At 47.2% G+C, this 54,629-nt stretch overlaps 3 protein-coding genes and 1 non-coding gene across 6 annotated transcripts; all 4 read left to right on the top strand.

Moving 5' to 3' along the window:
- Positions 1-360: 360 nt before the first annotated feature.
- CUNH17orf98 (chromosome unknown C17orf98 homolog) lies at positions 361-4,351 on the top strand. The gene is made up of 3 exons (XM_051175523.1): positions 361-570; positions 3,319-3,418; positions 4,106-4,351. The coding sequence occupies exons 1-3, from the start codon at positions 364-366 to the stop codon at positions 4,264-4,266; spliced, it is 468 nt and encodes a 155-aa protein (XP_051031480.1). The 5' UTR covers positions 361-363; the 3' UTR covers positions 4,267-4,351.
- A 1,413-nt stretch (positions 4,352-5,764) lies between these two features.
- Trnac-gca (transfer RNA cysteine (anticodon GCA)) lies at positions 5,765-5,836 on the top strand. Its single transcript has one exon. It is a non-coding gene; the product is annotated as a tRNA-Cys (tRNA).
- A 1,734-nt stretch (positions 5,837-7,570) lies between these two features.
- Cwc25 (CWC25 spliceosome associated protein homolog) lies at positions 7,571-25,410 on the top strand. The gene is made up of 10 exons (XM_051175413.1): positions 7,571-7,679; positions 11,821-11,993; positions 15,035-15,271; positions 17,734-17,803; positions 18,964-19,091; positions 19,739-19,802; positions 21,202-21,404; positions 22,383-22,472; positions 24,149-24,310; positions 24,737-25,410. Exons 1-10 carry the CDS (start codon positions 7,662-7,664, stop codon positions 24,849-24,851), a joined length of 1,260 nt encoding a protein of 419 aa, XP_051031370.1. The 5' UTR covers positions 7,571-7,661; the 3' UTR covers positions 24,852-25,410.
- A 1,977-nt stretch (positions 25,411-27,387) lies between these two features.
- Positions 27,388-52,772, top strand: Pip4k2b (phosphatidylinositol-5-phosphate 4-kinase type 2 beta). 3 transcript variants are annotated; one of them, XM_051175400.1, is made up of 10 exons: positions 27,388-27,407; positions 39,209-39,306; positions 41,549-41,645; positions 44,338-44,490; positions 46,408-46,554; positions 48,025-48,063; positions 48,541-48,654; positions 50,496-50,754; positions 51,069-51,172; positions 52,649-52,772. In XM_051175400.1, the coding sequence occupies exons 1-10, from the start codon at positions 27,405-27,407 to the stop codon at positions 52,727-52,729; spliced, it is 1,095 nt and encodes a 364-aa protein (XP_051031357.1). In that variant the 5' UTR covers positions 27,388-27,404; the 3' UTR covers positions 52,730-52,772. The 3 variants fall into 3 exon arrangements, with proteins under 3 accessions (XP_051031357.1, XP_051031340.1, XP_051031349.1); XM_051175383.1 differs by lacking the exon at positions 27,388-27,407 and adding an exon at positions 27,882-28,135; XM_051175392.1 differs by lacking the exon at positions 27,388-27,407 and adding an exon at positions 27,884-28,120.
- The last annotated feature ends 1,857 nt before the right edge of the window (positions 52,773-54,629 follow it).

Here is a 54,629-nt window from a genome sequence, read left to right as displayed (position 1 = left end):
CTGAATCTGCCTCCCTAGTGTGCCACCATTGGCTGGTCAGTTAGTTGCCACTCTTAACTCTAGGTCAGGCAGACTAGGTCAGGCAGACCTACACTCATATACATATGAAATGTTAAAAACATGTAAAGTGTGAGCGCAGAGGACTGGGTATGTAGTACAGTTTGATAACAGTGCTTGTCTAGTATATGTGCAGGAAGCCTAGGGTTAAATCCCAGCACCACATAAGATGGGCGTGGTGGGGAACTTGAAATGTAGAACAATAGGGTTTATGTCTCAGGGCAGTCCTTGATATACGTAACAATACTCAGTGAAGTCTCCATCTAGTACTCGCTTCGCCAGAAGGCATCAGAAGACATGGTTGGGATGTCTCAGTTTTATGAGTGTCCTCTGCGACTCGAAAAGGGATTTGTTTTGGATGGGGTGGCTGTGAGCACAATGGCCCGGGCCTACAGCCTCTCGAGGCCCAAGCTGTGGTCCGCGATTCCGCCTTACAACCCACAACAGGACTACCACACTCATAGGTACTTCCAGAGCCGCGTGGTTCCGCCCATTTTGCGGAAAACTGATCAGGTGGGTTTGTGAGTATCCAGGAGGACCCCGAAGCTTCTGGCAGCTAGGATTTGGGGTTTGATCTTGGTGACCTGGGACTTCGAGGTTTTACCCCTCCCTAATTCTGGGCTTTTCCCTGCAGTGTGCTGGGCACCTTGTGGCCAGCACCCTGTGTCTGTGTTGGTAAATTAGGAAGTAGAAGCGTGCTGTGACTGAGGAGTGGCGGTGCTGAGCTCACCAGGTCCCGTCCACCCAGAGCTCCGGTCTGTGACCTGCAGTCACATATCTTGTTTGTGCAAGAGGGAGACTAGGGCGCTAAGCCTGCCCCTCCCGACAAACGTTTTGTGACGTTACAGGGGGCGCTTGCGAGTGACCTCACAGCAAGTCCTCAAAACCTGATGGAACTGCCAGAGAGCTCTGTGAATCAAAGGGGATGGTCCTATGCTATCACAGTTGCAGGGTTAAAGCTGTCTGGTGAGCCCGAGGGAAGGGAGCCCCACTTCTGCAGACATTCCTCCCCAGCTATTACTTGCCAGGATTGTAGATCCTTAGGCTGTAGACTGACAGTTACATTTTCTCCCAACGCTTAATTTTCTTTCTCTGTTTTTGTTTATGTAGTCCCATGTCTTCCAGTGTTCACAAGTGATCTTCCAGTAACTGGGAGTGGGGCTGAGGCTGTAGTTTAGGGGTTCAATACTTGCCTCACATGTATGAGGTGCTGGTTGAATGCATCCCATTCACTACCCCATACAAAATAGAACTAATGACAGGGACTGCCATCTGTCACACTTTTGCCTTCAGTATTTGTGTTTATCTCAGTGGTGTGAAGGCAAAAAGGACATACCAGGTTGCACTAGGAACAGAACTTGGAGCTTTTTCTTGTGGTCCTTAGCCTTGTGTGTGACCATATGTGTACAGTGCCAGTGGAAAGGCACACAATCTGTCTCCTTGTCACTTTTATAACAGGAGCCAGAGGTGTGTATGTTTAAGAATGTCAGTATTTTTATTTTTTTGTTCTTTGTTTTGGAGCCACAGTCTGGCTATGTAGCCCAGACTGATCTCCAACTTGAAATCCTTTTTTCTCTGTTTCCTGAGTGACTACAAGCCCATATCACCCGATTTGAATTTTATTAATTTTGTGTTTTTAAGATAGGGTTTCTCTGTCTGCTATGTGACCCTGGCTGTCCTGAAACTGGCTATGTAGGCTAGCTTGGAACTCATGATACTATGTTCAGCTTCTTTTTTGTTGTTGTTGTTTTGTGTGTGTGTGTGTGTGTGTTTTCAGACAGGGTTTCTCTGTGTAACAGCCCTGGAACTCACTTTGTAGATCAGGCCTCCCGAGTGCTGGGATTAAAGGTTGAGCCAGGCTCAACTTCAAACACACACACACACACACACAGAGAGAGAGAGAGAGAGAGAGAGAGAGAGAGAGAGAGAGAGAGCTTTGTGTACCTGATGCCCTTAGAGAAAAGAAGAAAGTGTCAGACAGTTGTGAGCCTTCATGTAGGTGCTGGGAATTGACCTGGGTCTTCTAGAGGAGCTTCTAGTGCTCTTAATCAACCATTGAGTCATCTCTCCAGTTCTGCCTCCAACTCCCCCCTCCTTTCTTAAGGGAGGCAGAGTTTCATGTAATTCAGACTGGTCTCTAATTCTACAGCTTCTAAGTGTCAGGGTATAAGCATGTGCCACACTCGATGTTTTTGTTTAATTTTAAAGTATTCTGTTTTTTGTTTGTTTTAAATAATTTAGCCTTTATTTTTTTTTATGTGCATGGGGGGGGGATATCAGATCCTCTGGAATTAGAATTACATTTCTAAGCTGGGAATTGAACCCAGTTCCATCTGGGAGAACAATCAGTGCTCTTAACCACTGAGCCATCTCTTTCTTAAGATGGTCTCCTACTTAATAGCCCAGGCTGGCCTGGAACTCACTATGTAGCCAAGCTTCAAACTCAATGGAACTACCAAGTTACTGCATGCCCAGCTCTATTTTTGTTTTGTTGCTGTTAATCATCAAAATTACATCTGTGCTGGGTATTTTTATTTTAATAAAGATGTGAGAAAGTCAGGTGGTGGTGGTGTCGCACATCTTTAATCTCAGCACTGGAGGGGCAGAGGCAGGCAGATCTCTCTGAGTTTGAGGCCAGCCTGGCCTACAGAGTCAGTTCCAGGACAGGTTCCAAAGCTACACAGAGAAACCCTGTCTCAAGAAAAAGCGAAAAACAAGATCTCTGAGCTGGAAGAGGTAATGAATGTACTTGGGAGATGTTAGGATTAGGCTAAGAGGTCGAGGTCATCTTCACCTAAACAGGTTTAAGACTTCCTCTGAGCTATGTGAGCCCTTTATCTTGAGAAAAAGAACCAACAACGTGTAACAAAACAGTAACAAAATATGTGTATTTAGTTTTTACTATGACAGGCCTTTTATCTAAACTAAGTCAGGAAAATCTCATGGCAGCTTTCCAGCTGGTTACTAATGGAAAAAAAAAACAAAACAAAAACAAAACAAAACAAAAAAACAAAACAAAAAAAAAACAAAACAAAACTGAGGTCAGAGAAACTGTGATTGGCCCATGATCACATAGCTTGCTAGTGGCAGGGCTGAAGTGACATCCACACTGTCTAGCAACAGAGCCCTTGCCTGATGGCCACACTCCAGATCATTAGTGTATTTAATCTGCCCCCAAGTTCCTTCTTCCCCTTAGCCCCAGGAAGTTTACACCTCACTCTGAGGCATCCCAACCCACGGTCTTCTCTTCTTCATTTTCAGGATCATGGCGGTACAGGAAGGGATGGCTGGATAGTGGATTATTTCCACATTTTTGGTCAAGGACAGAGATATCTGAACAGGAGAAACTGGGCAGGGGCAGGCAAGTGCCTTCCCACTGTCCATCCTCGTATGATCCCACCATGGAAAACCTGTGCACCCTAGGGCTTACAGAGGCAGGGCTACAGAGAGGCTGGGGGAAAAGAGAGGGTCAAGGACTGTATCTTCCTGGGTTTTCTCTCCATAGATGAGCAAATAGTGTTTGGGGCACCTAACATTCATTTCTTGAACATCTACTACATTCCAGGTTTCCCTCAGCCTCATTTTATCCCATGGTACAATTCATACGCCATGCATGATTTCAAACACATTTGCTAGGAAGGGCTGAGATGGAGTTGCAGCCAGTTTCCCCTCCATCTTCTCTAAAGCCTGGTGTGTGTGTGTGTGTGTGTGTGTGTGTGTGTGTGTGTGTGTGTGGTGTGCCCCTCCCTCAGACACTGGCTCCCCAAGCATGAGCATACTCAGTTTTGAAACCACTGGAAAAGGAAATCTCCTGGGAGCCAAGTGCAGGCACAGCACTTACCAATCACAGCCCTCTTGCAAAGTCACTTGGGACAGGGTTTGACTTTTAGGACACCTCTGTCTCCAGGACCTCATTGTTGTAGGTTTCTTTCAAGGGGCTCTGAGCAGCAAGCATCCAGCTGTGAGTGTGGGGATGCAGTGACTCATTGGGTTTAAGTGGAGGAGAGGATACTGTTTGCAGGCTCAGTCAACTCTCCTCTTTCCCAAGGGCATTCCATCCAGCAGGTGAGTGGACATGACCACTACAATGCCAATCTGAAGACGATAAATGTGGGCTTAAACGGTCGATTTGGCTACCGCCGGAACACTCCAGCCCTCCGACAGCGCACATCAGTGTTCGGGGAAGTCACCCCATTCCCCATTTTCTGAAGACACTACTTCACAGGCCTTGACTTGAATCTCTAAGACAGATGTTTAGATGACCTGTCAATACTATTCTATATTTTTAAAAGTTGCATTTGTGTCTCCCGGTGTGTTCTTTTCTTCTCTGGGGTGGGAGGAGGGAACAAGTTGGTTTCTATACACTCAGCTTCATCTTTGGAGGGAAGAAGATTAAGGAAGCATCTGTTTCCTTCTAGGCTGGGGTGGTGAGAAGGGGCCATATTAGTCCGTCCTCCCTTGGCAGGGCCAGGGGTTAAACCCATGGTCTAGTGCATGGAAATACCATCAAAACATTTCTCCAGGTACTAGTAGACTCATAGGTCAGAAGCTGGCCACTGTTTTCATCAACAACAGGGAAGCAGCTATGTATGACAACCTGAGTTAGATTCCCAGCACCCACAAGGTAAAAAGAATGCCACAAATTGTCCTCTGGCTGCCACATGCGCTCTGTGGCATGTTTATGCCCATATGCATACATATGCTCAAACAATTAAAATGTAATTTAAAGGAGACAAAAAACAAACCTAAATAAGCAAAAGCAAAAATGCAGCAGGAATAGGCAGTGGAACCCTAGTTGGGTGTGGAGACACACACTTGTAAACCTAGTACTTAGGAGCTAGAAATAGAAAGATCCCCACAAGTACAAAGCCAGCCTGGGCTACGTAGTGGTTCCAAGCCAGCCAAGACTACAGAGATCCTGAATCAAGTCTCAAAAATAATAAGATGATTTACCTGACTATTTACACCCCCCAAAAAAACCAAACAAAACAAAATTCTGACATTTTAAATGGGCCTGAGAGTTTGGTCTCTAATCCCAGTTAGCTGAGAGGCTGAGGCAGAAGGATGCAGGTTCAAGGCTAAATTGGCTACATAGAGAGACTTTGGCTAAAGAAAAAAAAAAAAAGTAAAGTCCAGAGACTGAAATATAGCTAGATGCTAAGATTGTAGAGTGTTTAGTTAGCATGTTTGAGGCCTTAAGTTCATTTTTTTTTTTTATTTTTGAGACAGGTTTTCTCTGTGTTTTTGGAGCCTGTTCTGGAACTAGCTCTTGTAGACCAGGCTAGTCTTGAGCTCACAGAGATCTGTCTGCCTCTGCCTCCCAAGTGCTGGGACTAAAGGAGTGCGCCACCACCACCTGGGTTAAGTTCAATTCTTAGTCCTAAAAAATCAAAACAAAACAAAGCAAACCTGATATCATCCATCTTCTTCCTTCACATAATTCATTAGAGGGCTAATGGGAGCAAGAGGATATCAGGTGCTCATTAGCCCAAATCACAGGACTTTCTGTTCATGATGTCCATCTCCTTTCAATCAGTTGTCATTCTTTTATGTTTCCATCCTATTTCTTGGTGGTAGAGAAAAGCCAAGCAGATGTATACAGAGAAGGAGGCTTGAGAACACAAAGCTCCCCAGGGCATTAGTGTGGTGGAACCGGTTCATAGTGAGTCACCATAAGTGGACAAGAAAGAGGACTATGACCAGGTGAGGGGGTATAGCTCAGGGGTAGAGCATTTGACTGCAGATCAAGAGGTCCCTGGTTCAAATCCGGGTGCCCCCTTCCTTTCTGTTTCTTTTATTTCCATAAGGGTAAGACCCAGTGTCACTAAAAAGAACAAGGAACTTTTTAGCTGTTCTGCTGACCGAGGAATGAGCTTAAAAACCTCGCTGTGATAAGGGCAAATATTTGTAAGCCATTCTTGTCCTGAAATACATGTTCCTCACACACAAAGTCAACCATACCACTTCACTTGAATTTCAGTTAACACAAAGTCCTTGAGCTAGGGCTACAGCCCAGTGCCAGAACACTAACAACCTGTGGAAGACCCTGGTTCAAGATTGGACCCTGGCTGGTCATTGGTGGCACTCGGGAGGCAGAGACAGGCAGATCTCTGTGAGTTCGAGGCCAGCCTGGTCTACAGAGTGAATTCCAGGACAGGCTCCAAAACAATACAGAGAAACCCTATCTTGAAAAACAAAAACCATAACAAACAAAAAATATTGGATCCTGAAAAGAAAAGACTATTTGCAGATGGAAAATGAACCACGGTCCTCTGAAAGAGCAGCCAGTGCTCTTAACTGCTAGGCCGTCCTCTAGTCCTTTAATTTTAACAACACAAAAAACACAAGATGTGGGTAGCACAGCATGTCTTTAATCCCAGCAATCTGCACACAGAAGCAGGTAGTGAGGGTCTTTGTGAGTTTGAGTCCAGCCTGGTCTACATCTTTCCCAAATGACACCCAGGGTTTTACATAGACCCTGTCTCAAGTACAAAATCAATAAATTAAAGGACTATATGACAGAAACAAGCAAGCAGATTCTAAATTTGTCAGAGGATGTTATCTTGGCCTTTCTTTTTTCCTTTTACTTTTCCTCTCTCTTTTTCGGAGACACGGTTTCTCTGTGTAACAGCTCTGGCTGTCCTGGAATTCAGTTTGTAGACCCGGCTGGCCTTGAACTCCCAGAGATCTGCCTGCCTCTGCCTCCTAAGTACTGGGATTAAAGACATGTGCTACTATGCCCAGCAGCTTTATAACCTCAAATTTTGTGCCAACTCTGGCCTTGAACTCCTGATCTTCCAGTCTCCACATCTCAAGCACAGAGATGATGGGAGTTGTACCACCCACCATGTTTAACTTTAGGAATTTTGTTTGACAGTATCTATTTCTATAAGACAAGCAGGCCAAAAGTCCGGTTTTGAAAGCTTGTTTGGAAATCTTGGTGTAGTGGCGCACTAGGAAGGCAGCCATCTTGCTGAGTCGCGTTTCTACAGCAGGAACCTGATGCGTTACCAAGGCAACAAACATTTATTTATTTGTTTGACACAGAGTTTCTGTGTGTAACAGCCCTGGCAGCAGGGCCCTGATGAGTTACCAAAGCAACAACCATTTATTTATGTATTTACCTATTTATTTATGTATGTTTGAGACAGGGTTCTGTGTGTAACAGCCCTGGCTGTCTTGGAACTCATTGTGTAGACCAGGCTGACCTCGAACTCACTGAGGCCTCTGCCTCCCGGGTGCTGGGATTAAAGGTGTGCGTCACCACCGCCCGGCAGCAGGCAGCAACCACCTTTCCGGTGGCTTTTCAAACCTTGGAAGAGGTGGTTACATGAGGCGACCAAAGTGAGACCACCTAACCCTGAGAGTGGGTAGGAACTACAGCATCAATTAGACGGAGGGCTCGTGCGGACGTCATCGCTCCGAGACGCTGACGCAGTTGTATGACGCCACTCCCGGAAGTGCGATCTAGAGCGGGCGGGGAAAAGGGCAGCTGGTTCCTTTAGGGATTAGGTTCTCTGAGGCTGAACTCAAGTTGAGACCGTTTTCTCTCGCTCCTCGCTGAATCTTTCAGGTCCACGGACTGAGGAAACGTCTCCACCGTCATGGGAGGCGGAGACCTGGTAAGTGCCTGAGGCCTGGCCAGTTAGGACTGAGGCCCGAGACCCGCTGGCGCCGCGGACGGAAACTGGCAGGGTGCGGTGGAAGTCGAGGGTAGCAGTGAGTAACCCTGGTAATGAAGGCTTGTTCTCAACACACGGGGGTGGTAAACATGGAGACAGAACAGATGAGTAAGACCACGGAGGGACTGGGATAAGACCTGGGAAGATGTGCGGCGAGTGATATCTGATGGTGTCCGTGTTTGCTGATTGGGGTAGGCTCTGGCCTGGGAAATCTGAGGTCAGGGAGGGGGGCAGTTGGACTCATGGTACGGAAGGAGACAGAGCTTGGCACACAGACTTTATTTTGTGTATGTTATCTTGGGACATAGTCCCTTTCCTTCGCTAGGGATTCACAATTGTATTCTGGACATGGACTGTCGAAGGGTGGCCCCAATCCTCTCCGATCCTGTGCTGTTGTTTCATTCCCTACATCAGCTTAGCTTTGATCTGTAGTGACAAGGCAGCTGTCTTCTGCGTTCATAACACTTTATTAAGGCTAAGTGGCAATTGCTCCTAAGTTGTGTAGTTCATTTGTGGGGAACTAATGCCTTAAAATAGGTGGAAGTATCCACGAAGCACAGAGCTAGATTAGAAAGAAAGCTACCGATCTTCTCAGAGCGAAGCTAATTGAATCAAGTTTGTCTAGTGGCCTTAATTTGACCAAGTCTAGTTTAGTATGTTCTTCCCGTAACTGTATATGGACAGTGCATTCGTTTGTTTCTCCATTGCTGTGATAAACTAGGACCAAAAGCAACTTTTGGAGCAGAGGGCTTATTACACCTTACAGGTTAGATAGAGTCCGTCATTAAGGGAAGCCATGGAGGAGCTCAAGCAGTAACCTGGAGGCAGGAACTGAAGCAGAAACACGGAGCAGTGCTGCTTACTAGCTTGCTTCCCTTGGCTTAGTTAGCCATATTTCTTACACAGTTCAGGCCCACCTCTGCAGGGATGGCACCACTCACAGCGGGGTGGGCCCTCCTACATCAATTAGCAGTCAAGAAAATGCACCCACAGACATTCCCACAGTCTGATGGAGGCAATTCCTCTGTTGAAGTTGGCAACCAACACTAGCCATCCCTGACAGGAAAGCTCTAATCTAGAAATATTTTTCTGGTTTTTTGAGATAGGGTTTCTTTGTGTAGTCCTGGCTATCCTAGCTCTGAAGACCAGGCTGGCCTCAAACTCACAGAGATCTACTTGCCTCTGCCTCCCGAGCCCTGAGATTAAAGGGTTAGGGTTATTCCTAGCCAATCTAGAAAATCTTTTTATTTTTTTAAAGATTTATTTATTTATTACGTATAAAGTGTTCTGCCTGCATGTATGCCCACAGTCCAGAAGGCACCAGATCTCATTACAGATGATTGTGAGCAACCATGTGGTTGCTGGGGATTGAACTCAGGACCTCTGGAAGAACAGCCAGTGCCCTTTTTTTTTTTTTTTTTTTTTTTTTTTTTTTTTGAGACAAGATTTCTCTGTGGCTTTGGAGGCTGTCCTGGAACTAGGTCTTGTAGACCAGGCTGGTCTCCAACTCACAGAGATCCGCCTGCCTCTGCCTCCCGAGTGCTGGGATCAAAAGTGTGTCCCACCAACGCCTGACTGCAACCATTGCTCTTAACCACTGAGCAGTCTTGCCAGCCTCCCCTCGCCCCTCCCCATCTAGAAATTCTTAACCTCAGAGGTACTGGCAGTTTGAGCTAGATAATTCTTTGTTGTAATGGCAGGGCCAACCTGCAGATTGTATATTCAGCATCCTCTAGCCACAAGATGCCATCAGCACTCCACTTTCTCTCAGGCGTGACATCTACAAATTTCTCCAGACATTGATTACATTATAGAGAGGAGGACCTATGTAGGACAAAGTATGTGTGTGTTACATGTGTGTGTGTGGTGGTGTGTATGTATGTGTGGTGTGCATGTATGTGTGTGGTGTGTGTGTGTTGTGTGTGTGTGGTGTGTGTATGTAAGTGTGGTGTGTATGGTGTGTGTGTATGTGTGTGTGGTGTATGTATGGTGTGTGTGTGTGTGGTGTGTATGTATGGTGTGTGTGTGGTGTGTGTGTATGTATGGTGTGTATGTATGGTGTGTGTGTGGTGTGTATGCATGTATGGTGTGTGTGGTGTGTATTTGTGTGGTGTGTATGTATGTATGGTGTGTATGTATGGTGTGTGTGGTGTCTATGTGTGTGGTGTGTATGGTGTGTGTGGTGTGTGTGTGGTATGTGTGTGTATGTGGTGTGTGTGTGATGTGTGTGTGGTATGTGTGTATGTATGGTGTGTGTAGTGGTGTGTGTGTGGTGTGTATGTGTGTGTGGTATGTGTGTATGTATGGTGTGTGTAGTGGTGTGTGTGTGGTATGTGTGTATGTATGGTGTGTGTAGTGGTGTGTGTGTGGTGTGTATGTGTGTGTGGTATGTGTGTATGTATGGTGTGTGTAGTGGTGTGTGTGTGGTGTGTATGTGTGTGTGGTGTATGTATGGTGTGTGTGTGGTGTATGTGTGGTGTGTGTGGTGTGTATGTATGGTGTGTGTGTGGTGTGTATGTATGTATGGTGTGTGTGGTGTGTATGTGTGTGGTGTGTATGTGTGTGTGATGTATGTATGGTGTATGGTGTGTGCTGTGTGTATGTGTGTGGTGTGTATGTATGTATGGTGTGTGTGTGTGGTATGTGTATGTGTGTGGTGTGTATGTGTTTGCGGTGTATGGTGGTAGTGAAGGAAGGCCTTCTCAAAGGAAATGTAGGAAGGAAGGATTAAACAACCTGGTAACAGAGGGAAGGCAGTTACCGGTAAAGAAAGCAGATGGTACATGCCTTTAATTCCAGTGCCTGGCAGTTAGAGTCGGTAAGAGTTTGAGGGTAGTCTGAGCTAGATAGAAGGCCCAGCTTATGTGTATGTGTACATGCCCACACATGATGTTCTTGCTGACGGTGTGCTTTGCACCTGCAAGGTACTTTGTGCGTTTTATCTCATTTAGTCCTAAGTGGTCTCCAGTTTTGCACATCTCCCATCCGTTCTTCCCATGATAACTGGGCATGCTGCTTTTGCCTGCATCTTTTAGTTCTTGCTTCCTGCCATCAACAGGGTGAAGTTCAGTTCACATGACCGTCTGCTGCCTTTATCTTACACCCCTCCTCCATTGGCTTGCACTCCACCTCCAGCCAGAGTGAATTATTTATGCTGCCTTTTTTCTCATCACTGGGACTGTAGTTGTGAGTGCCATTTCCTCTTACAGTGCTTCCCACATCACCAGCTTTTTTATAACCATCCTTAGATGCTATTTCCTCGGGGAAACTTTCTATGATTGCAGCTTGCAGCAAAGTAGTGAGAGGAGAAGCATTCATTGAAGAGGAAGGGGAAGGAACAAGGGAAGTTGAAAAGGTCCGGGTACATTGTAAGCATGCAAGTTTAAGCACAGGAGAGTTAAGTGGACTCAATAAAAAGACGTTTGAACCAGCTGTCAGTAGTGGTGCACACCTTTAATCCCAGCACTTGGGAGCCAGGGGCAGGCAGAGCTCTCTGAGTTTGAGGCCAGCCTGGTCTATAGAGCTAGTTGTGGGACAGCCAGGGCTACACAAAGAAACCATGTCTCCAAAAACCAAAAGAAAAAGATGTTTGAATGAATGTTTTGACACATGTTGTTTCAAAATAGAGCTCTTCCTCTTTGCCCTATTCTTCTGTCTTTCTATTATCAACTCCCATTTTACATATGGCTAGTAGAGTCTAAAGTTACAACTGTTTGAAGGAAACCCAGAAAAGGTCTGTTCCACCCTCAAACTAATTAAGACATTTCCCACAACTTCATGCATGCTAGGCAACTACTCTAGCATCAGGCCGCATTCCCCACCTGCTAGTTTGCCTTTACATGCCTGAAGGTACCGGTTATGGGAAGGTTGAGTGAGGCAGGGTGGGATGGTTAACTTTAACTGTCTGCTTGACATAATCTAGAGTCACCTGGGTAGAGCGTATCATTGAGAGTTGTCTACATTGGGTTAGCCTGTGGGTGTGTCTATTGGGGATTGTCTTAACTAATCATTGTGGGAAGACCCTTATCACCTTCCACCTACCACTCCCTGAATTCTTTCCTCCCTCCTTTCATCCACACAGAACCTAAAGAAGAGCTGGCACCCGCAGACCCTTCGAAATGTGGAGAAAGTGTGGAAGGCAGAACAGAAACATGAGGCTGAGCGGAAAAAGATTGAGGAGCTGCAGCGCGAGCTCCGAGAGGAGAGAGCTCGGGAAGAGATGCAGCGCTATGCTGAGGATGTCGGGGCTGTCAAGTAAGTGAGGAGCCGGGGTTTGACACATGCCTGATGCAAGTGCTGTATAACCATTAAGTGATTCATCATGTGGGTGTTGGAGCCTGACCAACTCCTTTCTAAGACTGGCTCTGCGTGTTAGACGCTGTGTACCTGAGAGAAGGTTTGGGGAGCCTTGGCTACCTCAGTACCCAAGTCTGTAAGGCTTGTTGAGGACCAGATGTGATAGCATGTAACCAGCTTAGTGTAGGCCATGCTCCTACTAGATGGTTGACAAATGATCATGACTGTGACTAAGAATCAATGTCTTTATGTTGCCTGGGGCCTCTGTGAATGCATTGCAAGCCCATCTTCTTGGGGGCAGTGGGTTAATGGAAATAAATAGATAGGGTATCTATCAATAAAAGCCTTATGGCTATGGACAGTCTTGCTGAATTTTACATTTGGTCACTTCCTTGTAAAATATGGGGTAATAGTAGATATCTGCCCTACCCATCTCATGAAATAAAAGGGGAGAGTGTATTTTGAGAAAATGAATAAAATGCACTCTAAGCCAGGTGGTGGTGGTGGTGGTGCACGCCTTTAATCCCAGCCCTCAGGAGGCAGAGGCAGGCGGAGCTCTGTGAGTTTGAGGCGAGTCTGGTCTACAGAGTGAGTGCCAGGACAGGCTCCAAAGCAATACAGAGAAACCCTGTCTTGAAAAAAAAAAAAAAAAAAAAAAAAAAAAAAAAGTGCAGACAGCATCTCATTATAGCCCAGACAGGTGTTTCCCTACTTCAGCTTCCTACTTGTTGGGATTGCAGGTTATCTGTCACCATTCTCAAAAAAAAAAAAAAAAAAAAAAAAAAATTTTTTTAAGTTTGAGGACAGACAATTTATTAAGAGTTTAAAGCCAAGGTGGACAAACTATAAATCTCCCAGTTGCCTGGAGGAGGAGAATGGAGAAAAAAGTGGGGAAAGGCCATGCTGTTTGGGATGAGCCAGCATGGAGGTCAGCTTCATGGCTGTACATAGCCCCAAGGTGGGGAGGGGATCTTTGGGAAACAGGTTCGGCATCCCTAAGAGTTAGAGGAAGCATACTTAGGTCTGGCCGGCATCCAGAAGACAAAAGAGAGGGGCAAAAAGTATATTCAGGACTCAGAAAAGCAGGCTGCCGAACCTGCAGTACCTCATGGCAGCTGGCAGAGATGCCTCCCACCCCCACCCCACCGTGAATGCTGTTGCTGATCTACTTGTCCCTTTGGCTACTTTGTATAATGATATCCTTTGACTTTCTCCAAGTGAACACCGTTGATTCAATGATTCACTCTGCTCTTGTGGTTCAAGTGATGTTTTCCGTGTTTGTAGTGCATTGCTCTTAGAGCAAAGAAGACACATCTCACACATGCTGTAGGTCTCCAAATCCCTTTCTGGAACTGGGGATCAATCCCAAGGTCTCAAACATGCTAGGCAAGCAGTCTACTACAGAGCAATAAGAGTATCTCTTTAGTATTTGCTGATGGTGTTACATGGTTGCAGTTCCTAGCCCTTGGCATTGGATCCTTGTATTAAATAGATGAGATGGGATAGTTCCTTCCTCAGCCAGCTTCTATGGGGTAGAGGGACTTCAAGAGGAGAGGGGATCAGTGGGTTTTGAGTCCTTGTCTCAAAACCAAAACCAACAGCCAACCAAATGAAAACAAACTAAGCCTAGGCAAGACATCTCTGGTTTGAGGGCAGCCTAGACAACAGTGAAACCCTGAAACAACAAAAGCAAAACAAAACAAAAAAAAACACAAAGCAAACAACATAACAAAACAAGGCCTGCAGAGAAGGCTCAAGGTTAAAGGCACCTGTTGCTCTTGCAGGACACAGGTTCAGTTCCCAGCACCAACATAGTTGCTCACAATCACCTATAACAGAGTTCATAGGGTGCCCATATCCTCTACTTTGTGCACATTTATATAAATAAAATCAGAAAGTCAAAAACTAAGAGCTGGAGAGATGGTTCAATGGTTAAGAGCATGTAGAGGACCTGAATTCTGTTTCCAGCACCCATGTTAGACAGCTCACCACGGTCTGTTCAGTTCTGGCCTTCACAGGCACCAGGTGTACACGTGGATGCACTTATACACAGCAGTCACTCACACATACATTAAAAATCTGTCACAAATGAATGCACTAGGTATGAATGCATGCCTGAAACCTCTACACTTGGAGGAAGAGGCAAAATGATTAGGAGTTCAAACCCAACCTTGGCTACTTGCCACGTGACTCTGGAAAGGGAGACAGATTCCTGAAAGTTGTCCTTTCTGATAGTCACATGCACACTGTGACATGTATGACTTTCTCCATTAATATATATGTGTGTGTGTATATATGTATGTGTATGTATATGTGTGTATGTATATGTATATATATATATATATATAGTTTTTGTTTTTTGTTTTTTGAAACAGTTTTTTTTTTTTTTTTTTTTTTTCTTCTGTGTAACAGATCTGCTATCCTGAAACCCATTCTGTAAACCAGACCGGCCTGGTCCATCTGTTTTTGCTCCCTGAGTGCTGGGTTAAAGGCATGCACCAACCCCACTCCCCACTGTAGCTAGCTTTTCTTAAATTATCCCATCTACCTTTTGCCTGGGCTTTTTCCTTTTCTTCTGTAACCTTACTTTCACTCTTACTCCATGGCTGGCTGGTGGCTGGCCCCTTCTATTCTGGATCCTTCTCCTGTCTTGTTTTTTCTCCTCCTGTTTATTCTGTCTGCCTGTCAGCTCCACCCATCCTTTCTCTTGCCTGACTATTGGCCATTTAGCCCTTTATTAGGCCATCAGGTGTTTTAGACAAAGAATCACAGCTTCTCAGAGTTAAACAAAGGCAACACAAAAGAATGCAACACATCTTTGCAGCATTAACACATATGTTCCACAGCATAAACAAATAATAAAATAATAATATTCCATAATAGATCAGCTCAGGTTCTGCATGGAGTTTGGCAGGACTGCTGTGCATTCCCTTTGTGTGTGAGTCTGAATACATACATATATATGTATATGTATTTTTTTTTTTTTTTTCTTGAACCAGGAAAAAAGAAGAAAAGTTGGATTGGATGTACCAGGGCCCTGGTGGGATGGTGAACCGTGATGAGTATCTGCTGGGTCGCCCCATTGACAAGTATGTTTTTGAGAAGATGGAGGAAAAGGAAGCAGGCTGTTCTTCTGAGACGGGACTCCTCCCAGGCTCTATCTTTGCCCCATCAGGTGCCAATTCCCTCCTTGACATGGCCAGCAAAATCCGGGAAGACCCTCTCTTCATCATCAGGTACCTCTGGGGGCTGAGGTTACACAGATGCTTGGCGACTCTTCGGGGAGGGCTGGTCTTTCTTTTCTTATAGTCATTCCTCCTTTCCACATCTCTCTCTGTTTGTGCTTCTGGGTGGTGAGAGAGTTTCTGTAAGGGTGCCGGATGTAGGCCATATGGAAAGATGCTGGCAAATGTTTCAAGCCAGACCGGATTTATCCATCTATCCTTAACCCCTAAATAAAAATGAGAGGTAAAACACTGGGAATACCTCTGCTGTTAGTATCTATTGCTCCTGCAGAGGGTGAGTTTGGATCCCAGGACTCATGTCAGGTGGCTTAGAGATGTTTGTATCTGCAGCTCCAGGAAGATCCAAAGCGCCATGGGCACTAGCACTTACGTGCCTCACACTTGCATGTTTGTACACACACAAATTAAAGATAATAAAACTTATTAAAGTGAAAAAGAAGGTGGAAGCAAAATGACAAGCATTTGCTTGTTCCTTGGAAATTTGGGAAATTGGTGTGGAGTTGACTATGAGGTAAGGTAAATGTTACCTCTTAACCCCTGACTCCCTTATGCTTCCCACTGCAATCGCATAGCCAGTCAAATGACTCTTCATCCCTTTCTCCTTCAGCCTCCTTTTGCTTTTTTATTTTATTTGTTTATTTCTGGATGTGTGTGTGTGTAGTGTTTGTATGTGCATGTGTGTGCTTATCTGTCTGTGAAGGCTAGAAGTCAACATTAAATGTCCTTCCCAATCACTGTCTTATTTGTGTGTGTTGAGTGTGCATGTGTGTGTGTGTGGATGGATACTTTTGGGAGTTGGTTCTCTCCTTCCAGCTGTGAGCCTTAGGAATTGGAACTCAGCAATTGGGCTTGGCAGCAAGTTCCTTTACCAGCTCCCTACCCAGCCCTCTCTGCCTTATTCTTGAGGCATGGGCTCTCACCAAGCCTGGAGCTTGCTGATTCATTTGCACTGACCAGCAAGCCCCAGGACCCTCCTGTTGCTGCCTCCTGAGCACTAGGATCATGGTCATGTGCTGCTCTGCTCAGTTCTGAGACAGGGTCTTACTGTGTAGCCTTGGTTAGCCTGAATGCAGGAGTTAAAGGCATGTGCTACCACACCTGGCTTACTCAGCTTTTTTACATGGCTTCTGGGAGATGGAATTTTAGCCCCTTATGGTTGTATGTCAAACACTTTACTGACAGAGCCATCTTACTAGCCATTTGGAATAGGGTTTCATGTAGTCCAGGCTAGCCTCAGATCCACCCTGTTTCTGAGTATGACTGAACTCTTCACCCTCTAGTGTGTGCCTCTAATGTGTGTCACCATGTCTAACTTTGCAATTTATTGAGATAGTAGCCTTGGCCTTGAATTCACCATTTTTTCTCCCCAGCCTCCTTAGTATTGAGTTGTGTTCTATCACGTCCAACCCATCACTGATACCTGCTTGTTAATCCCTAATGAACTTGTTTCCAAATTATTTATATATATATACATACAAGTGTTGTGGTGTTTGCCTCTAGGCCAGAAGAGGGCACCAGATCTCACTACAGATGGTTGTGAGCCACCCATCTGATTGTTGGGAATTGAACTCAGAACCTCTGGAAGAGCAGCCAGTACCAGAAGCCATCTCTCCAGTCCCCCAAATTATGTATTTTCAAATTGTTAAAATTTGAAAATTGTGTGACATTCCTTGTTATGTATCTATTTTTAAACTTTATTCCCTGTGTATGACTGTTTTGTTAGCATGTGTACCATGTGCATTTCTGGTGCCAAAGAGGCCAGAAGAGGACTGGATTTACAGCCAATTGTGACTTTCCATGTGGGTGCTAGGAATTGAACCCAGGTCCTCAGAAAAACAGCCAATACTCTTTAACTGCTGAGCCATCTCTCCAGTTCCCAGCACCAGTGTGTACACACATGTTTGCACACATACACACACACATTTGCACACACACACACTTCTCAAAAGAAGAACCATTGTGTACACACACTCACTTCTCAATAGGACCATTCTGTTGTCTTTATTTCCCAGGCGATGAGCCTGTTTTTAATGCCAAGAAGTGGAGGTTGTTTTTGAAATGATGCACTTAGTGGATTCACAGGTCCACACTGGATTCTTTAACCATGAGGGAACCCTTGAACATGAAGCCAGACGAGAAGCAGATTGAACTCATTTCCATGCATTGCACTGTCCTCACATCATGTTCTCCACAGTGTACCGTCTCTTGCGTGTATTTGCTGGAGCTTTCTGGCTTCCATACTGTTCTCTGTAAATTTACCACACTATAAATTCTGCATCTATGTGGTTTTTGTTTTGTTTGAGACAAGTTCTCACTGTGTAGCCCTGCCTGGCCTGTGCATGAGTTTTAAAAAGGAGTTGTTAAATAGAATCTGGTGAGGAGGATAACATAATTCCCTTTGCAAAAGGCAGAGTCATTACTTTTTTTTTTTTTTTTTTTTTTCTTCTCTTTAGGAAGAAAGAAGAGGAGAAAAAAAGAGAGGTACTGAACAATCCTGTGAAAATGAAGAAAATCAAAGAATTGGTAAGTAATACATCAAATATGCACAAGATGCTGATGGAAGTCTGTTTGCCTGCACAGATGTCTGCACTGTGTGATTTTGTATCATTTGAGTTGGTTGGAAATGGTCATCAAATTCACTGGAACTGGAGTTACAGATGGTTGTGAGTTGTTCTGTGGATACTAGGAATTGAACCCTGGTTTTTTGGATGAGCGGTCAATGCTTTTAAGTTCTGAGCCATCTCTCTAGCCCCTCCTTTGGTTTCTTAGCACCAGGCCATCTTTTCATTTCCTCATACGAAAGGAAGTAGGCTGGTGTTTATAACTATCTCTTTCCTCAATCTGAGTGTCAAGATTATAAGGCTTACATCCCCCCCCCCCCCACCTCCCAAGACAGGGTTTCTCTGTGTAGCCCTGGCTGTCCTGGAACTCACTCTGTAGACCAGGCTGGCCTCAAACTCAGAGATCTGTCTCCCTCTGCCTCTTGAGAGCTGGGATTAAAGGCATGTACCACCACTGCCTGGCTCAAATCTTTTGGTTTTTACATGCTATCTCTTGGTGATTTTTATGTTGCCTTAACTTAATAGCTTAATTAAGATTGATTTCCTTTTGGTTGGTAAAGAACTACATGTATTCAATTTCTTTTTATTTCTTTTTTTAAATTTCTATTTATTTATCTTGGGGTTTTTGAGGCAGGGTGTCTCTGTGTAGCTTTGTAGACCAGGCTGACCTTGGACTCACAGAGATCTACCTGCCTCTGCCTCCCGAGTGCTAGAATTAAAGGCTTGCACCACCATTGTCCACTTTCTTTTTTTATATTGTATTTATGTGTGTATTTGTGTGGATATGTGTGCCATGGCATGTGAGTGGTCCTGAGAATTGAGCTCAAGTTGTCAGGCTTGGTGGCATGTGAGTCACAGGCTTGCCAGAGGTACACAGTGAAACTTTGTCTCAAAATAATAATAATAATAATAATAATAATAATAATAATAATAATAATAATAAAAAAAGTGGATTCCTTGTTCACTTACCAGAGAAGTTTTTAAGGGACCTGGGGTACATTTGTGTCCAACATTGATGCCCTGACAATGCCCTGGGCCAGTTTGTATGTGAGCCGTGCCCTGTAGCAGGTACTAACAGGGGTCTTAGAGAGCTCATGTGGTTATGTTCTGGAAATTTCCTAGTTGCAAATGAGTCTGGAAAAAAAGGAGAAGAAGAAAAAGAAGGAGAAGAAAAAGAAGCACAAGAAACACAAACACAGAAGCTCCAGTAGTGACCGCTCCAGCAGTGAGGAGGAGCATAACCAGGGCAGGTGAGCAGACGGTGCCAGCCTCCCTCAGCAAGACTGCTTCTCCATTCACTCATCCATCCCACGGGAGGAGCAGGAGCTGAGCGCCGGGCACTGCGGCTTCAGTGGGGAGCACGCAGATACTCTGTACTGCAGAGCTGGCCCCTGGCATTAGAGGTCTCTGGAGATGCTAAGTCTGTCTCTTGGTGAACTCTTGGATAGGCTGACATTCCTCTCCCAGACTGTAGGAACTCATGCAGAGACTCTTTCATCTCAGCTTGAGTCCTCGGACTGAAAAGCGTTTTCTTTCTGTAGTCTCTCTCCCTCTTTTTTTAAAAATGGCTTAATGGGACCATGTGGGCCCATTCTGCGCCTTCCCGCAGGGACAGTCAGCTCTGCTGGTGCTGACTCACGGTTAGTCCCTGGAATAGCAACATGAGGTGAGAGGAGACTGTGTGCAGGCGCTGAGGCTGAGCGCTCTGCCCACGGCTTTCACAGGAGAAGCTTGGATGCGCTGATGTCTTCCAACGAAGACAGTCCAAATAGAGAAAGATGCTGCCAAGCAGTGGCAGGATTAGCTGGGCACTGGGGGAGGCTGCACTTCTCAGCAGAAGAGGTTCAAGCTGGACTCGTGTACCTTTTCTTTCTCAGTATGTGTTTTAATCTCTTAGATCTCAAAAGAAGATGGCAAATCCCTTTCCTGTTTTGTCCAAAGTCCCTGGATATGGCTTACAGGTAGAGATGGGGGCTTTTCAAAGGGAGTGACTATGGGACCATGCAGTTTGTCTCCTTTGACACTTACAGATAGCTGGGGAGTTTGCATAGTGGAGGCTGGGGCTGCTGGAGGCCAAACCTGCTCCTTGTCCTGGAGCCCTTTGCCTCTTCCTGAGAGTCCTCTAGAGAAATCACTAGTTGGAGCACTTACCATCCTGCCAAGAACTGCAAATAATTGACATGAAATATATACATTTTAATGGATTTGACCTAAGTACATCCCTCACTTTTTTATTTTAATTTTTGTGAGGTGCTTTAATGGAACCCAGGGCTTTGCATATACTGAGCAAGTGCTTATGAATGAACTCAACCTCAGCCCTTGGTTTACTTCTTTATATTCATTCATTCATGCTTTCATTTATTTGTTTGTTGGTTTGTTTATTTTGAGACAGTCTTAACTACATAGCCCTGGGTTTCCTAGAACTCTTTACAAAGGTCAGGCTAGCCTTGAACTCACAGACATCCTCCTGCCTCTGCCTCCCCAGTGCTAGGATTAAAGCCATGTGCCACCACACCTGGCTTGTTTTTGTATTTTTTTCTTTAAGATTTATATATTTTTTTATATTATGTGTATGAATATTTTGCCTGCATGTAAATGTGCATGCCATATGACAGAAGAGGGTATTGGATCCTCTGGATCTGAAGTTAAAAATGGTTGTGAGCCACCTGGTAGGTGCCAGGAACCAAATCCAGGTCCTCGGGGAGAGCAGCAAGTTCTCCCAACTCCTGAGCTAATTCTCTAGCCCTTGTTTTTATATTTTTTGAGAGAGGAGCTAAGGCTGGATGACCTTGGAATTTTTTGTAGCTGTCCTGCTTCCCAAGTGCTGGGATTAAAGGTGCAAGCCTGGGCTCTGAGATCTTGTTTTTTGGGTTTTTTTGTTTTTGTTTTGTTTTGTTTGTTTGTTTGTTTGTTTTTTTTTTTTTTTTTAGACAGAATCGAAAAAATTCTGAATTCTTCTGTATCTTGAATGCTGGGATTACAGATACAAGAGACAACTCTTGGCTTTTATCAATAGATTTCCATATGTAGTTCAATTTGTTCTCAAACTTGATCTTCATGCCTTTGCCTCCTGAGTTGCTGGTGACATGCCCAGCTCCTTTTTCTTTTTCTTTTTTTTTTAAGACAGAGTCTCAGAATGTAACACAAGCTGGCCTTGAATTTACAGTCCTCTTACCTTAGCGTTCTGAGTACAGGATTCAGGCACACCCACCTCCACCCCGACACCTCCATGCAGCTCTATGGTCATCTTGATTACTCCTGGCACTTTAAAGAATCTCGTTCATTCTGTCCTTTTCCTCACTGCATTTCTGTTTGAACAGCTATTTTCCTATGGATGCTCTCTCTTCCTTAATGACATAGGTGAGGGACCCTGACCGTAACCAGGGACTACAGGGTTCTCTGATGGCCGAACAAAGGGGTGTGAAGAACCATTCCCGCTCAAGGAGCTCCTCCCACTCACCCCCCAGACATGTCAGCAAGAAGAGCTCCAAGGAAGAGAGGTCCCGGGATAGGAGGTCTCGATCCCCAGGCAGAAGGTCACGGTCTCCAAGGCCCAGCAAACCGTGAGTTTGGGGATTCACTGGGAAATACTCTGACCCTAGGTGCTTGGTCACAGCGGGTGATGGTTTTGGGTGATAGTCCTCATTTCCAGTCCCAGGTGTTTCAGCTTTATTTCCTTTCTCCACCTCACTGTAATTACATATAATCGCAGTGAATCAAGGGTGTAGCAATATATTGTGCTGGCAGAACTTCCCCTCCTCTTTAGGTTGTACTATCTCTGTGTGTGAGTATAGAGCCCATGTGTGTGCTCTATGTACACATGGGTGTGCATACTTAGGCTTGTGTGGAGGTGTCAGATGTCTTCTTGACACTCCACCTCGTTCCATCAAGGCAGTCTCTTTCTAAACTCGGAGCTCACTCACTTTTTTGGCTGGGGGAGGGTGAGCTAGGCTGGAATTCCCCTCCTGTCTCCTCTCCACTCAGTGCTGGGATTAGGCATGCGCGGAACTATGTCTTGTTATGTGGGTGCTGGGATCTCAACTCTGGCCCTCAGACTTACCTAGCAAGAACTCTTACTGCTGAGCCTCCTGGGGCTCTGGATTACACTTTTGAAAAGTGTGTGTGTGTGTGTGTGTGTGTGTGTGTACATTTTTGTCACTGCATCCTTGTGGAGGTCAGAGAACAATTTGAGGGATTTGGTTCTGTCCTCCATCATATGGATTCCCAGAGATTGAACTCAAGTTATCAGGCTTGGTGGCAAGTGCATTTGAACCATCTTTTTGGCTCTAGCCTGGACTATACTTTTTGTTTGCTTGATTTTTGAGACAGGATTTCTCTGTGTAGCTTTGGAGTCTGTCCTGGAACTTTCTCTGTAGACCAGGCTGGCCTCGAACTCAGAGATCTCCTGCCTCTGCCTCCCGAGTGCAGGCATGTGCCACCACCACTTGGAGTGGATTATACTTTTAAAGGAGCCCGTTGGTTGACGAATATTCTAATAATCCCACCTATGAAAATGTTTGTGTCCTCTTTGTCCATTACAGGCATGCCTCCAAGGTAAACAGGAAAGAGAGAGATAGCCCATCACCTAAAAAGGATGTCTACCAGAGGCGGCATGTGTCTGGATATACCAGGTAAATCAGGGTTCATAAGGCTGCATCAGAAGCAGCTCACAGGGCAGCCAAAGGATAATGTCTGATCTCTTTGCAAAATTGACTTGATTCTTCTGAGAAATGTTTCTCTCTTATCTGTAGACCAGGCTGACCTTGAACTCACAGTGCTACCTCTGACTCCTGAGTGCTGGGATTAAAGGTGTGAACCACCATGCCTGGCTAAACAGCTTAGTGTTTTTGATAGAAAGTTTAGTTATCATGGATAACTACATGTCAGGTTTTCATATTTAGTGTGTTTCTCCAAATGGGCACTTTTTGGGAAAAAAAAAAAAAAAAAAAGAACTCCATCATTTTTTTCCCTTGAAAAAGAAATCTGTGTATCACAAACTGTACAAACTGTAACACCCATTTTAGAAGTAATTGATTTGGATGTCTGACTTCGATAAGTGGTGACTAATCTGATTCATCACTTCATTTTTTTTTTTTTTTTTTTTTTTTTTTTTTTTGTTCTAACTTCATTTAGGGTGAATGCATAGAAAGAAGACCTATCTATTATATTCTGAGATTGGTTGTTAAGTCAGGTTGCTGGCATCTAGTTTCACCCCAAAGTGGTATATCCATGAATATGTGTCATGTATACCTCTGCTCAAACATGGGGAGACCAGAGGAGGACATCAGAGTCTACAATAGTTGGATTTTCTTTGGGCCACCAACCAGCCCCAAAATAATACATGCTGACTTTTTATTATTAGCTATTTTAACTTAATTTAACCTGTTTCTATTCATCTACATTTGCCTTGGTGCTTCTTACCTTTCATTCTGTTATGTTTTACTTTCCAGGTTCTTCCATGGCATTTCTTGGCATTTTTTTTTTTTTTTTTTTTTCTTTTTTCCCAGCCTAAATTCCTTCTCCTACTTATTTTGCCTGCCTAGAAGTTCAGCCTGTACCTCCTCCCTTGCTATTGGCTATTCAGCTTTTTATTAGGTGTCTTAGACAGGCAAGGTAAAACAGCAACATAATTAAACAAAAGTAATACACCTTTACATGGTTAAACAAATATTCTGCAACATAAATAAATGCAACACATCTTTAAATAGTTAAACAAATGTAACACATCTTTACATAGTTAAATAATCCACAGCATTCTATCTCATTCCCTGAGCCAGGTCTCTCACTGAACCTGGCTAGGCTCTTGGGATTTCCCTATCTTTTTCATTTAATGTCAGGGTTACAGGCATGTGTGGTTATGTCCAACTGTGGTGCTATAGATTTGAACTCAGGACCTCATTCTTGCACTGCAGCTGTTCCTACCCACTGAACCAGCTCCTCGTGCCCATATCTGGTTTGTTTGTCTGTTTATTTATTGCCTGCCTACCTGTATGTCTGTAATCCCCTGGAATTGGAGTTGCTGCCATGTGGATACTGGGACTTGAACCCAGCTCTCAGTCTATTTCCTCCTTGTTTTAAAATAATTGTCTTGAGATTACTGAGTGCAGTAAGAAATCTTTCCCTGAAATCCTTCATGATTGTTGGGAACCACCTGACTGAGACATCAGAAGGAAGGGAACTCATCCTGGCATGGCACTCACTGTCCCTCTTATTTTTTGGAGAGCCTGTGCTGCCTGCATGCTGTGCTCCTTGTTCTGTTTTGCTTGGCAAGGGGTAGAACCGATCGGATGGTTTCTGTCCTCCACAGGAAACTCTCAGCAGAGGAGCTAGAGCGGAAACGGCAGGAGATGATGGAAAACGCCAAGTGGAGGGAGGAGGAGAGGCTCAACACCCTCAAGAGGCATGCCCAGGAAGATGAACGGGAGCGCAGGCTGGAGAAGCTGGACTCCCGCTCTGGCAAGTTCATCCAGTAAGTGCTTGTTCATGCCCGGGGCTCACCTGCGTAGGCTCCAGGAGGCCATGTGGCAGCAGGCTCCTTCGGGGCCTTGGTGCTATTTCTCATCTCTGTCCAGGGACCTCTGTCCTCGGGACTCAGCTTGGGGCCAGCTCCAGTGCTACTCCCAGTCTCTAGCCAGACAGTGGGAGAATTTTTATTTGAAGTAGTAGTGATTGGTATTTTTTCCAAATCACTGAAATTCTTTGGCCTTCCTTTTAAGTAAAAATTTATGGCTTGGAAAATCTTTTTCCAATGAGACTTGACTTGTTTTCCAAAAACAGATGAGTTGTCTCTTATGGACATTTAAAAACCTGGTTCCAGATGGAATTTGCAAATCATCTGTGTGGGCTGAAAAGGACTTGTGTGTCTGTTACAGTTGCTTTCTTCTGTCTTCTCTAGTCGCATGAAGCTGGAGAGCGCATCTACTTCCTCCCTGGAGGACCGGGTGAAGCGCAACATCCATTCTCTACAGCGCACATCAGTAGCTCTGGAGAAGAACTTTATGAAAAGATGAGAAACAGCCTCTCACTGGTCTCCCTGAGTTCTCCAGGGGGGCTGCTGACCCCTTAGAATTCTCTTTATAAGAGTTCGAATGGCTTCTTCTACAGGTGAAAAATCACCACTGTTCAAAGTGCCCCTTGTCCATTGACTCCTGAAAGATGGTACATTCTTTAAAAACCAATGAACTTTGGCTGGATGCACTGTGGGATTTGACTGTGTTTTAATGGATGGGCACTGGGCTGTCCTGGAAGGCTTAGTTGCTTGTCACACCTACCCCACCCCACACACACCTGAATGAATGGATCAGACCTTCCAAAGACCTCTCCCCATAGCCACTCAGACAGACTCTGCTTACTGGGACAAATGAACATTGACTTTATTTAGTAGACTTTGTGACAGAATAGTCAAGTGTCAGGAAGAGCCAAGTGACAAAAAACTGGAAGATAAAACAGTACCAAAAAAAGCCCTAAATGAATTGTTAACTATTTAGTCTTTGAGATGTAATAGTAGAATGTATATATGTACAAATGTATAATTTTATACATACTTTTAAAAAGCTACTTTTGTCAGAATGTTTTGTTTGATGATTTTACTATTTGTAAAGCCTCACCAAACCTTGTCAGGAATCAGCATGGTAAGGGGCGTGGCTTGCTTCTCTCCTCACCTCTGGTTTAGGAGGAGCTTTGAGGTTACTGACAGAATCTTGCTGGGATGGTTAACCTTTTGACATTTGGTCATTCATGACTTTTTCTCTACAGATGTGTTAGGTTACATTCATAGCTATGTACAGCTTCAGAAAGGACACACCTGCCAAGTATGTGTTTCCCTCTGTCTCGTATTGGGCAGCCCAGTGGCACAGGAGATAGGTCCATGTTGTTAGTATGCTTGTGACCTAAAAGAAAATAATGTGGAAGTATTTACTTCCTGGCTATTTTTTGTTCGTTTGTTTTTTGAGGCAGGGTCTCTTGTAGTTCTGGCTAGCTTTTAACTTCCGATGTAGCTGAAGATGACTTTGAACTTCAGATCCAGCCGTTGCCTCCCAAGTGCAGGGACTGTAGCACTACACACAACTGGTTGCTGCTGCGACTGCCACTTCATTGTCTTTCGAGACAGGGCCCTTACTGGCTCAGGCTGGCCTCCTGAGTGCTGGGATTACTGCCATGAGCCAACCACAAGTCTAGCTTCCTAGCTTCTCTTTTATCCTGTAATTTAACTAAAAAAAGGGGTTTGGATTTTTCTCTCTCTCTCTTTTTTTTTTTGGATGGTTTTCAAGACAGGGTTTCTCTGTGTAGCTTTAGAGGCTGTCCTGGAATTCTATTTGTAGACCAGGTTGGTCTCAAACTCACTGAGATCCAAGTGCTGGGTTTAAAGGAGTACACACACACACACACACACACACACACACACACACACACACACACACACACACACACACATGCACGCACACACCCTCACCCTGGAAATTTAACAAAAAATTTAGGACTCCAGGGGCCACTTCTGTGTCTTTACTGCCATTCCTTTTTCGGTTTTTCACTAAGCCCTCGTTTAGCCAGGATATTTCTAGATTCCCTGTTTTAAAAAAACAACCAAATCAAAAACAGACTTAGCCCAGGCTGACCCTGAGCTGTAGATCCTCCTCTCTCAACCTCTGGAGCTGTGATTACAGACCTTGTGGCCCTCAGAGGCCCTCTTAACCCACACATTAGTTAAGCCATTTCCTTCTTCTATCAGCCCTTAATTCAGCCAAACACATATTTGGACTTTTATTTTTTAACCACTAAAATGCCAGACACGAATTCTTGTTTTTGTCTTGTTTTTTTTTTTTTTTTTTTTTTTTTTTTTTTTTTAAATTTGGGTTTTTGAGACAAGGTTTCTCTGTGGCTTTGCAAGATGTCATGGAACTAGCTCTTGTAGACCAGGCTGGCTTCGAACTCACAGAGATCCAGATCTGTCTGCCTCCCAAGTGCTGGGACAGACTGTAATTCTTAAAACCCAGTTTTACCCCAGAGAATGTAACATTATTTATTTAATCACTTCATTCTGCTTCTCTGTGTTATGGGTAATTATGGCTTTTTATTTTATTACTTGGTAATAAAGGTTACATTTATTTTTGTAACTGTAAAGAGCGACAGACCACCTGCGCAGTACTGAGTTTTCGTATCCCCTCACAAATGTTGACCTGTGATTTTTGCCGTATACAGAGATCCTTCATCCAAGGATTACGTAATAAATCTTGGGTAGTTTACTCAGATTTCTTGGAGCAAGAATGAGAAGATTATTTGAATAGGCGTCCGTAGGTGCAAGCGGTCTCTAAACTTGACCCTCAGTTTACGGAAGGCCAGGCGGCAGGTGGGTGGGCGCGCGGCCCATTCATAAAACCTGAGATTCCCGGCCGGCTCCTCTGATTGGCCTTGGGGGAAGGGGGCGTGCCCGAGGGTGGAGCGCGCCGTCGGCCCAGGGGAGTGGGAAGATCCACGCTTGGGTGGAGCGAGGGGGCGGTGCCTGGTTTTCCAGGCAGGACTTCCTTTCCCCTGGCCGCGTTATTCCTCTCTCCCCCGGGGTGGGGATGGTATGTCCCAGTGTCCTCGCATGCCGGCCCCTCCACCCCTCCCGAAGCTGTGGCGCTGCCGCCATCTTGGTCCTCAGATTGAGGCAAAGTCAAACCCCGGCTTTAGGAGGGCCCGAGCAAGGAGTCTTTCTTATGGAGTGCCTCAAGGCTGTTTATTCCTCCCTTCCTCGTCCCCGCTCGTGAATACGGCTGGGTCCCTGACGGGCCCGGGGAGGAGGGGTGGGCGGGGCGGCCGCAGGCTGCCCGGGCCGGGCGGTACCATTCCGACGGGGAGGGGAGGTCCGGGAGTAGGTGGGCGGTGCCCCCGGGGGCGGGGTGAGGAACGGGCTGGCCCGCTCCCCGGGGCGGGGTGGGGCGGGGCGGCGAGGGCGGGGCGTAGGGCGGACGGAACCACCGGGGCGGGGTGGGGAGGTAACGGGACGGGCGCGACCATGGCTCCGTGAGGCAGCGGGGGTGGGGATCGGTTCGGGGGAGGCCTGGGGCCGCTTGCAGGTTGCGCTGTCTCCGCCACCCCCCCTTTCGCCGCCACCGCCGCCGCCGCCGCCGCCCCGGGCATGTCGTCCAACTGCACCAGCACCACGGCGGTGGCGGTGGCGCCACTCAGCGCCAGCAAAACCAAGACCAAGAAGAAGCATTTCGTGTGCCAGAAAGTGAAGCTATTCCGGGCCAGCGAGCCGATCCTCAGCGTCCTGATGTGGGGGGTGAACCACACGGTAACCAGCTTCCCCGTGCGTGCCCCTACTCCCGGGCCTCGCCACGCTCGCCCCGCGGGTGACGCCTGCAACCCCTCCGCCGAGCCACTTGCATGCCCGCCCACCCGTGCACGCTGTCCGGCCGGGCGTGCACTCCCCGTTCGCCACGCGAGGCCTGGTGTCCCCATGCTATGCCGTCCCCGTCTCCCCTCTGGCTTCCTGCATCCGAATGCTTGCTCTGTGCAGCCCACGGAGCTCCCAGGGAAGGCCTGGGTGCTGCGACGGTGCCCCTTCTAACCTCAGCCTGCTTGTTGCATGGCTATCCCCCTTGTCCCTTATAGCTGGATGCCAGATTATTGCCCAGTTGACAGGCCAAGTGGCACTGGTTTGCCTGACTATTCCTGTTTGTGGTCTTTTGGTTGGTGTGGCTGCTCAAAGTTTCCCATCCTCTGGGCCTTCTTACCCCTGGCTGTGGAAATCCTCTCTGGGTTTCCTCCTTCTTCATGAAGACATACCAACTGGAGAAGCAGAGGCTTCTCCGAACCACAGACAATTGATTTGGGGCCCCGTGGATTAAGCAGAAGAGTGAACACAAGGCCTGGGAAACTGGTTATAGAAATAATGTGTCCCCTGATTTTCTGTGGTATTCATTCCAAAGACGTTGACTTCTTGTCTATCCCATGGTTTTCCAGGATGTGATAAAGGTGATTGTTGTCCGAGATGAGTGGTCCCCTGGGTCCTGGGTGCTCTGAGATTGTGAGTGTCTCTACCAAGAAGTTGGATGTAGACAGTTGGAGCTGGTTGACTTTGCCTGCTGTGTGTTTGGGGTCTGTCCTCTCCCTTTAGAGCTTGCTCCTTGCCTTCTGACCACCTCTTTGTGAGTCCCTACACTGGGAACAGGCAAGTGAAAGGGCCCCAGGTTTAGAATAAGGGAAATTAAGTGTTGAGTCTTGTGTGAATTTCATTCTTGGGGCTCTCTGGCTGTCCTAAACACTTGAAATTTTAAGTTCAAACAATGACCCAGGGGCCTAGGGTAACAAGACTTCCTTCATCTTCTATTGCTTTGATAGAAGACCCAGAGAAGCCTTTGGCCTGGCCAGTGTGTCAGATCTCTATGTCCCATATAGAAGAGAGTGTGTGTGTGAGGTCCTTGCCGGCCTCTTGGTCTTGGGCAGGTTCCTCTTTCCATGTCATCACTGGGGTTAATGAGTATCCTGGCAGGGTAGTGTGATGCTTGGACCTTGAAAGCTGCTGGAGTTGACAGCGAACAGAGGTTGTTCTTCTTGCTTCCCGCTGCTTCTGGGGTCACCTGACATTGCCAGGGAAACTGGGTCAGCAAAATGTGAACCATATACCCCTTTCTGGAGGTCAGGCCTTGATTTTGAGTGACATCCTGCTTCTGACTAGAAAGCATCTTGTCTGTGCAGAGAGCTGGTAGAAGCCTGAAGGTGGGTAACTTTGGGTCCCTTATTTCACACGTGAGACTGAAGCCTTTGGCAGAGGGTGACTTGACTGGTCACTGTAAAGATACAGTTCCTTGTCCAGCTCCAAGCGCCTCTGTTGGTTAGTGATGGTTCTTCCCCCCTCCCCCCTTGGCTTTTCAAGATGGTTTTCTTGAGTAGTTTAGTCCTGGCTGTCCTGAAACTCACTCTGTACACTAAATTGGCCTCAAACTCACAGAGATCTATCTGCCTGTCTCTTCCTTTCAAGTGCTGGAATTAAAGGTGTACCACCATAACCCTTGGCAGTTTTTGTGAGTGACAGGTCTCTTGTTCCTTTTACTCTCTTAGCCATGACCAAGGTTAGAGGTTTTTCCTAAGGACCTGAGTATGTGCTGGGGAAAGGTGTGTGTGTGTGTGTGTGTGTGTGTGTGTATTCAAGCATGCTTACATGAGTGTGTGTGTATGTGTGTGTGTGTATTCAAGCATGCTTACATGAGTGTGTGTGTCCCTGTACTTGGGTGCAAGCCTGCTGTGCATACCAGTTCCTGGGATGTGTATAGTATTTGGTTTTTTCATGGGCAGGTGATAAGTCTACAAAGATGTGGGCATGTGATGGAAGACTCTGGCAAGTGAACATGGTGGTCACCATTTCCCTTTGCTAACTTTTTAAAATATAATTTATTTTATTTTGTGAGCATTGGTGTGAGGGTGTCAGATCTCATAGAACTAGAGTTACAGACAGTTGTGAGCTGCCATGTGGGTGCTAGGTATTGAACCTGGGTCCTCTGGAAGAGCAGTCAGTGCTTTGAACTGCCGGGTCATCTCTCCAGCCCCTCCCTTTGCTAAAGTTAAGAAAGTTTCATGGGCTAGCTGGAAAAGCATTAACTTTAGGCAAGATCTGCACACGCTGGACATGATGCTCCGGGGGATATGGAACACCACCCTGGACAGGTGAGCTTTGAAGGGCCTACAGCAAGGTGTAGAGGTTGCATGTGAGATAGGTACCCAGAAGGCCATTTCTCCAGCGGATCAGGGCTGCATGGTTCCTGATGTGTTGCTGGCCTGTCTTGAAGGTTCCCTTTCTTTAAAAACTTCCTTTTACACCTCTTTACCACTTCAGATTTCAGATATCACCTTTTCTTCAGTTTTTCAGTTTACCAGTCTCTGAAGCCTTTAGTCCCGCTGGCCTGCCGCTAAAATGGTATATCACATGTGAGAATACATGTCTGTGGCAAAAGCCACTTATTTTCTCCCGAGTCAGTTGGTTTACTTCTGAGTGGGAGAGAAGCCCTTTTAAAAGAACTATTTTGTTTTGTTTGTTTGAGGCATGGTTTCTCTGTAACAGTTCTGACTGTCCTGGAACTCAGATTGTAGACCAGGCTGGCCTTGAACTCATTGAGGTCCCCCTCCCTCTGCCTCTTGAGTGCTGGGACTAAGGGTGTGGGCCATTACTGCCCGGCTTTTGTTTTGTTTTGTTTTTTATAAGAAGCATTTGAACTCAGTGTTGCCATAGAAGTCCCTATATAAGACATGCAGCCCCTGGTCTCTGTGGAGGAAGAGAGGGTAGGAGAGGTTAGACTCGGCAGGGCAGAACCAGTGAGGAAAGAAAAAAACGGTTTTAGTGGATGATGATACAGTTCACAGGGCAGGGTTAGGGAATAGGTACTCACTGTAGAAACACAGAACGGAAGGATGTCCTGCCTGGTGTTTGTTGGCCCCTTAGGAACCACATGTGTAGAGCCTCACCAGGAGGGATAGTAGTAGCAGTTGATGGTAACTCTGTGTCTACTCATTTGAGAAACCGCCAGCTCTTCCCCAGAGTGGCTATACCATTGTACATTTCCACCAGCAGCATGTGACGTAATTGCTCCAGATCTTGTCAACCCTTGTTACTGTCTTTTTTAGCACAGGCATTCTAGTGGGTGTGAAGCAGTATTTCATTGTGGTTTTGATTTGCATTTCTCTGGTAACTGATAGTGTTAAGCATCCATCCATATGCGCTGGCCATTGTATACTTTCTTTGGAGAATGTCTATTAAACCCTTTGTGCATTTAAAAACGAATTGTGCTTATTTATTTGTTTTGCAGTCCTAGGATATGGTTATGAACCCATAGCCTTTTACATTCTAGGCAAGCACTTTTTTTTTTCTTTTTCTTTTTTCTTTTTAACTTTAAGATATAGTCTTATAGCAGGCTTCTGAAGAAAGAGAAGCTTCAAGAAAGGCTAGCAACCCACCAGGAGCAAGCTGGCCTTAAGCTCTGTATGTAGCCTAGGATGGCTTTGAACTGCTGAACCTCCTGCCTCCACCTGAGTGCTAGATTTACACGCATGTACCATTACTCTCAGTTTGATGCAGTACTGGGTATCAAACCCAGGGCCACATAGATGCTAGGCAAGCACTCTGCCGACTGGGTTACATCCTAAGCCCCCTTTCCATTTTTCTTTCTTTCCTTTTTTTTTTCTTAATGGCATCTCACTTAGTTGCACAAGGTGGCCTAAACTTACTGTGTATCCTAGGCAGGCTTGGATCTGCCGGCTTCCTAAGCAGCTGGGAAGTCCCCAGCTCCACAGGGTCCGGTTTATTTTCTTTGGAGCCAGGATCTCACTGTGTGGCATGTAGCCTTCCTGCTCCTTCCTCCCCAGTGCGGAAGTGTGAGCCACCGTGCTGAGCCTTCTCACTCAGCTTGTTTAGCCTCTGCATTATTTATGCTCGTGGCTCATGGAATTAATCATGTGGATAATTCAAAAACCATTTCTGCGAGGAGATGCAACATGCTTGCCTTCCAATTCAGTTTGCTTAGCCTGTTCTTCGAAAGGGTCTGTGTTCCCTGATGCACTTGATGCTGCCTGCCAAAGGGAAAGAATTGGGCTCGGGACCCTGTGATAGTAAAGCAAGCACACCTCTTCTGGGGTCTTTCCTGCTACAGACTGTTAAGTTCCCTTTGTCTGCCAGGTAAGGTTTCTTTGTCTCTTTCTGGTACTTGACGGTTCACAGTCCGGCCATATCCTCATCCTTAACCTTCCCATCCTTCAGACAGGGAGATGCTGGCATAGTTACAACAGTCTTGCTTGTCTCGCCTTCATCCTCAGACCCTAACTCCCTCCTTTTTTTCTGCTTACCCATCCTTCCACTCAACATTTATCAAGCAGCTTTTTAGTTTCAGCCATGTGCTAAGGATTCTCAGCCAAGCAGAGAAGTCAGACATGTAAAGAAATAATTCCTTACCCTGGCCTGTGAGATAGCTAAGCAGGTAAAGGTGTCTGCTGCCAAGCCCGAGGAGGAAAGAGAAAACTGGCTCCTGGTAGAAGTTCTCTGACCTACACACATGCACCTCAGCATTCATGCTAAACAATAAATGAATAAGTAATGCAACTTTTAAAAACTTAACTCTAAATGTGATACAAGATCTACAGAGAACTGCATGGTTAATTGAGCCTGGGGAAGAAGGGAGCCTTTCAAGGCAGAACTGTCGTTTAGGAAGATCTTGGATTATTGTTATGGTCTCTGTCTTTTCCATTCTTTCTACTAGCCTCTTGTTTTGTTTTGTTTTTTCCTTTTCTTCAGACAGGGTTTCTCTGTGTAGCCCTGGCTGTCCTAGAACTAGTTCTGTAGACCAGGATGGCCTTGAACTCACAGAAATTCGCCTATCTCTGCCTACCGAGGGCTGGAATTAAAAGCGTGTGCCACCAACGCCCATATCCTTTTCATTCTTATCGCCCTAATCTATGATCTGAATTGTCGCAATGATTCCATAAATGGTCTTCCTGCACATTTGGGCACACACAAAATAAATAAATGGGGGGGGGGAAGACATAGAAAAGAAAATTCATTAAATATACTGATGTTACAGTCTTAGAGAGCTTCAGCCTGGTATTTAGTCAATAAAAGCAACTGTTACTTTTTTTTTTTTTTTTTTTTTTTTTTTTAAGATTTATTTATTACGTATACAGTGTTCTGCTTGCATGTCTGCCTGCAGCCCAGAAGAGGGCACCAGACCTCATTACAGATGGTCATGAGCCACCATGTGGGTGCTGGGAATTGAACTCAGGACCTCTGGAAGAGCAGCCAGTGCTCTTAACTATTAAGCCATCTCTCCAGCCCCAAGCAACCATTACTTTAATCAATCAATCAGTCAATCTTTTTTGGGGGAATTGGTTGGTTTTTGGAGACGGTTTTTCTGTATAACAGTTATGGCTGTCCTGGAACTCACTCTGTAGATCAAACTGGCCTTGAACTCACAAAATCCTGCCTGCTTCTGCCTCCCAAGTGCTGGGATTAAAGGCATTCATTAATCTTTTATGCTGTTGGATGCTGAACTCAGACCCTTGCACATGCAAGGCAAGTACTCTAATACTGAGCTACATCCCCAACCCCTTTATTTTATTATTTTAGTTTTAGTTTTAAACCTGGATGCCCTGCCACCTGACTCTTTCATTTTATTTTAAAAAATCTATTTATTTATTTAGTTAGACAGTTAGTTATGACCCTGTGTGTGTGTGTGTGTGTGTGTGTGTAGGTCAGAGGACAACTTTGAGGAGTCCTCACACATGAGAATTCCAAGGGTGGAACTCAGGCATCAGGCTTGGTAGTGGGTATCTTTTACCTGCCAATCAGTCTCACTGGCCCCACAGGCCACCCAATCCCAGCCCCTCTTTTTAAACTCTTTGAGACATGTTTTTCTTAACTGCCTACACTGACCTTAAACCTGCTCCAAAGCCCAGTGCAGGCTGGTCTTGAATTCATGATCCCTCCAGTTAGGCCTCCTGAATGGTGAGGACTATGGGCCTACACCACCAGGTCCAGTTGGCTGGTATTTACCAATATTCCTAACATGGTAGATCATTTACTTCTCTTTGCTCTATCACCCCCCTCCCCTTAACCTCTGACCTGTAATGTTGCCCCCTACCCTCCCACGGGTGCCTTCATACTCTTACTTATCCAGAAACATGAGCTGTATTTCAAAACTGAGGCTCGGCACCCACTCCCCCCACCACTTGGAATTGCCTTCTGGTTTGGTTTGTTTGTTTGTTTAGAACTGCCTGGACCTTTTTCAGATGCCACTTGCCCGGATAAGCAGTGCTCCCTTTCCCACTCCAAGGCACACAGTCAGCTGTCCTTTCGTCTGCTTTTTCTTACCCATCTCCCTTTATATACAACACAGTTCCACAGTTCCAGCACTCATCACATTGTTTTTGTTACTTGTCTGTCTTCCCAGCCAAATGGAAAGATGTCTTTTTGTTTGTATATGTTGAGCTTCTGGCATACTCCTGGCCTCAAGTCAATTGAGTAGAAGTTTGACAGAGACTAAGCCAGATCAGGAAAGGTATTGCATGCCAGGCTAAGGAGTTACACCTTTGCCCTGAGGTTGGTGAGGAACCATGGTAAGTTTTTTTGTTTTTTTGTTTTTGTTTGTTTGTTTGTTTGGTTTTGTTTTTGTTTTTTTCCTTTTGACAGGGTTTCTCTGTACTTCTCTGGACCCTGTCCTGGAACTAGCTCTGTAGACCAGGCTGGCCTCAAACTCAAAGAGATCTTCCTGCCTCTGCTTCCCAAGTGCTGTGATCAAAGGCGTGGGCCAGCACCTGCCTGGCTGCTATGGAAGATTTTTAAGCAGAGATGTGACAATCTTATTGTAGGTTCTTCCAGCATCAAAAATTCTTGGCAATGCTGGGAGAGGCTGAGGTGCCCTGTCCCTTAGCCTGATGAGTGAGGGCCAAAGATATGCCCTTAGAACCTTTGTTCTTGTCTCTCCAAGTTCCCACTTAATTGTGTGATAACTGAGAGTCCCTGCCTTGGGTTTGTTTCATGTACCCAGGTTTCTTTTTTCTTTTGTGTATACAATATCCCTCTATCCTTCCTCCTCCTGCCACATCTGCCCATCAAAAAAATAAGATATTGCTATTTCAACAAGTACTGTTCAATTGAAATTGAATAAAGTTCTCTGGGGATATAAAATTTAGCACAACCAAGGTGGGAAAAGTTCCCAGAGTGAATCACCACCTGTATATGTGGCTCCATGGAACCAGAGGTGAGATACTGTTCCCCTTTCTGTTATCTGAGTTTAAAAATGGTTTTATACTCAATAATAAGGATGAAATTGAAACTCACAGCTAGCCAGTTTACAACTGTTTAAACTATGTTACAATAGGAGTTACACAGAGAGCTAGAAGCCTGGTGGTGGTGGCACATGCCTTCAATCCCAGCACTTGGGAGGCAGAGGCAGAGGCAGGCAGATCTTTGTGAGTTTCAGGTCAGCCTCAGAGCAAGTACCAGAACAGCTAAGTCTGTTACATGGAGAAACCCTGTCTCGAAAAACAAAAACAGAGGGCTGGAGAGATGGCCCAGTAGTTAAGAGCACTGGCTGCTTTTATTGAGGACCAGAGTTTGGTCCATAGCTTCTGCCTGGTGGCTCACAACTCCTGTAACTCTAGCCAAATAAGAAGTGGGGGCCGGGAAGTGGTGGTGCATGCCTTAGTCCCAGCATTTGGAAGGCAGAGACAGGAGGATCTCCGTGAGTTCCAGGACAGCCAAGGCTACACAGAAACCCTCTCTGGTACCTCTCTTGCTGGGAACTCCAGTTCTGAGTCCCATTTCTGGCACCCATGATGAGTAGCTTACAGCCACCTGAAGCTCCAGCTCCAGAGGATCTGACACCCTCTTCTGGGCCCCTCGGGCACCTACTCTTACTATGTTCATATCTATACAGACAAACATATATTCACAGTTAAAAATGCAGCCTTTTAAAAGGAGTCAGAGAATGAATGAGTAGTTCCTGTTGGAATAATTCAGCCTGGCCCTGTTAGAATAATCAATCATGGTTAATAGACAATCTTGTCTGGTTCCAGAAGTATTAAGCCTTGGCGTTAGCACTAAGTTTGTATCTTAAACTAATCTGGAATCAGTTGTAGCATTGTCTATAATGTTTGGGAGTAAAGGTATTCTCTGAACTGGAAAAGCCAGAAGTGTACACCAGTGACCTGAGCACGGGAGAAACAGGCAGTACAGTCAAGGTGAGCCTGGTCTACACGTCAGATGCTCAGCCAGCCAGGACTACATACACTGTCTCAGAAAAGAAAAGTCAGAATTATGTGAGTCCTGCACTCAATTTTCTGTATTGCCCTATTTGCTTGTTGGTTGGTGTTTTTTTTGTTTTTTTTTTTTTTTTCCCCTGAGAAGAGGTTTCTCTGTAGCTTTGAAGCTTGTCCTGGAACTCACATTGTAGACCAGGCCGGCCTTGAACTCACAGAGATACGCCTGCCTCTGCCTCCCAAGTGCTGGGACTAAGGTGTGCTTGCTCCTTTGCTTTTAGTGTTTGTTTGTGATGGTCTCTGTCTGACTCCCTCCTGCCTCTGCTTCTCGATGCTGGGACTCCAGGCAAGTCCCTCCACACCCCCTCACTTGTTTTTCAGACTCTTTCTGTGAATCCCAGGGTGGCCTTGAACTCAAGGTCCTCCTGCTTCAGCCTTCTGAGAGTCTATTTCTCTTCTAATTTTCAGAGCAAGGCTTGAAATGCCAGGAAAAGGAAATGGGATAGCCACCATGAATTGTCTCTTACGGCAGAAAACAAGGAAATGGATTGGTGTCCGCTGTGGGCACAGATTTGACAGTCACATTCTCTTGTGAGCACCCTTGCAGTTTACTGTTGAGTACTGGAAGGTGTAGCCAATAAGTCATCACAGAAGGGGATTCTGAGAATCGTGGAACCACCTTTATCAAGGAAATCGGGGCCTACAATAAAACATATTTTGTTTATGTTTTTGTTGTTTGTGTTTTTCAAGACAGCATTTCTCTGTGTAGCTTTGAAGCCTGTCCTGGCACTCACTCTGTAGACCAGGCTGGCCTCGAACTCAGAGATCTGCCTGCCTCTGCTTCCCAGGTGCTGGGATTAAAGGTGTGCACCACCACTGCCCAGGGGAACAGGGGAACCTGTTTCTTATGTCTTTTCACTCCTGGAAACCCCAGCCTACCCAGGCTGTAGTATGTGATTTCTGTGTTTAGATTCCTGTTCTAGAGTTTCATGTAGATGGCATTACTTGAGATGTGCTTTTGTGTCAATTCCAGTCAAGCTTTTGCCAGCTATTTGTTGAATAATTCCCCCCTTACTACTCTCTCTCTCTCTCTCTCTCTCTCCATTTTCCTCAGTTTACGTGTAAGTGCCTCGGGCTTTTCACCAACTCTGGGAAAGTGGTTCATTAACCCATTTAACTTGAAACTTACTCCATCATCCAACATTTCTAAGTAAAAAAAGATTTCGAATAGAAAAGGAAAAGAAAATTAAATGCCAGCTCCCCATTTGTACTCCTGATGGAGTCCTAATGACTATGGGTTATCCCCTTCCTGCCACATGGGGCCTCCTGTGGATAATAGAGGTTCTGCAAAGACAGTATCTGGGAGACACAGGCTGTGCCCCTCACCCCTAGTCCATTAAGTCATGACTAAGGTTTCCTCAGTAAATCCTGGATGCAGTAGATGCATTAGTGGCAACTGGGTTGAGGGTCAAATGCTCTGCCGTGATGGCGGAGGACATCTGTGGCTAATTAGACCACTAATTGGCTAAACGGGATGGGGACATGCAGGCTCTGCCCTCAGCTCTGCACCAATGAGGGGCAGGCCCCTGTCCAGGCCGTGTGTGTGTGTTTTGTGTCTCCTCCATTCCCTATCCGGGCTCTGTTACCTGGGGGTGGGAGTGTTGTGTGTGTGACACTGAGAAGGCTTGTTTGCAGTAGGGGCATCACCCCAACAGTTCATCATGAGCAGGGTATTGCATGGTGAACTGCTCTTGCTTTCATCAGGAGGGTCAGAGTGAGCCAGGGCCCAGGCACCTAACTCCTCAGCTCACTAATTGTGTGTGTGTGTGTGTGTGTGTGTATCCTCAGCTCACTAATTTTGTGTGTGTGTGTGTATTTTTTTTTTTTTTCTGAGACAGATTCTTACTATGAATAGCCTTGGCTAGTATGGAACTCTATGTAGATCAGGCTGGCCTTGAATTCAGAGATAGCCGGTTTCTGCTCTTGAGGTTAAAGGCATGCAGCATTCATCCTGATCCCTTTAAATTTAACTCTTTGCTTTGGAGATACAAGTTACACCCACACAGATCCAGTTTTTTCCTAGCCATGAGCTAATTTCTTGAGTGACCCGAAATTTATATTAAGATAACAAGAGGTTCAATTAGTAGGCACCAAGGTTGTAGGCCATTCATTTATTAATGCATTAATTACAGCCAACAAATATTTATCGAGTAACTATCATATGCAAGTAAGGGTTCCATCATGGAGGCCCCAGAGGTCAACTAGGGAGTCCCCAAAGTCAACTAGGTGCTAGCACAATCAGTAGTCTGGGTTTTACCCCCACCACCAGAAAGAAGAGAAAGATCAGTCATATGCCTTGCTGAAGTCTAGCAGGGCCACAGGGTTTATCAGCATTAACTGCAGTATTTGGGAGACCTGGGGAGCAAGGGAAGCTTTAGGGAACATGTGCCTTTTGAACTTGACCTATCAGGCAGAGGAAACTCTTAACAGGTGGAGGTGAGGCTGGGGATGGATTACTCCAAAGAGCTGAAGGCAGACAGGGAGAGGGAGAACCTGGAGGGGGATGTATGCCACACCGTACATCCTATCTCCAAGGCTGTGGCCCCCTGGCTAAGACCCTCACTTTGGCTTTGCTTTGCAGATCAATGAGCTGAGCAATGTCCCTGTCCCTGTCATGCTAATGCCGGATGACTTCAAAGCTTACAGCAAGATCAAGGTGGACAATCATCTCTTCAATAAGTAAGTGGTCCCCTGGGTGGGTGGGTGGGGGCTTTGTGGACTGCCCTTTGCTTCCTCAAAGCACCTGACATGGTGTCACAAGTACACTTGTTGACAGAGTTGACAAACAGGCCTGGAAAATTCGTTTAGAATGTGATTTCCTCCACGAGTGTCATCTCCTTCCTGTATCAGCCTTCTGCTAGTGTCCCTTGGGGCATGTACCTGGGCCCCAGGTGATTCACCCAAGACCAGCTCAGGAGAAGAGAGCTCTGGGAACTGAGGTAGCTAGTGTGTAGCTGCAGCGGGGACCTATCTTCATCTCCGCTGCTGGGGACGTTGCTGTCCTGCTGGTGGGAACCCACTACCCAAAATAACTCCTCTCTTTTGACTTGGTGGCTTCTTGGACTTCAGACCAATGTCTAGAAGTTGTCTCAAGACATTTTTGGAGACCTTCAAGAGGTCAGCTCTTACCTAGCATGGTTGAGGACTTACTCTAAGCCGTTTTTGTTTGTTATTTTGAAACAAGATCTGTCTATGAAGTACTGACTGGCATGGACTCTCTATGTAGACCAAGCTAGCTTGAAATTAAGTGAACTCCTGCCTCTGCCCCTCAGTGCTAAGAGTACATATATATGTATATTCCAACATTCTGGCCTGAATCTCACTGTGTGACAAGGTTGGCCTCAAACTCTTGGCAGTCCTCCTGAATTACAGATGTGACACACCTGCCTTGTAAGCCTTTTCTTGTTATTACTGCGACTGCCACTTAGAGACAGTATCTTATGCGGCCTAGGTTGGATCTAGTGCGAAGTCTGATCTCAGTGTGGTGCCTTGAACTTTTGATAATCCGCTTGCCTCCACCTCTAAGTGCTGGAGTCATGGCGCTCGCCCCCTCTCCCGGCTTCTAAGCATTTTTGCAGACTTAATTTTACATGTCACCATGGGCCACACCAGAGATCTGCTGGCACTCCCACCAGTCCTCATTCTGCATGTCCCTCCTGGGTCTCCCCACCTCACCAGCTGGGCAGTCAGCCCACCATTTTCAGACTTCCAGCCCTGAGGAAAAGCTTGGTTTCAGAACATCTCCTAGTGGCCTTTCCCTGCCATAGTCGGTAGGAGCATCTTGTTCTAGAAACCATCTGTCTTCGGAACAGCCACCTCCTAAGTGGACTCCTAAAGAATGGTGGGCAGCCCTCAATTCTGGAAGATGAGTTGGTTGTTTGGGGCTCCGGGGGCAGGCATCACACACTTCCCATTCCTGGTGTCCCGTCTCACTCATATTGGTCCAGAACAGGACGCCTGAGCTCTTAACTTTCATCTTTAGTTCCGGATGTAATGTTTGATAGGCAATAGTGCCATTCTAGAAGATGGCTTCTTCTAGGGAGGCTTCAGGAGGAACCATTTGTTTTGACTTTCAGGAAGTCTACATCCTAGAATAGACAGAGGGCCTCAGTCTAGACGGGAGCCCCTTGGGAGAGTTACCATAAAGGAGGAGATGGGGAAGAGCCCTCATTTCTAAATCATTTTCTCTCTTTTTAGAAGTCTAGGCTTGACTGAGGAATGGCATGGCTTCGTAAATCCAGGGCTGGGCTGTAACTCAGTGGTAGAGCACTTGTCTTGCATGGGTGGGGCCCTGGGCTTGATCCCTAGTACCACAAAACCCACAAAGCCACATTCCTAGTCAGCTGACTGAGGACCTCTTCAGTACAAACCAAGTTTGTTTGTCTGAGGTGTCTCTCACTTGCTACCCAGGCTGTTGTGGGACTTACTAGGTAGCCGAGGTTGGCCTTAAACTCCCAGCACCTGAGTTCTGGCACTGCAGGTGAGCACTTGGCTCAGACCACCTTTCCTGTGGCTGTTGACATGCAGGCATGGCTTCTCAGACAGGGGCATCGCCAGGACGTTTCCATGGCAGCATCCATCGCCTTTCAATAAGAGTGATCTCCCAGTGTGTTATGAGGAGCATACACTGGGTCTCACCTCCCAGTGGGTATGCCTTTCTTTTGAAAACTTCAGGACAGCGTACAAAAACCCCAAACAAACCAAGTATACAAATTATAAGTGTACAGTTAGGTGAATTCTTACAGAGATGAGGTGTAAAGTTCTCCCCACCCCAAATCACCTACAGTGTTTGTTGAAAATGCAGATTTTTGAGACCCACTCCCTGAATCTCTGGGGGTGGGGCGGGCACTTTGAAGGGCTGTGGTGTGGTCGCTCAAGGTGAGTAAGGGCTCCTCACAAAGTGTGTGTCTGCTTTCCCCAGGGAAAACCTCCCCAGCCGCTTCAAGTTCAAGGAGTACTGCCCCATGGTGTTCCGAAACCTCAGGGAGAGGTTTGGCATTGATGATCAGGACTACCAGGTACAGGCCTGTTTTGGCACAGCTGGAGGGTTCAGGGATGAGGGGGTCAGGAAGCCACAAGACAGACAGGGGCAGACACAGACAGGGGCAGACTGTCAGTAGTCCCTGGGTGCCTGAGCTACAGCATCTCCCTGCCCAAGCTCACCCCAGTGCCAGCAGTCCAGGACCAGTGGGCCTTTGGGAGTTTCTAAGGACTCCTCCAAGGCTCTTGCTCTGGGGAAGGGGAGGGAGAACCGCAGGAGGGAGGGGCCCTGTGGGTGGGGCTTCATTTCAGTGTGACAGTCCCAGTCTAAGCTGAAGAACCCTCTTCAGAGAGAGAGAGAGAGAGTATGCAAGCAATGAGGCCTGTCACAGCAGGTAAAACAGTTAGAAAAGGAAGACACCTAGTGTAGAGTGACTGCCAAGTAGGATGTCACCTGAGTGTGTCCACTGTCCTCGTGGTGGGACGGGGTAGGCATGGCAGGGTGACTGCAGAGCATGATCCTGTTTTGAAGCCATTGACCCAGAGGGACTATCAGTCAGACTGGCAGAGTGTCACTCCGCAGCCATGGCCCCACACCTTCTCTACCTTGCCCTTCGAGCCCGCTCATTGCTGGCGCACAGCCTGCTAGAGAAGGTGGGAGAGATTGTCTTTGCCCTTAAGCAGTGGGACCATAGCTGACTTTTTCCGTCATCCATGCTGGTGTCACAGCAAGATCAAAAGCAAATGCTAAACCACGGAAAGCGCACAGTAACCTTAGAGAGTTCCGAGAAGTGGGAGCGTCCCCTCCGCCTGCCGGGTCCGGAGGGCTTGCTTGCAGAGTATGTATCCCAATGAGAGGAAAGTGGATGCCAGGCTTAACCCAGGAATGTCCATGACTGGGAAGTCCCGAGGCTCCTCCAGTCCTGCTGCTGGGACCAATCCCTGAGCCCAGACGTAACCTGAATGGGGTCTGTCTGCTTTTCTGAAATGTCTTGCCTTTTTGCTACCCCGTGTTGCTTGGCTCTGTTCCGTCTCCAGTGGTTTGTTCCCTGTCCCCGGGCTGTCTCACCGCCTCTTCTGTCTGTCTGCATCCTGCCTCTAATAGCCTTGCGGGCACGTGACTGTGCTCAAGGCTGAAATAAGGGCAGTGAGTCTGCTGTTCAGCGAGGGGATGCCCAGGGATGGAGAGTCTTGATGCTGCTGGACACAAGGCAACAGAGCTGTGTCTCTCCACCTGGCTTGTTACTACAGGGCGGGGCAGGGAGAGAGGAGAACTCATTTATACAGTCTACCCACCTGTTTTGGATTGGGGACTCATGGGGTGTTCTTTAATTTAGCACCTTTACTGCATAATGCCCAGCAAGTCTTACCTCTTCATATTGCCCCTCTGAAGGCAGGGATGGGCCTCCGAGGATCTTTTGTTCAGTCTTTTTTTTTTTTTTTTTTTTTTTTTTAACTCATTATGGCGCTCTGGCTGTCCTGGAACTTGCTATGTAGACCAGGCTGACCTTGAAGTCACAGAGATCCACCTGCCTCTGTCTCCCAAGTGCTGAGATTAAAGGTGTGTGCCTCCAAACCTGGCCTTTTATCACACCTGACCTTTTTTTATTTTATTTTATTAAGATTGGTTTATTTTTAACTCTGTGTGTGTGTGTGTGTGTGTGTGTGTGTGTGTGTGTGTGTGTGTGTGTGTGTGTGTGTAGAGCGGTATGTGTGTTTGAGTGAGGGTGTCCATTGGAGGTCAGAGGCATTGGATTCTCGTGTAGTCCAGTTGGGAAACTGGAAACCACACTCCAGTTTTCTGTGAGGTCAGTATACAGTCACTGCTGAGCTTCCTCTCCAACCCCTCCAAAGGGTTTTGTGACGTGGTATTAAGTGAGCAAGGAGGACTTCATGAGATTGGGAAAGGGCTGGGCAAGGAGCGTTCCTGCAAGCAGATCCCAGTAACCGGACAGCAGGGACCTCCGAAGTCCCCATGCTCTTGTCTACTCCCCTGCCCCACCTTCTTTGGGCTTCTCTGTCTGACTGTAATGGGGTCTTGAGGAGCACCAGAGAAAGCCCCGGGGGCTCCTAGCCCTGTCTTCTAACATACACAGATGAGCAAGGCCTATACCCGGAAGGCACTGGGAAGAGAGATGAGACCCACTTGTCTCCTTAGGAGGTGTTTTCAAGCGCTGGGATCAATTCATAGAAAAGTGCCCGCTGCTTCCTTCGAATCTTTCCTAAGATTGTTACCTAAGAGACTTGGATGGTCTTCCTGGTCTGTTTCCCCGTGTCCCAAGTAGGGAAACTTAAATGGCTCGCTGGAGGCCACATTGCTTGTGCGGGTCAAGATTGAAACTTGGTCCCCTCGTCCTGAGGCAGCTCTAGTTTTTAGAGCAGCTCTCTGGGTCGGCACAGTCACGTCACCCACAGAGCCTAGTCTGAGGTCAAGGGTAGGAACAACTCTCATCATCTGGAGAAAACTTTAGAGAAGGCTGTGAACATCCCAAGTGAAAAGGGCTTAGGGAAGGTCCACCATGGGGACCTCAGCCTTGGATTTGCTGGCCTTTACCCCATTCAGTCTGTAGGAAAAGATTCAGAGTTGTGGTCAGAACCTTAGGGATGGAGAGGTAGCCTAGCGGTCAGGTGCTTGCCTAGCATGTTCCCCTCTTAGCACCGTGGGAAAGAAAAGGGGGGAAAATACTGTGTTTCTCATCAAAATCAGTTGCTTTCATTTTGATTCCTCAGAACTCGGTGACTCGAAGTGCCCCTATCAACAGTGACAGCCAAGGCAGGTGTGGCACACGTTTCCTCACCACCTACGATCGGCGCTTTGTCATCAAGACCGTGTCAAGTGAGGACGTGGCTGAGATGCACAACATCTTAAAGAAATACCACCAGGTATGGTGAGTCCCAGGCCTGGGCTGTGGAGGATGGGTTGGGAGAGGGGAAGAGAACACTCTGGCCCAGTCCACCGTGGTGATGGCGGGCGCTTCCTCGTGCATTAGTTCCTCTTCTCATTGCTATGGCAAAATACCTGACCGAAACAGTTTAAAGGACAGAAGACCTGGGACCTCTGAGATGGCTCAGCGGGTCAGAGTGTCTGCTACCAAGCCTGTGCTATTGCTGTGCTAACCACCATGATCGAGGCCCCTTATAGTTCCAGACCGTTAGCATTCATGATGGCAGATTTGAGGTGGCAGGCCTGGCAGCTGGGACAGCAGGAAGCCAAGAGGACAAACGGGGAATGGTGTGTGGCTTTCAAACCTTCGCTCCCATCTACCATGACATACTTCCTTCAGCAAGGCCAGACCCCATAACCCTATCCAAATAATGCCGCCAACTGAGGACCATGGATCCAAACAGCTGAGTCTATGAGGGACATTCTCATGCAGACCACCACGTCTGATGACCTGAGTTCAGCCCACATGGTGGAAGGAAAGAACCAGTTCGTAGGCCAGGTGGTGGTGCATACCTTTAGTCCCAGCACTCGGGAGGCAGAGGCAGGCAAATCTTTGTGAGTTCGAGGCCAGCCTGATCTACAAGAGCTAGTTCCAGGACAGGCTCCAAAGCCATAGATAAACCCTGTCTCAAAAAACAAAAACAAAAACAAAAAAACCAAAAACAAAACAAAAAAAGAACCAGTTGGTAAAAGTTGTCCTCTGACTTCTACAAGCATGGAGTGCCTCACAAGAGAAATCAACAAAATGTAATAGAAAAATAATAAGGAGAAGGGGGAAGGCTCTGTTTTGGATGTGGTTTCGGAGAGCTCAGTCCTTTGGCTGAATGCAGGCAGAGCATCCCAGGGCTGGAAGTGTGTAGCAAGGGAAAGCTGTTTATTTCCTGCAGGCTGGAAGCAGAGAAGGGACATGAAGGAAATGGCTGGAGCAAGACACAGCCCCTGAGGACACGCCTCCAGTTACCTACTTCCTCCAGCCATTCCGACCTCTTATCTTTCCCACTTGCCAACAATGTCAATGTCATCAGTAGACTAAATCATTCCTTAGGTCAGGCCCTCATGGTCATATTGGCTCTGGAATTATATCCTCTATCCCCACAGGTGTGTTGTGCTAATCTCTTAGGTGCTTTTTTTTTCTTTTTTTTTTTTTTTAGCTTTGTTTTTTCAAGATAGGGTTGTCTGTGTAGCTCTGGCTGTCCTGGAACTTGCTCTGTAGACCATGCTGGCCTCGAACTCACAGAGATCTGCCTGCCTCTGCCTCCTGAGTGATGATGGGATTAAAGGTGTGCACCACCACCCAGCTCTTAGGTACTTTTTAAAAAATTAATTTGTTTACATGTATGGGTATTTTGCCTACATATATGTATATGCACCGTATGAGTGCCTGGTGCCCAAGAGGCCAGAAAAGAATGTCAGAGCCCTGGAAGTAGAGCTACAGACAATTGTGAGCTGCCATCTGAATCTGGGAAACTGATCCAGGTCCTCTGGAAGAGCAGCCAGTGCTCTTAACCACTGAGCCATCCCTCCCTCAGTCTCTCTTAGATGCTTCTTAATCCAGTTAAGTCACAATCGAAGTTAACACCAGGCAGTGGGAAATGGCAAAGAGAACTTTTCTGGTCTTCAGTGTCACAGCAGAGACCCTGGGTTTGAAACCACATTATAGACAGAGTTGTGGGTCCTTTGGTCACATAGTCAAGTGCTCTTAATCACGGAACTCTCTTTCCAGCCCCTATAGAACCACGAGTCTAGAATTAGAATCTCAGAAAGCATCTTGGTCTGGGAGAGTCCCCATCATTCCAAGTGCTTTCCAGTCCCTTAGCCTTCTCTCTCTCCCCCTCCCTCCCTGTTCTCCATTCTAGTTCATAGTGGAGTGTCATGGCAATACCCTCTTGCCACAGTTCCTGGGCATGTACCGCCTGACTGTGGATGGTGTGGAAACATACATGGTGGTCACCAGGAATGTGTTCAGTCATCGGCTTACTGTACATCGCAAATATGACCTCAAGGTAAAGGGCTCTGTGTTCCCCTGTGTGTCCACTGTTCCTCTGAGGCTAGGAGAGGCTGCTCCTCCAGCTTCATGTGTCGGGAGGGCTGGTGCACACACATTAGTGGGATAAATGACTCTAGAGTTGATGCGCCTAATTATTGTAGGCCAGAGCCTGTTGGAAGTCAAGGTGGTAGTAATAAAGAGATTATTTAAGCCCTAGGTGTACCATATGTGTGTGGCAGTTGGTGCCCGTCAGTTCCTGTCTGTGGGATGTGCACTCAGAGGGCAGCAGAGTGGGGACAGGCTGTGCTGATGCATACACTCTGGCTTTTGTCCAGGCAGCACGAAGTGATAGCACAAATGCATTGCTAGACCCCAAGAAGGATGCCCTTAAGGCTATGAACCAGGGTACTCTGTTCTTGGACCAGGCTTCCTGATTTCTGTCACCTCTCATTGCTGTCCCCTCCCTCTACTGCAGTCACACTCATTTCCTTTGTGACCCCACAGCCCTTCCTGTCCCCCGAGCCAGCATTTCATACATGCTGTCTGAATACTTTCCCTCCCAGTAGCCCAGTACTCCTCCACACCTCCTCCTTCCTCTAACAGAACACTTCCTGCTTCCCTTCTAGAAGTAGGCCTGGCCACTGCCGCCCTCCACGGTCCAGGCCCAGCCCTGTATTTCATGCTTGGAGTGTCTCCTCCCTGTACCACTTAGCACCACTGTGATGAATGCTTTGGCCACTGCTATAAGGAAAGTTCAGGGCGAGTGGGAGCTGAGGTCTCCAGGGCAGTCTTGTTCACTGAGCATCTGCCATGTCTTTTAGTCATAGTCAGCCCAAGAAATGGCTGTTCTGGAATGGCCCATGGCTGCCTTCTGGCTCTAAGACACCAACCAGTCTGTTTCCATTTACTTGCTAACTATATACATATGTATGTATATGTATATGTGTGTGTATGTGTGTATACATACAGATATATCACTGCTAGTGCTTAGTGTACATTTGCATGTTCAGAGAGGCTAGTGAGAGGGCCCAGTGGGTAGAGTGCTTTCTGTGAAAGCATGGGCACGAGGGTTCAGTCCCCACCTCCCAAGTGAAAGCCCGGTGTGGGGTTGTTCACTTCCGATCCCAGGAAGCAGAAACAGGAGGGTCGCTGGGGCTTGCTTGCCCGCCAGTCCAGCTAACTCTGTGAGCTCCAAGTTCAGTAAGAGACACTGTCCCCCCCCCAAAAAAAGGGGGGGCAGAGATCCCAGCACTGGGGAAGCAAGAAAACAGGTCCTGGTGAGTTTTAGGCTAGCCTGATCTACACTGTGAGCTCCAGGGCTACATAGAGAAACCCTGTTTCAAAAAGCCAAAGCAAGCCAAAGGCAGAAAACACCTGATGTGGCCCCTAACACATGTGCATGTATGCTGCATTCCCGTTTGCACACGTGTGTGTCTGTAGAGGGACTTTGCCTCCGTGGGACTTCTGATAGCTTTTGTCCTTCCAGGGCTCTACTGTTGCCAGAGAAGCAAGTGACAAGGAAAAGGTAGGTTGGTGCTGAGCAGGGTTGAAGGGTCGCTTGCAATTGGTAACACCTTCCGTTGGCCGCCTGTCATCTCCCCGCTGTGACCCCCCCCCCCTGCCCCGCTCCCAAACATGCAGTCTGTCACCATGAAATGTCTGTGTCATCAGGTGCCAACCTGTCCTTGGCATGCACGGCATTTTACTGCTTCTGCTGGGATGAAGAAGGCTTCCAGGCCGCAGTCCAGCCTGAATCAGTTACTAGCTCCTCGCCTGCTGACGTAGCCCTGACTCAGCAGGGGAGGATCCTTTGCTTAGTCCTCCTAGTTCTGATGCTGGTCACATTTGCCGTTACTGCCTGTCTCACACCTGAGTCTGTCGGCTCCGGTGCTGTTGCTGAACATCTTGTGTTTGTGTTAAGGGCCCTTCCCCCCTTCCCCACTCCACACACTGACCCCAGCAGAACAGCCTGCTTAACTTGACCATGCTGTTGCTCTCCCAGGCCAAGGATTTGCCAACATTCAAAGATAATGACTTCCTCAATGAAGGGCAGAAGCTGCACGTGGGAGAGGAGAGTAAAAAGAACTTTCTGGAAAAACTGAAGCGGGACGTTGAGGTACTACCTAACTATTGCGTGGTAAATAAGAATCTGGAAAATGGTAGACTGATGGATGTTTATTCGGGGAGAAATCACTTACACCAGAAACAGATGTCTGCCGCAGCCTTCCTTCCCAAGGTTGCCTCCAGATGCTCTCTGTCTCTGACCAGGAAGCAAGAGAGTGAGCTGGGGTCCTGGACCCCAGACCTAGTCCCCCAGGTCACACCTGCACCTGTTCCCACACCCCAATGGCGTTAGTGCGATAGGTGTGGGTGGAGTGGATATCTACTGCATCTAACCATTGTCTTCATCCTGTTCCCAGGTCAGGGTCCTCTTTAACCTTCAGAAAACAGAGCTCATTATTCCCAGGGGTACATTGAACAGGTGGTGGTCTGAAGGGGATCGGTAGTGTCAGCGTGAGTTACACCTCAAGCCTACACAGATGGGCATTCCACAAGGGCATACTGTATTAGGTATTTCTGCCACTGTGATGAAACACCATGACCAAGGCAACTTATAAAAAAAAAGCACGTAATTCCAGGGGGTCATGGCAGCAGAGCAAAGGCGTGGTGGCAGGAACAGCTGAGTGCGCACATCTGCCCACAGACCGGAGGCAGAGAGCACGATGTCATAGGTCTTTTGAAACCTCAAAACACACCTCTACCAACAAGACCCTAATACTCCCTAACCCTTCCCAACAATTCTGTCAAATATGTGGACCCATGTGGCCATTTTCATTCTAACCACCACACACATCATTGTACAGCGGGGCATTTGTAACCCAGTGTGTGTCTTTACTGGTCATGTCACACATGGAGGTCCCCATATGTAGCATTGGAGTGATAGGAAACCAGCTGTCAGGTTCTCCAACCACACATTCCCTGGCTCTGACTCCCTGCTTCCCCAGGGGAGGGTCTAGAATTCTTCCTGGCTCACACGGCTTCTTTTGACCTACAGTGAACAGTGATGGGCTGGAGTTGCCTTTTGGTTTTTATTTATTATTTAGTTTTTAGTTTTTTTGAGACAGGGTTTCTCTGTGTAACCTTGCCCATGCTAGAAATTGCTCAAGGCAGACTGGCCTTGAACTCACAGAGATCCGCTTGTCTCTCTGCCTCTGGAGTGCTGGAATTAAAGGCATGTGCCACCACCTACCAGCTCAGGTAATATTCCGTAACTGTTGAGCCAACTCTTCAGCTTAGTCCCATGTATTAAATACATTTCTTAAAATTCTTTTTTGTTTTGAGGCACTCTCTCTCTCTCTCTGGTGTTGTTGAGACGGGGTAGTGCTGGCTGTCCTGGAACACATTGCATAGACCAAGCTATCCTCAAACTCAGATCTGTCTGCTTCTGTCTCTAGAGTGCTGGGGGGCAAAACTGCATTTTTTCCCCATTTTTTCCTATACCTGGCTGGCAAAAAAATTTCTGAATCCCAGCGTGCCACATTGGCTTAGGACTCAGAAGCAGTTGAGAGCTGTGGCTTGAGAGAAAAATTGCCGGGCTGTACCAATCTTTGCCCAGTGCAGCATGCCTTGTGTCCATCCCCCGAGACGGTTGGTTCCTCTGGCAGTGCGTACTTTGACCTTTGCCCTATGGCCTGTGCCTGTCCAGTTCCTCTTCATCTTGCAGTCACAGCCTTGTCTCTGTCTCCAGGGCGTCCTCTGACCCCACTCACACCCCCTTGTCCTGTTCAGTGGGTGCTGCCCTTAGACACCACACTCACGTGGACAACAGGGTCTTACTGCTGCTCCATTTTGAAGCCTGTATAGAAATGAATTGAAAGGATTGCTTTCTTTCCTCCTGGATGCCACTGCGCCCTCCCATATAACCTTCCCTCCATCTTTCCGTTCTCCCCTCCACAGTTCCTTGCCCAGTTGAAGATCATGGACTACAGTCTACTGGTGGGTATCCACGATGTAGACCGGGCAGAGCAGGAGGAGATGGAGGTGGAGGAGCGAGCAGAGGATGAGGAGTGTGAGAATGACGGAGTGGGCGGCAGCCTGCTCTGCTCCTACGGCACACCGCCAGACAGCCCTGGCAACCTCCTCAGCTTCCCCCGGTTCTTTGGACCAGGCGAGTTCGACCCCTCTGTCGACGTTTACGCCATGAAAAGCCATGAAAGTAAGTAGTAGCTGTGCCTCTGCCCCGCCAGCCCCGAATGCTCCTGCTCAGGTCGGGGTCTGGGGTGTCTGCCTCCTTGCCTCATTCACCGCTGACTTGCCACCTCTGGCCGCCAGGCTTCTATTTAAGGTCACCCTGGGAACTGGGACCTGTGGTTCCTTCTCTCAGGTCTGTGTCACCTCTCAGGCTGGCTTGGGTGATGAGACGTGGTTCATGGGAAGGACAGACCTTTTGTGTTGTTGCTTTGACTGTAAGAAACCTTGTTTCCAGGGGTCATGGGCGTGCCCCAGCCACCTCCTGTCTTCTTCGTGCAGGTGCCCCTAAGAAGGAGGTCTATTTCATGGCCATCATCGATATCCTCACGCCGTATGACGCTAAGAAGAAAGCTGCACATGCTGCCAAAACAGTGAAGCATGGGGTGAGCTCTCAGGCTTTTTTAAGGGCCCAGCCCAACGAGGTTCATCTGTACCCTCCTCAGACTGCCTGGGAGGATGCTGTGGGACCAATAGAGAGAGAGCAGCCTAACTGCCTTCCCTGTGCTCCCTCCCGCCTTCCCTGTGCTCCCTCCCGCCTTCCCTGTGCTCCCTCCCACCTTCCCTGTGCTCCCTCCCGCCTTCCCTGTGTGCTCCCTCCCGCCTTCCCTGTGTGCTCCCTCCCGCCTTCCCTGTGTGCTCCCTCCCGCCTTCCATGTGTTCCCTCCCGCCTTCCCTGTGCTCCCTCCCACCTTCCCTGTGTGCTCCCTCCTGCCTTCCCTGTGCTCCCTACTGCCTTCCCTGTGCTCCCTCCCGCCTTCCCTGTGTGCTCCCTCCCGCCTTCCATGTGTTCCCTCCTGCCTTCCCTGTGCTCCCTACTGCCTTCCCTGTGCTCCCTCCCGTCTTCCCTGTGTGCTCCCTACTGCCTTCCCTGTGTGCTCCCTCCTGCCTTCCCTGTGCTCCCTACTGCCTTCCCTGTGCTCCCTACAGCCTTCCCTGTGCTCCCTACAGCCTTCCCTGTGTGCTCCCTCCTGCCTATCTTTGTGCTCCCTACTTCCTGCCTTTGTACTCTATTCCCTCCCCTAGCCAGGTAATAAACACAACTTGTTTTTCCCTGGAGTTGCCTGGCCTTTGGGCCCAAGCTGCCAGTTCCTTTTCCCCAGGGCTGCTGGGCATGTTGTGCGTCTTGTTAGATAGCCCAGAATAGCCTTGTTTACATTGCTCACACTGCTCCCCACAGGCCAGGCTCTCTGTGGGCTAGTAGCTACTCTTCTCCACATATTGCCCCGCACAGAGGCCAGGGCTTTTGTGTCACCTCCACATGGCCTTTCTACTACGTCAGTGGGAACACCAGTCAGAGAAGTGGGCCCAGGAGAGCTTTGACATGGCACTTCCTGAGGTGACCTGCCCAGTGTGGTGATCCTTGATGCTGAATAACAGGCTCATGGACTAATGACACATCCGTGCTGGGGATACTGAGGCAGGAAGTCTATGTAAGTCAAGGTTAGCATGGGCCACACATCCAAAACTATCTTTAGAAAAAATGTTTCTTGTCTAAGACAATGGTTCTCAGCCTGGGGGTTGCAACCACTTTGGAGATCACGTATCAGATATTTACACTATCATTCATAACAGTAGCAAAATTATAGTTATGAAATAGCAATGAAATAATTTGTGGTTGGGCATCACCACAACAGGAGGAACTGTATTAAAGGGAAGATTGGAAACCACTGATCTAAGATTGTTTTTTCTTGTTGTTTGCTTTTTGTTAAAAAAAAAAAAAAAAAAGGAAGGAAGAAAGAGAGAGAGAAAGATAAACAAATAGAAAGGCTCCAGAAGAGTCGGTACCTCTCAGTTGTTGCCTCCTGGTCTTCTGGTTAAGTTTGAAGATATGATGCATGTCCGTATCTTGTGTGTTTCAGGCAGGGGCTGAAATCTCCACTGTGAACCCGGAGCAGTACTCCAAACGCTTCAATGAGTTCATGTCCAACATCCTGACGTAGTCATCTCTACCTTCTGCCAGGGCCAGATTGCTGGACAAGGGGGTCGGGGATCGGGAGAGGGAAAGGGTGTATTTGGGCTAGAAGGGAGGGTGGGGAGCAGGGGGGGGTCAAGAGGGCTTTAGGAAAGGGAATGCAGCCTGTGACACAGAGCAAGCCTAGCAGGGAGGGAGGGGACGTGCTGCTCACAGGATGTAGCCTTACTTCCTGCACCCTTGTATACCCCTTTTGTCCCTGGTCAAAATGGGGTTCCCTCTTTGGCATCTTGTAACCTTTGACGACACCTTGGGGCTAGAGATGACTTTTGTGGGTTTGTGTGGGTTTGTTTCTTAAATTCACTGCTCCAGGTTTGCTATTTATACTGCTCTGTGTCATCACCCCAGCCACCTTCCCTATCCTACCAGGCCCTCAGCTCCCTTCAGTTAAGACTGGCAGAAGGGCCATACACAGCAGTTGCTCTGACACTCTGCGAGGAGGTCAGCCACCTCAGTCAGCCATGTCTCGCTCTCACCTAGAAGGACTTTTTAATTTCCTGGAGTATTGTGCATAGTTCCCTCCATGTTTCCACCTTGGATCCACGTGAAGTGTTACAGTCACTCCTCCACCCTGTCCTCCCCCGCAGAAGAACATGGCAGGTTGACCCCCGCGTCTTGGACCAGTCAGAGGCCTCAGAGGGGAACAGGTTCATCTTCATGAGATGGTGAGTGACCGGAAAGAAGCTGGGCCCTCAGACAGCTGGTTCTCAAAGAACCCAGCGCGCTCCCCGCAGCCACCTGCGCCTCTGACCTGGAATTTCGATGTCTATCAAGCCTGCCTCCCACTGGCTCAAGGGGAACTAGGAAGCGTCTCACATTTATCAGGACCCGTGTTTTAATGGCTGTTTCCCTTTGGGAAAAATCCCAGAAACTAAGATGTGTCAAACGGGGTCGTGTGCATCATCCATATCCTAACTCCTGGTCTCTTTGTGCAGTCTTCTGTAACCTGCATGTGGTCAGGGGCTGAGCCCTAAGTACCCGGGTGCTCACTGCAGAGACACCACTCCAAGCCCTGGCCTACTGTGTAGGTGTCTGGCCCCCTGTGCCTGTGACTTCTCACCTGGACAGCTTCAGCCAGCAAGGTGCTCCACCCAAGGTTGCTTGAGTCACTTGAGGATGTGACCCAGGAAAGCCTACTTGGAGGCCAGTTGTGGGGCTTGACCCATCCCCAGCCTCAGGGCTGATTTCCTTGTCACCCTCTCACCCTTTCTGAACTTGGGATCTGTCGACAGGCCTTCTGGGAAAGAGCCACACCCTGCAGCCTCCTTCAGGATCCCGGCCCAGGGCCTCAGAAGGGAGCTAAACAAGGCATTCTGATGCCACCAGAGCAACTGGTGGCCAGGAAGAAAAATGGCCCTGTTGGCCTTCACTGGGAGAGGTGCATTCCTACCTCCTCCCAAGCCCTCAGAAGGAATCAGGAATTTAGGATGAGATGGAAAATGTGTAGATAACCCCAAAGATGTGAAGTGAGTTTGTGGAACTATCTCCGGCGAATATAGATGATTTCCTGTGATGACTGCCTCCCAAACTAGCTGAGCTCAGCTTTGGGAGCTAGAGCCATTGTGCGGTGTCCTCTCTACCCAGCACTAAGAAAGGAAGCAAGATGACCATCTGGGCTTCTTTCTCTAGGGCCACCACATTGGGTAGAAGCCCTTGGTAAGGCAGGTGGGGGCCACACTCCTTCCCAAGAAGAGTATTCATGAGGTTCTGGGGGCAGAGCCGTCAGGGTCTTGGGGGAGTACTCGGAACCACGTGGTTCATGGAGAAATGTTTTTAACTTAGGAGAGGATTATATAGGAATAATGTCTGGACGTGATTCCCCCACTCCACAATCAAGAGTGAAAAATCTGGATTTGCTCCCAGGAGCC

The sequence above is a fragment of the Phodopus roborovskii genome, unplaced genomic scaffold (genome assembly GCF_943737965.1).
Source record: "Phodopus roborovskii unplaced genomic scaffold, PHOROB, whole genome shotgun sequence".
Taxonomy (NCBI): domain Eukaryota; kingdom Metazoa; phylum Chordata; class Mammalia; order Rodentia; family Cricetidae; genus Phodopus; species Phodopus roborovskii.
Note: the sequence above shows the minus strand (reverse complement) of the source record. Positions and strands in the feature narration are given on the sequence as shown.

Bases quoted from the DNA above. Each gene is read 5' to 3' on its own strand.
- Cwc25 (XM_051175413.1), top strand. The intron at 11,994-15,034 runs GTAAGTGAGGAG...TTCTTGAACCAG, and splicing joins GAGGATGTCGGGGCTGTCAA to GAAAAAAGAAGAAAAGTTGG. The intron at 19,803-21,201 runs GTAGAGATGGGG...TTAATGACATAG, and splicing joins TCCCTGGATATGGCTTACAG to GTGAGGGACCCTGACCGTAA.
- CUNH17orf98 (XM_051175523.1), top strand. From the start codon at position 364: ATGTCTCAGTTTTATGAGTGTCCTCTGCGACTCGAAAAGGGATTTGTT. The intron at 571-3,318 runs GTGGGTTTGTGA...CTTCATTTTCAG, and splicing joins TTTTGCGGAAAACTGATCAG to GATCATGGCGGTACAGGAAG. The intron at 3,419-4,105 runs GCAAGTGCCTTC...CTCTTTCCCAAG, and splicing joins GAGAAACTGGGCAGGGGCAG to GGCATTCCATCCAGCAGGTG.
- Pip4k2b (XM_051175383.1), top strand. From the start codon at position 27,962: ATGTCGTCCAACTGCACCAGCACCACGGCGGTGGCGGTGGCGCCACTC. The intron at 44,491-46,407 runs GTATGGTGAGTC...TCTCCATTCTAG, and splicing joins TCTTAAAGAAATACCACCAG to TTCATAGTGGAGTGTCATGG. The intron at 48,064-48,540 runs GTAGGTTGGTGC...TTGCTCTCCCAG, and splicing joins AAGCAAGTGACAAGGAAAAG to GCCAAGGATTTGCCAACATT.